The sequence below is a fragment of the Cibotium barometz genome, chromosome 23, assembly GCF_041138505.1.
Source record: "Cibotium barometz isolate CiBa-2024 chromosome 23, ASM4113850v1, whole genome shotgun sequence".
Lineage (NCBI taxonomy): Eukaryota > Viridiplantae > Streptophyta > Polypodiopsida > Cyatheales > Cibotiaceae > Cibotium > Cibotium barometz.
In genome coordinates, this window is record NC_141068.1 from 29,144,707 (window position 1) to 29,216,795 (window position 72,089).

The 72,089-nt window shown below is 40.1% G+C and overlaps 1 long non-coding RNA gene across 1 annotated transcript; it reads right to left on the reverse strand.

Moving 5' to 3' along the window:
* Window positions 1-22,515: 22,515 nt before the first annotated feature.
* LOC147625825 (uncharacterized) lies at window positions 22,516-22,872 on the reverse strand. Its single transcript, XR_015268808.1, has 2 exons — window positions 22,750-22,872; window positions 22,516-22,658 (listed from the first exon to the last, which is right to left on the reverse strand). It is a non-coding gene; the product is annotated as an uncharacterized LOC147625825 (long non-coding RNA).
* Window positions 22,873-72,089: the final 49,217 nt, after the last annotated feature.

Consider the following 72,089-nt stretch of genomic DNA (forward strand, 5'->3'; position numbering starts at 1 on the left):
ACTATTGTACCAATCATGCACATTCTGAAGACATCAAGGACTCTTTGACAGCTTTGTGATAATCATCTATAATGTTTTTAAACCAAATTATATCAAGACTATTGTACCAATCATGTAGTACAAGATTTAAACTATATGTATTAGCCAATGATAATTGTGCCTTTTCAAGTGCAGTTGCTCGAAAGCTTTCTTGTAGAGATGCCACTTGCACTTACATGCATCGATAAGTGTCGTATTGATGCTGCACTTTCCATAACTCTTTCTATTCTTCTTAGCTCCTTCTCTACTATGTAATCCTCATTCATAGGTTTTGTACCAACAAGAAATGGAACTCTAGTGTCACGAGGAGGTGGTGCACACCAATCGCACTAGGGTGTTCACATTTTTCTTTGATTTGTTTTTTTTGTGCTACTAAAGAAATGATGTTGTATACGTGGAGCACCCCTTGCTTTACATGCATGACAATAATTACATTCCCACTCCATAAATTTACCACATAAACTCTTTACAAATTACCATTCATGACCAAGTAATTTTTTCTTCATTGTATTATGCACTTGGCTTGATGTTCCGTGTGTGTAGGATGAGAAGTCATTGTATTTGGACTTGCCTTACACGACGTTGGTGGATATCCTAAGGCATGTGTATTAGCAACAAATTGAGAACCAAATACATTTAAGACATTAGAATTTGTACATGTTGCAATCCTACTTATGACGAGATGGAATGGGCTATGATCTTGTTTGATTCTTCATTCTTGAAATTCTACATCCCATAAATAATATAGATATACTCAACACACTTTTTATTTTTAAGAAACCTTCAGTACATTGATATTTATCAATTACTTAAAAAATCACAAATATCTAGACTCTAAGTAGCTTATAGACTCTAAGTAGCTTATACCAAAGGAACACAATACAATCCACTAAAGGATCAATATTTGTGCAGCTCGACCATCTATCTTCTGAGATTTAATGACACCTATAGTTAGGTTACCTGATGAGGTGAAACAAGGATAACACACAATCAATAGAAAGAGGAGTGCTACCCACCCCTCCCTAACAAGAAACACTTATGTTCATCCAATGATAAATCGTGGAGCCCTACAAATCCAAGGCTTGCCTCCCCAAACATCCTTCCATACATAGTCCTACACCTCTCCAACCATAATGGAACCAGCCTTCCTCAAACCAACAATAGCAAAGTCAAGCGTCTTAACAAAGTCAGGCACCAAGGAACTTCACCACATCAAGAGGCTAGTGTATGCAGTCACAACAAAGGCCCCCCATGCTCTTGCCAAAGTGCACTTAAGAAGAATATTAAAGGTTTATCTCACCACCTCAAGAGGCTAGTGTATGCAGTCACAACAAAGGCCCCCCATGCTCTTGCCAAAGTGCACTTAAGAAGAATATTAAAGGTTTATCTCACCACCTCAAGAGGCTAGTGTATGCAGTCACAACAAAGGCCCCCCATGCTCTTGCCAAAGTGCACTTAAGAAGAATATTAAAGGTTTATCTCACCACCTCTCTAGCCAACATCAAGAGAGAATTAATGGATGCCATGTTGGAACAAATGAAGTCAATAAAAGTGCCAATATAGTCAATTCTTTGAACCCATCAAGAGACAACTTGAGAGCCGACACATGTTGTGGGAAGTGACATTAGACCAGACATTTAGCCATAGAGTGTACCAACAATCCCAAGAAGCTGACCATGTGAATGATCTGATTTTATTGATTAAGAAAGAATCACAACGTGAAGAATTTTTCTCCTTGAAGAGAATGCGTAAGAGAAAAAAGAAGGAAGAAGATTAGAGCTTGAACCTCATAGAAGCTAAGATGTCAGCTCATAACATAGGTCATAATCCCCAAGTATTTTAATTATATATGTTGGGTTTCGTTGTGCTTGTCTAGTTTTTTTCCTAAGTTTTAGTTCTCTTCATTTAATTCAAAATTATTTGTAAGTTCAAATTATTTTGGCCTTATACACACATGCCTACTTTACGTTGACCATCATGAATATATATATATATATATATACATACCTACTTTGCATTGGCCATCATGAATTGTCATGCTTACTGGAATCAAGGTTAGTAGTCAGATTGCCATCATGTGGGGAGGCTCGATATAATACAAAAAACACTCATGTCATTTGCAGTAGGGTTTATCCTTTCGCTTAGTATAGGAGGACCTACTCATATAGTTTTGGCTAATTCCGCACTATCTCTTTATTGTTTCACTCCTTAACCAACACCAGATTTATACAAATCTTTGGAAAACAAAACAATACAAGCTCTCAGTCACCAACGAGAGCAAGGCAAACCAACTCCTCGGTCACCAACCAAGGCCAAAGCAGTCACCAACTGCTGTCCAAATAAAGCCAAACCCTCGGTCACCAACAATTGCTGTGTCCAATCACCAAGAGGAAGGCAATCACCAACTGCTATCCAAATAAAACCAACCCTCGATCACCAACCAGGGTCAAAGAAGTCACCAACTGTTGTCCAACGAAACCAAGCCCTTGGTCACCACCAATTTGGGCTTAACAGTTACCAACTATTCCTTAGTTTCATGGTTGTCCACACGATTGTGCAATTCAGCAGCTCTAATTTCACATGATCTCTTTATTGAACCAACTACAAATGCAAGATTAGAAGTTTTGATGGACTAATAAGCTGCGATTTCAAAGAAATTCTACAAGTTACAAACTTGTTACTATTTTAACTACAATAATTTACAAAACAGGCAAGGCAACATTACAAGACATGCGAGCTTTGTAAGATTTTCCAATCATGAAGTAAAAGATCATCAACTCCATCATGCATAACGTGGACTAGGGGCTATGACGTCCCTACTCATGTCATCAATGCCCAAGAGTAGATGCAAGTTCTAATATAAATAATTTTTTCAAAAACATGGGGACACAATTTTTATATAGAGTTCAGCTTCCAAGGAGATGTGTCACAAGCGGGCACGTGTAATACATAAAACTAGTGGCCCAAATCACAACATACAAGGAGATGTATCACAAGAGGGCACATGTAATACAAAAAACTAGTGGCCCAAATCACAACATACATTCAACATCCATCACAACATGAGCACGAATCAACACATCTGTCACATATATCGTGTACATATACATCCTGAAACGAGATAAGATAATCTTACACATGACACAACACTAGGGGCTCAAGTTGGGGCTGAGGTATCTTTATTTACCAACAGCGTGTTCTCTTGTATAAGATGCCAGTGCCTAGGAGTTCCACTCCTCAGACAGCATCGAATTTATCCAAATCTTTGGAAAACAATACAATACAAGCTCTCGTTCACTAACCAGAGCAAGGCAATCACCAACAGTCCAATAGAGAAAACAAATCCTCGGTCACCAACCAAGGCCAAAGTAGTCAACAACTGCTATCCAAATAAAGCCAACCCTCGATCATTAACCAGGGTCAAAGTAGTCACCAACTAATGTCCCACAATTGTGCAATTCATCAGCAGCTCTAATTCCGCACGATCTCTTTATTGAACCAACTACAAATGCAAGATCAAAAGTTTTGAAAGACTAATAAAATATGATTTCAAAGAAATTCTACAAGACAAGCTGCAAAATTGTTACTATTTTAACTACAATAATTTAAAAAACAAGTAAGACAACATTACAAGACATGACTTCAAAGATTGTCCAATCATAAATTAAAAGATCATCAACTCCATCATGCATAGTGTGGACTAGGTAATATGACATGCCTACTCACGTCATCTTACTGCCCACCAAGAGTAGGTGCAAGTTCTAATATAAACAATTTTGTCCAAAACAAGGGAACATAATTTTTATATAGAGACCAATCAGCTGAGTTTCTATCACCTCCGGAGTTCCTATCACCTCCGGAGGTGTAGGGCAAAGTCAGCCACCACGATGGTGACTAGAACTTTCAACAACTAGACTTGTAAGATTCCTCCCTCTAGCCTTTGAGGTGTACAGATGTAAGAACCTCCCCTGCTGATCTTATAATTATTCCCTCTCTGAAATAAAAGAAAGATCATGTTTTGCCCTATTTTGGCCAATGTCTAGAGGGAGGTAATCCAAAATTGAGATGTTTTTAGATATAAAAATCCTCTTAGTGTCTAAAATGGTTTCCCCTGAAACAAAAATTCAAAAAGAACTTTCCAATGTGCAATTGGAATTAATTGAAAATAGGTATAAAGGACCTTAGCTTAAGGGTCTAGATTTTCAGAAATTTTTGGATTATGGTCCAATTAAGGTTCCTATGGGCCAATAGGATCAATCCAAGTGTGGGGAGGAGATAAATCTAATTTATAAAAGAAAAATACCCAAAAATGAGTAAATGCCCACATAAGATGAAGAGTTGACTGAGTACAAGGTTTATTAGTAAAAAACTATGAATATTACTAAAAAAATGAGATATTTTGGGTATAATGATACATTTTTGACACCTTGGTAAGGAGAAGGGGGCTCTTCAAGGAGGTGCCTATTTCACATGTGTGGAGGAATTTTAAACTAAAAAATAATAAGATATTTTTATCTCTCCTCTCTCTTGGATCAAACCAAATCAAAAAGGGATCCAAATTGGTCCAAATCTTATTCAAATTCAGCCAAACTGAACCTGGAAAATTCTAGAAACTAGTTGGACATGATTAGAGATTTATTTATGCTTAAATTAAAATATTTTTTTAAAGCATATCTCAAGAATGGTCATTCCTATGACCTATTCTATATTCAATTAATGCTTCTCATGGAGAAATTCTCTATTCACAAATCAAACTCTAGGCTTGTGAAGCTAGAGGTTTAAGAAAATGGTTTTTATACTTATATGCTTGAAAAATATGGTAATATTATGGGATAAATCCATAAATTGGATTTAATGCTAAAAGATAGCTATACTATCATAATTATTTTACTATGTCTTATTCTTTTCATAAAAATTAAAAATTGCTAGTAATAGCAGCGGAGCTATGGTAAAATTTTTAAGAAATTGATGCATAATTCGTTCTTATGCATAACGTGAAAAAAGGACTTCCTATCATATTCTAGGATTGAATATCTAGGTTAAAAGAACGGTTTTTGTCACATTCAATGGAAAACTAATTTTTAAGTTTGTGTAATTAAATAATTAAGAAATGAGAAAATTATGGTAATTATATTTAATGATAAAAGAGGAATTCCTATGATATTTGGAATTCAATCATTTAGATGGAAAAAGAGAAATTCTTAGCATATTGGAATTATTGGATATTTTATTTAAATTCAAAGATGAATTTTAGATAAATTTATTTTATCTATGAGAAATATTTAAATGGTAAAAGAGGAATTCCTATGACATTTGGAATTCAATCATATAGATGGAAAAAGAGAAATTCCTAGCATATTGGAATTATTGGATATTTTATTTAAATTTAAATATAAATTTTAGATAAATTTATACTATCTATGAGAAATATTTAAATGGTAAAAGAGGAATTCCTATGACATTTGGAATTCAATCATTTAAATGGGAAAAGTGAATTTCCTAGCATATTGGAATGAAAGGATATTTTATTTAAATTCAAAGATGAATTTTAGATAAATTTATTTTATCTCTGAGAAATATTTAAATGGTAAAAGAGGAATTCTTATGACATTTAAAATTTAATCATTTAGATGAAAAAAGAGAAATTCCTAGCATATTGAATTAATAGATATTTTATTTTTGATGAATTTATTTTATGAGAAATATTTGATGATAAAAGAGGAATTCCCATGTATTGGAATGCAATTAATCAAATGCAGAAAGAGAAATTTCCATGATATTTGAGGTCCAAGAAATTAAATGAGAAAAAGAGAAAATTTTAGTATAATTCAATTTATGATTATTTATCAAAAGTGAAAATATGGGTAGAGTTGATTTCTATAAATCCCATGAATTCTTCTATTTCAAAAGAGGAATATTGAATATAATTCAATTGAGGAATTGAGAAGGAATATAGAAATAGTCGTCGAGAAAAAGAACCTTTATCTATGCCAAGCAATTGGCAGAAATTTAGAAAAAGTTCCATTATCGGTATCAAAGTAGTAAAAACTACTAAATGGGAATAGGATATGGAACGGATGTGATAAGATGTAAATGGGATGTGATAAGATGTAAATGGGATGTGATAGGATGTGATAGGATGTGAATGGATGTGAGAAGATATAAATGAGATACGATAGGATGTGAATGGATGTGATAAGATGTAAATGAGATACGATAGGATGTGAATGGATGTGATAAGATAAATGAGATGCGATAGGATGTGAATGGATGTGATAAGATGTAAATAGGATGTGATAAGATGTGATGTCATGAAAATGGATGTGGATGTGAATGATGAGATGAGAGGACACGTGAAAGGGTGAGATGGGAAGTACATGGATGTGGATGTGAAAGAATGGATGTGGATGTGTATGAAAGAATGGATGTGGATGTGTATGTGAAAGAATGGATGTGTATGTGAAAGAATGGATGTGGATGTGTATGGAAGAATGGATGTGGATGTGTATGTGAAAGAATGGATGTGGATGTGTATGAAAGAATGGATGTGGATGTGTATGTGAAAGAATGGATATGGATGTGTATGAAAGAATGGATGTGGACGTGTATGTGAAAGGATGTGATGTGATGTAAAGAGATGTGGATGTGAATGTGATGTAGATGTGGATGAGATGTGGTGTGATGAAAAGAGATGTGGATCTGAATGTGATGTGGATGTCGATGAGATGTGATGTGGATGTGGATGAGATGAGATGTGATGTGATGTGAATGTGATGTGGATGTGAAGTAATAGATGTGAATGTATGGATATATGTGAATAGTCATGCATGTGAATGATTGGATGGATATGGATGAATGAGATGGGATGTGTATGAATGAGATATGATATGGATGTGATGTAATGTGGATAGAATGTATGTGATTAGATGGGGATATAATAAATGTGATGAACCTGGTCAACTGTGAAATAAGGATCTCTGTGATGAGCTGAAGAGGTTGATGTAGAGGACGATTACCGACAATGATTCAACAAACTCCCTGTCTTGATGTCCATCTTAAATGCAATTAGTGATCCAAAATGAAGCTTAAGATGAATTTGGTTCAATGTAAAGAGGGAAACAGGCCCTGGTTGTCATTTGCAAGCTGCCATACTTTCAATGGGAATAAGTAGTGTTGAAGCACCAACTTGTAGAAGAGGGTAATTTTGATAATCAAGCCTCCTGCTAGAATAGTATCACACCATTCCCAAGTTGTGGAAAGGACTCTTCCCAAGTTGTTTTGGAATAGGTAATTGCTTGCTTTGCACCATTTCCAACTCTTGAATCCCCAAATGTACTCAATAGGCACGATACATCAAATCAAGTGAGCAATTTCTTGTTAGAATGCAAATGAAATAAATACCTCAAGGTTTGGATCTTGATGAAAACCTTGAACTCATGTATTGGTGAATATGAAGCACTTAAGTCACTGTTTGCAAGCCTCTCGCTCTCCCTCCTTGATTTTGGTATCATGGAGAGAGAGGTGAAATAGGAGATGATGGAGTTCATTGTTGGAAATGACATTAAAAATGGCTATGCCCTCCTTCAATGGAGCTCCAATCAACCCCCAAATGTGATCCATCTTGAAAACCATCCATGTAAATGAGATGAAGTAGGAAATCTTGATTTTGGAGAGGCTTGATGATGTACATGAGATGAGGGTTGAATCTCCTGAATCGAGGTACAAACCAGCACATTGTTTTCACCTAAAAACATGGGGAGAATGATGGAGGAAAACCCTTGCTACACCCCTCCAAGAGGGAATTGAAAATAGAGCTCTTGAAGCACCTAATGCAAGAATTTAGGCCATTCCTTTTGAGATGACATCCATTTAGTGAGGTGAAAGGGAGAAGAGGGAAAAAATCATCATTTATTCATGAAAAAAAGCCATGAAAAGGGAAGAAGAAGACTGGAGAGACGGAAAACTCTCTCACTTGTAGTAAGAGTAGCACGATCCACGTGTAGCTCAATCCAATGGGATTTGCATCCCTGTCGGAGCTAGGGATTCGACCCGTACCGGTGCACAAGAGCTTATCCACAAATGGAGAGAATGCTCATGGCTACCACCACTTGACACTAGACTATGCATACACACAAGCTCAACTTGTCCTCATTCCTACACACCCCTTCATTCACAAATACAAGCAAGAGGAATACAATCACTATGCACTCAAGCAAAGAGAAAGACCTCACTCCACTCCTATCTTCCTACAAGCATGCACACATTCAAGCATCAAGCTTCCATGAAAGCTTCAAATCAATCCATGTACTCAAAAATGAAATACTAAAAGCATGCATAAGAGTAAAATGATTAGAGAAGAGGATGAGAAAGACTCATGACATTGCTAATGATTCAATGAAGAGATTTACCTCATACAATAATGTAGATGGGGCGAGAGAAGAGTCTTTACCTCTATGGAGAAGAGGGAGAGTAGGTCTCTCAAAGGAGCTCTTGCATGAACTAAGCCCAAAGTGTGTCTAAGCTCTCAAATGAGCCACCTTTTATACAAAAATTCTAGGACTCCCATAAGTCCCCATGTGGGATTATTATCAAACCCTCTCCCACATTCATCTACAAAGTGGAACTCTTTTCAAGAGCCCTAAGTATCGTTTTTGTTGCATCCTGGTATTGATCTTCATTTGCAAGCAACACTCCCCCCTTCCTATTTTGCGCACGTCCTCGAGCGCGGTAGTAGCAAGAGCTGCAACAAAAAAACAATTGATACAAGTAAAGTCCTTTATTGATAAAAAGAAAAGAAAAGAAAAATCAGCAATAATAATTACACACGTGAGCATACAAGTGCAAGGCTGATTATAGTTTTAAGTAGTACTAAAATAGGTGAGTAAAGACTAGTCAAAGTGAGACTTAAGTGGTAGATAATGCTATGCAAAGGCAAGTGTCTTTGTACACCTCCGATTATGACCGCAGTCTCAATGTCCTATCAGTATGTAAGTTACTCCTAAGTGGCAACCCTACTCCTAAGTATGAGCAAAGGTGATTGGAGCTCTCTCTTGTTGTTGTTGTTTTTTTTTTTTTTTTTTGATATGTGTGTAGAAGGTGATAAAGATTAAGGTTCTATCCCCATGAGACCCGAGCAATGGCCAAGAGACCTCCGCCAAGAGAATCTAAAGACCGCTAAGTATCTCAAGGGCGACAGACCCTTTTTCTTTCTTTTATGACCTAAGGAGTACCCCTTGAAGATGAGGGCATCGGTTTCGAGGGCCCATAGTGTACCCCCGAGTCCTACCAACATCTATCAAGGCGATAGATTCCTCAAAGGTCCTCTATTGAAGCTTCTAGACATCAGTGTTCACCCCATGGAAACCAAGGCATCGGCCCCAAGGTGCTGAGACATCCCCAGGTCCTACCAAGCACTTCGCATGGCGGTAGACACTTCATGTCGCAATTCACCTTGTATATATATTTTTGTAGGTTATATTTTCATAAATTTTTATTACTCGTAGCACCTAGCTCATATCTAAGAGATAACTACCACTAGGGATAACTAATATACCTTGAAGACATAAGTACTTGGCATACTCCCTTGGTATATATCCTACACTGTCTTTGGATAGACATATCTTTTACTAAGTCTTCTAAGACTCTAGAATTCACTCACCATATTTTAACTACAAATCAAAAACTCAAACCAGCCAATATTGTGTACATGCAAACCATATATTCGAAAGATAAGAGCACTTAAAGAAATAAAGATTAAGATTTGCATACACCTGTTGTAGTGCCCTGTTGATGTTGTTCGTTTGCCTTGAATAATTGCTGATCTTGTGCAGATTGCTTCTCCTTGATCCCTGTAGGCATAGCATATCTCCCCCCTTCCTAATTTGTGTGCACGATAGGTGGACTGTAGGGGCGTATCTGATGCTCTTCTTAAGCTGGGATCTCTGCAAAAATTTTATTAACCAACAAAGAAAGAAAACAAAAGAGTAAAATTTGTTAGTGGTGCCAATCACCGAATATAGCCGAGGGGAAAAAACCCGATGGGAAAAAAGTGCCCTGGCTTGTCGATCTTATTGCGGAGTCGTTGAACTTACCCTTGCGCTGGTGGTGGAGATTATCTCAAAAAGAACATAATCCTTTAAAGGCGTAAGGCACCACACTATTCAAACATTGATCTACCAAAGAGCTTCATTTGTAGTGCCAATGCCTTATCTTTGGTGTTAGGTATGTCCTTCTTGAGTGAAAATTTTATCAATTGTCTTGGAATTTGAGCAAGATAAGAGGTTTTAGGCTTTGAAATGCTAGAATCTATGCTCAAATGAGACTCCTTTGGAGTTGGATGTGTCTTAGGTACACCAGTTGATGGTGGAATTGTGTAACAAGGAGAATTTGGGACAACTGGTGACTCATTACATGTTTTAGGAAGATCAACACAAGTAGTTTTGTAGGTGCTATCACAGCCACCTTTCCTTTCTTGAAGAGTTTGTGTTGATGTCTTTTGCACCCACTGATATGGGCAATCAGGGATGACTCTTGGAATCTTTTTGAAACACTCTTTTACCTTTAGCAATCCATGGCATTTTGGAAGCCAAATTGCTGTTGCACCCTCATAATAACCTTGTGCTTTAAGAACCCGTTTTGGGACCCATCGAGTAACAATCCGAGGTTTGGGCTTGGAAATGATGTGCTTCTTAAGAGGCTTAGCAACTGGACTAGATGGTACAAGTTTGTACGCATCTTTGGGTAGCCACATTAATAATTCCTCCTTGCCCGGCCTTCTTTGAGCAGCAACTAGAGTAGTTGGAACATACCAGCCATGGCCCTCACTTGAGTACTCATCAATTATCCACATCATTTGTTTTGGAGCTTTAAGAGCAGATTTTGATTGTGGGTTGGGTAAGGTAGAAACATTACCCTTTTGACACAATAAAGCTCGTGGAGTAGCCGAGACTTCCTTAACATGCAATGCTGTTGTGGATGCATTCCTATAGTACAAATCATCTCGAAGGTTATGTGGTTGTACCATTCGTATAGGAACAATATCATATCCATCTGAGTCACAGAATTGAATTGGCTTCGGTAAAGCACATGTCGATAATGTTGCAAGGACATGACTCCATTCTAATGGATCAATTAAATGCTCAGGAAAGGGTTGTGGAATGTATGCCTCGTCTGATACACTTCGATTACCCTTAAGTCTCTCAGTGTTGAAATCCCTACATGAGGCTCCACACATCCATAGATCTTCTCGCCCATCTGACAATGTAATTCTTGAGCCTTCAGATGAAGCAGAATCAAACTCATCTATTGGAGACCTTGTTACATCACGATATGAGTGATTCCTTAGGTTGACCCTTGTGATGACAGAATCATGTCTGAGGTACAAATAATTGTATCCCCAATCTTGAATCATTTGAAATTGTCGCATGAATGGTCTACCCAATATCACTTCATAGTTTGGATGCTTTCCAAAATCCACCACTGCAAAGGTATGCTCATATTCAATCCCACATGTGGTGACCAATACGTTCTCGAGCAGCCCAAGGGGATGTTCTAAGCTTCCATCTGCTAGCTGCAAGCGCATCCTGGTACTCCTAATAGGTGGTTTGCCCCATTTTTCCCAAATAGACCTTGTTACAATGCCTACTCCTGCACCACTATCAAGTATTGCAGTTGAAGATACTTTTCACACTTCTAATGGGAGGGTAGCATTTCCCTGATCGTCCTCACAAAATTTTCCTACTTTGTTGATAGGAACTGGCATTACATGCTTTGTTTCAGAGTGTATAGTACACTCATGGTGACCCTTTTGTAGCAATACCTGCTCTGACAAACATGTGGCAATATCATTCCACAACTCAGGTTTAAGCTTAATCAATTCAAGCAAAGGTAAGTTACAAGCCACTGGTGCAGACAAAATAGCTTGCACCATACTCATATCTTTCTCCTTAGTCAACCTTTTATGCATGGAGGGTATCCTCAAGGTTTGAGAACAGTTCTCATATTCTCCCAGATAGGACAGTAAGGTTTTCATTGTATGCTTACTTCTCGGAGAAACAATTGTCTGAACTTCCTCCTGGATGCTTGGGCGTCCAAAGTTGTTTTCCGTGTCTCTGGTAAAATCCACCTCAGAGAATGGAGGCGAACTAACAGAAGACATGTTCCCATTAATTTTCTCATTTACTGCGGCCCACATGTCATTTGCCATGTCCTCATTAGCATCAATAATTTCATCATTGCATGGGAAGACAAGGCTGGGTGATGGCAGAATTTCTTCTTTCAATGGAGTGTCAATTAGTGCCGATCTTTCGCTTTGAGCTTGTGAAATGAACTCACTTTTCATTTCCCTACTTGATGACACTTCTGGTATGGTTTCTAATGTTGGCTTAAGAGAGGCTGGGCCCCAAGGAATAGGTGGTGGTGGTCCCTCAAGTATTGACTGAGCTTCCCTAATGAGTTGCTGGTGTACAGCTAGATTGATCTTCTCCTCACGAGGATTTGGGTATTCTTGAAGCTTTTTGGGTAGCTCAGATAAAGCTGCAATGCGACTTCTATGAGCATCAATGATGGCCTCTAGAGTCTCATTTACTTTATCCACAAAAACAGAACCCCCAGAACTATCCTCAGTCGTACTAGCCTCATCTTGTTTAACACTAGGCCCAGGTTGAGGTTGATGTTCCTCATGCACTTCTTGGGAAGTAAAAGTTTTATCCCTCATGTTTTGTTTAGAGGTTTCCTGAGAACTAGTGGATGTACTTTTAGTTTGTTTGTTTCGGTTCTTCTTCCTCCTAGTGGTCTTTTTTCTATTGGACTGTAGGGTCTCGTCCACTAGATTTGTCTTTGCATCCCTAGTTCGAGGTGTCTCATCAGTCTGTATTTCGGCATTTCGTGTCTGTGATCGAGTCATGACTCTAAGTGGCACGACATCCTCATTCTCAGATGAAGGTGGTGATGGAATTGCCCCTACAAGGTTAAGTGAAACCTTTGGTTGAGAGGTGCCTTCCTCATGTGGTTTCAACAGACAATCCTTCGGGAAGTGTTCGACACAACACCCTAGACAATATCTCTCTATTGGTGGAAATTGTTGTGCTGTTGTATTGGATCTAGATGCTTGCCTTGAGCGATGTGGACAATCACGAGCCCAATGGGGTTCTCCGCACTCATAACAGGGGCCCATTGGTTTGGTCTCTACTTTCCTTGGCTGCCATTGACCTGAGGGGCCTGGAGTCCTAGGTTGGTAGCCGCCTAGCAACATTAAAGAGTTTTGTTCCCCTGGTTGAGTCTCCAGTGCTTGGCTTGGGTATGCGGGACTTTCAAAGATATTTTCTTTGGATGAATATGATACATATTCTTCCTCCACATAGCCTGGGTTTACCAATTCTCTACACATATTTGAATTGTCATAGTCCACAACCCTTACAGGAGCAGTCCCTGGAGCAGGAGGTTGAACACCAAGAACAGGTCGTGCTTACTCTTGTGTCATCAGTGGCTTACGTTCAAAACTAGTATACTGTTGATACATTTGTGGAGCCACTCCACCCCTCGGTTGCTCACGTTCCTGTCTCATTCTCGCAATGCGATTACAATCCTGGGTGGTATGAGTAAAGTTCCAAGCACAGGCTTGGCACCACTTCTTTGTGGGTTGGTTTGTGACTAGAGGAGAAAAGGTATTACAGTCCTCTGTTTTATGGTCACCGCCACATGCTCCACAAAGATGAGGACCTGTAGGAAGTATACTCCTCATTCTCTGCTGCTGTTGTTGTGGCTGCATGGGTGGATGATAGGTCTGTCCCAATCTTCTTAGTACTAGGTTAGCTATCTGGTCTGGATTTACTAGCGCGCTAGACCCTGAACTTTGGTCATCACCCCACTGATTTCTAGGTTTCACCTCTGGGCCAGAACCATCTTGGAACTTGAAGTTATCGGTGAAATCCATAGCATCATGGCAACACTCATTGAAACTTGTATGCTTCTTTGCATAGAGATGTGTATGCAGTGTTGAATTTTTGAGGCCTTTTAAGAAGAGAGAAATTAATCGACTTTGGGCGGGCTTCTCATCTTCTGGGCAACGATTAATGTACTGCTTCATTCTATTTACACAGTCTCTAACACTCTCATTCTCTCCTTGCTTGAAAGAGTAGATGTGTGCTACCGTGTCATGTTGTATTCCCATCAAGGAAAAAGCAGCAATGAATCTCTCTTCCAAAACTCGTAAAGAAGTTTTGTCTGAAGCTTCTAATGCCTGAAACCAAGCAAGGGCTTTTCCTTCAAGAGTGAGTCCAAACCCTTCTATCTGAGTATGCTTATCAGCAACTTGCTCAGCTCGAACTGCTTGCCTAAAAGCTGCTACATGATCGTATGGATCTCCCGACCCTTCATACTTCTTAACCAATTTCTGAAGAGTTGATGGCCTTACTTGTCGTGAATACTCATCATAGGGCCTACGGCCTCTCGCTCTTAGTGGGAATTGTTCCTCTCTTTGGAAAGATGGTCCACATGTTTCCAAAATTGGTGTGGGTACCCTATTACCAGCCTCACCAAACCCCTCTAAAGATCTTGGCACCCTCATTTCAGGAGGTGCACTTATAGGAGGCCGAGTTGGCTCCCCTATCCTCCGATTGTTATAATGAGAAAGATGTTGTTGTGGTGGTGTGACCTGTGGTCGCACATTTGGTGTAGGACGATATCGTGGTGCTAGAGTTGGGCTACTAGCAGAGGTCCACTTAGATGTTGAAGGTCCCTCTCTAGTGAACTCTCGTAGGGGAGGAGCAACAGTTTCTCCAAGAAAGGCTGTCTCTCCTGGTTTGGCTGTATGTGTTGAGAATACTTCCATAAATAATGGTTGTCCTTTCCACGTGAGTTCCCTAATCTCTTTCCAATCTAACGTTCGATATTCATTGGCCCATTTATCAACTATTCTGTTCATGTGTCCTGCACACTTCTCAACTACCACTACATAAGCTAGAGGAAGATCCAGCTCTGGCGATTTTGTTGTGGCATAGTATCCCTCTAACGAATCCTTATAGACCTCTTGAAGTGGGTCATCCTGTAAGACCTTTGTCACAGGAATTTGTCGTACAAACTCCCATTGGCTTTCAGCCCCCTGATCCAATTTGCTCTTGCCTTTCCTATCCCTTTCCAAATTTAGATCTACAAGAAGTAAATCATCTATGGATGGCTTTGAGGACTGGGCATTGGATGGTCCAGGCATGTCCGGCTCGATGAGCCAATCATCTCTAGACACCCTTGCTCTGGAAAGTTCTGATAAATCTAAGAACTCGGTTTTAGAGAGCTCCCCTAATTTGTCTACCTTTTCTGGATGGTAGGTGACTTCGTAGCGAACACCATCTCCACCCATATACATGTTACCCTGGTCATTGACTAGAGGTGCTCTATCAAGTTCTGAGAATATGTCGGCGATCTTAACAAGATACCGTTGTTGTGGGTCCCTAAAGATCTCAGCTCCTTGAGCATTTGTGTAGACATATTGGAGTCTCACATTGAGTGTTAACCCCATGGTGTCAGCTTCAAATGGATTAAAGGATCTTGAGGGTGTTCTATTTGGGGCTACGGGATGACTATTTGTCGGCACTAGATTATCCATGGACAATGAACTAGTTGTTCTAGAGGAAAGGGTATCGGATTGGGATTCAGAAAGGGTTTCAGCAATATCTGCCAAATTGCCTACCGATTGGGTCCCACTTTCTTGCGTAGGTACTCTAGAAGGTGCCCTAGGTCCTATGGCAGAATCTACACGACGTCCCGACCGCAAGTGCATAAGGTCAAAATTTTGTTTTGGTTTTTTTATGTGTTTTTGTTTCGTTTTGTTTTTTGGTTTTTGTGTTTTTGTTTTTTTTTTTGATAATTTTTCCCTACCTAACCACTAGAGACAATTAAAAAAGAAAATGTATGGTGTACATATCTAACCTATTTTTTTTTAATTGTTTTTATTTTTAAAATGATTTTATGATTTTTTTGATTTTTACTCTCTTTTTTTTTTAATTTACACAAAATTATGAATCACCCTAAAAAAAAAAATACTAACTATGCACAAAGTTACAAAAATGAAAAAAATGCAGTTTACACTAATGAAGAACTACAAAATATGCGAAAAATAATAGACTCCTAAAAAATCAAAAAATTTCCTTTTGTTTGTTTGTTTTTTTTTTGTTTTTTGTTTTTTTTTAATAAAATGAATAAATTTCGTGCCAGATAAAAAAAATATGACTATACTAATTATGCATCATTTACAAAAATTTTATAAAAAATAAAAAATGCAAGCTACTTAAATTATGCAAAATTTTAAATGATGAATAATGATTTCAAAATAAAAATTGTTTTTTTCTTTTTTAATCTCTTTTTTTCTTTTTTAATTCCTTTTTTTTTCTTTTTTAATCTCTTTTTTTCTTTTTTTTTAAAATAAAAAATATTATTTTTTTTGTTTATTTTTTTAAATTTAAAAATAAAAAAAACATAAAAATTAATTAAAAAAAATAAAAAAATAAAAAAAATGAAAAAATCCACTAACCTTATCGTCTGCTCGCCGCTCGTCCCGGATTTCGCGCCTGCGCGCACGTGGATCCTTCAATGCACCAGCTCACCACCGCGTCCGTCTTCTTCGCGTTCGCCTCCACGCAGCCAGACCCTCACAGCTCTGCTGCAGAGTCGCCTTTGCTGCCCGCTTAGCAGATGGCCAAAGCTCTCATCACCCGGCCTTCGTCGCCTTGATCCTCGCTGCCCGGCCTTCGCTGCTACTCGCTTCCTCCACCACAGCCAGCAGCTCTTTAGCACCGCCGGCTTCTGCAGCCTTCACTGGCCTTCACGCGTCTGCCGACTGCTGCCCGCCACCGCTTCTTGTTGCCGCCGACGACTGGATCTCCTCCAGCCTCACTCACCTTCGCCTTCTACCACCTTCTCCTTCTGCCGGCTGCTCACTCACCGTCGCCTTCTGCCGGCTGGTGTTCAGTGATGCCGACGCCGAGCTTCTACTCCGTGCTGCCGACGCCGCCCACCACTCCGTCGCCTTTTTCTCTTTAAAAAAAAAAAAAATAAAAAATATTTCACTTCCTCAGTTGCAATCCACGGTTTAGCGTTACCTTTCTTCGCTCGCCTTGATCTTCACTTAGCTGCCGACCATTGCACGTCAATATATATATATATATATATTTCTATTTGTCGGCCGCCTTTCACAACTGCAATCCACAGTTTCGCCTCAAAGCTGCCATGTCAGTATATAAAATATATATATTTATATATATATTTTGTTTTAAAAGCCACCTTCGCTGCTACTACACGCCGTCAACGTATATATATATATATATATATATATATATATATATATCTCTAGTGTTTGGCCGCCTACCCTTAGCTTTTCAACTGGCCGCCTTACAGCCACATGAAATAGATATATATATATATGTATATATATATCTATTTTTTTCTTTGATATGCTTGATGGAAACGCCTCCCCTCACCATAACAACACAACAAAACAATAAAGGAAAGAAAGCCGCTTCACTACTTCCTACCTCCCTTCTCTTCCGCTCTCCCCCTTAAGCGGGCTTCGCACTTTGGGAGCCTATGGAGCTTGCATAAGCTATGGAAAAGCTTAGCAATGCACCTCTTTTATTATTATTATTTTTTTATTTTTCACTAATTACATGTTTAGCGAAAAGCATGAAAGCATGAAATGGCAAAAGAAAACAATGAATGTAAGCATAAGGACGGTACTTAAAAAGCAATAAAACAAAAAAAAATAAAAAAAACAATGCGGGAGAAACCTCAACCGCTCAATGGTTAACCTTATCCACTCACACTGGGATCACACACCCAAACTTAACCTAATCACTCAATGGTTTTGCAACCAAAAGAGGAAATAATGGTGGTTTCCACACACTCTCAACCGGATTTGAGTCTTCTCCCCGGCAGCGGCGCCAATGGAGAGACGGAAAACTCTCTCACTTGTAGTAAGAGTAGCACGATCCACGTGTAGCTCAATCCAATGGGATTTGCATCCCTGTCGGAGCTAGGGATTCGACCCGTACCGGTGCACAAGAGCTTATCCACAAATGGAGAGAATGCTCATGGCTACCACCACTTGACACTAGACTATGCATACACACAAGCTCAACTTGTCCTCATTCCTACACACCCCTTCATTCACAAATACAAGCAAGAGGAATACAATCACTATGCACTCAAGCAAAGAGAAAGACCTCACTCCACTCCTATCTTCCTACAAGCATGCACACATTCAAGCATCAAGCTTCCATGAAAGCTTCAAATCAATCCATGTACTCAAAAATGAAATACTAAAAGCATGCATAAGAGTAAAATGATTAGAGAAGAGGATGAGAAAGACTCATGACATTGCTAATGATTCAATGAAGAGATTTACCTCATACAATAATGTAGATGGGGTGAGAGAAGAGTCTTCACCTCTATGGAGAAGAGGGAGAGTAGGTCTCTCAAAGGAGCTCTTGCATGAACTAAGCCCAAAGTGTGTCTAAGCTCTCAAATGAGCCACCTTTTATACAAAAATTCTAGGACTCCCATAAGTCCCCATGTGGGATTATTATCAAACCCTCTCCCACATTCATCTACAAAGTGGAACTCTTTTCAAGAGCCCTAAGTATCGTTTTTGTTGCATCCTGGTATTGATCTTCATTTGCAAGCAACAAAGACCATGCTTGTGTAGGGGAGCTTTACACCAACTCCTAGTTTATAAATTTTGACTAGTCCTCCATTTTTTACCAAGAGAAGCTCTTGTCCCCACCATTTTTGACACGTTTTGGGCACTCTATTGGACACAAAGCCTATAACGATGACCATATTTAACCAATTAAGCTCTTGGTTAGCTTCAAGTGTTCAAAACCAACTCCCCACCATGCCTGCTAGTTGGACTTGTACATGCATGTCAAACTATGTCACATGCATGAGCACTAATGACCACAGTCATGCTCTAATACCAAATGTAATGCATGGATGCAATGCACATGCAAGGAAGTAATGAAAATACACAAATAGACCTTAGAAAAGCATAGGCTAGCTTGCTTACTTATTGTGAAAAGATGAGAAATCACTTACATCCAAGTCTAAAAAGAGAAGAGGAGTTCAATGCGTAACACATCACTATTTATCTCCAAGACTTCTTGGCACGAAAAATAAAGAAACTTTGAAAACACAAATTTTCTATGTTCAAAGGAAAAAAGGTCTGAAAGACTATACCCCCCTAAAAACACCGAATGGTTCTCTCACTTGCTTTGACATCGACACATGTAGGCTTGTCTATGACTACAACAAAAACAGGAACAGACCACCCTACAAGCAAGAACTCTTATTAGAGAAGAAAGGCCAAAGGTGGGCCCTTGTGGTGCCTTCTTGTGTCATAAATATTTTGGAGAAGTCCTAGTCCCTTGAAGAGATGGAGTTCGTTGCCAAGGTCATGAGAACAAGAAAGAGCCCCAAACTTGATGGCCTGCCATAAGAGTTCTTTCAAGGATTTTGAGAGGTTATAAGACCAACTTCACTTTGCATCAAGCACCATAGCAAAAGAACTAGCATGCTACAACCTACCACTTACTATCAACACTCGAGCCATTAATTCGATCCACAAACATGGAGAAAAGGGCCTACCCAACAACTAGAGGCCTCTTACCATGATGAACACCATCTACAATGTCTTTGCCATATCCCTCACATTGCAGCTCAAGAACCACTAAAAGAGTCGATATACAAAAGAGAAAAAAATCTCAATCAAAGGTAGATACATTCCACGTAGCTCTTTCTTTCATTTACATTATATTATGACAAGGCTTCTAACATACTAGAATGGTCTTACAGGTTGGAGTCCCTTTAGTCCATGGGCCAGGGGCCCAATTTCACAAATGGGTTAAGATTTTATTAGCCAAAGCACATGATAAATCTTAGTCAATGGAAAATTGTCAAAATCTTTCTCCCTATCATGTTTGTCCAACAAGGCTACCCAATCACCCTTCTTCTTTCTCTCATTGCAACAAATGGGTTCAACTAGGTTATTGATTAGGCAATGATGGAAGAAAAAATAAAGGGCATCTCCCATCCCAACAACACCCAACAATTATGCCTACAACAATTTGCTAATTATACTAACTTGCTCTGGTCCATCCTGATGACTCATGCATCTATAATTTTTGGGAGTGCCTTCAACAATTTGCTAATTTTTGGGAGTGCCTTCAACAATTTGCTAATTATACTAGTGCTCTAGTCCACCTTGACGACTCATGCATCTATACTTTTTGGGAGTGCCTTCCACACTTTGGAGAACCTCAAGGTTTATCATTAACCGAGCTACTTATAATTATCTTCCCTAGTGTGGTTCACTAATTTGGGCTACACATATATCCATGATGTCAGGCCTTTTGTCTCCTCAACATTCTAATGGGATTCAATGTCACCATGTCTCAACACTACAAATGGGCCATGATTAGGTTTCAAGAGAAGCTTAATACATTGTAGGGTTTCCAAAGGTCCTTGTTAGGTAGAGCCATTGTGCTCACGCACTTCCTTGTTGTGGAAATCTTCCCTCACTCATCTTCATGAAGTTGAGTCACTATGTAGTGCTTTCTTTTCGGCCAAAGAGAATGGTAGACACAAGATTAACAAAGTGATCTATTCCCACTATAATGAGTTAGGGATCCCAAACCTTTGGGAGCTGTCCAGAGGAGAGTGGCAACCTCTAGTGTATTATCAACTAGACAAAAGAAAAGAGTGTGCTCCTTCAATGCCATAACCAAACCTTTCATGTTACATGCCTTGCTCAATGGAACAAATTGCCTAGTACACCTCTACTTTAGTCATATCTCCTCCACGAGAGAGTTCTCTAGTCAACAGAGTTGGGACCTTGAGATAGCAAGAAACTAAAACTACAATGGGTTGGGGATGACATAAGAGACATCTGAGGTACAAGTCAGGATGACATCCAGATTCTCTTATACACTACAACACTGCATAGGGGATGGTCCATCGGTCCGTGATAAAGGGTGATCGATTTCTCATGAGGAAATTCGTTCTCCATTCAACCCATCTATCAACAAATTCATGTTGATGATAAGAAGGGTGGACTTGTGGCTTGATCATAAATTGCACCTCCTCCTTTCCCAAGGCCATACTAACCTTTGAGCCCAGAATTCACTAAGTAATATGAAAGGTAGCACATGCATGTAATAGAACTTGGTTTTTAATTTTCTTGTGGAGTTACAGAACATATACATATAGAGAGGATATAGAAATATATTTTAATTGCATGCACATTCTCTATATGGTTTTTTAACATAGTGAAACCTAGCCTTTGAGCCTTCAAGTGGTACAATTATACAAGACTACTTCCAATCCCCAAATTTGTGGAGGATGCAACACCTCTGTGAGAAACATTGAGTCACACAGGTGGCTCCAATTGTGGTCTCGCAAAGAGTGGCACTACAAGGGATTGGGCTCATACCCGCGCTCTTAGCCGCTAAAAATGACTTGTGAAAAAAAGTAGCGGGCCCGTGTATCAGCGCGTGTATCATCGCGGCCAGAGACATGCGTGTAAAACCGCGTGTATAGTACCACTCAGACGCGCGTATACACGGGTGTGTAGCCGCGTTTTTTACACAGACGCGTTGATACACGCAGCTATACACGCTTTTTCTTATATTAGACGCACTTATACACAGGTGTATAGCCGCATCCTGTTCAGTTCCAATGTCCCAGACGCGTTTATACCTGCGTCTATACACGCGTTTCTTTAATTTAGATGCGCTTATACACGCGTGATTGCCAGTTTATACGCATTAATACACGCGTAATTTCCAGGGTATCCGCGCAGATACATGCATGTTTTAGCAGTTCTGACGCGTTTATACACGCGAACAGAGAGCAAAAAAAATAATCCAGAGAGTGCTATTTGATGCCTGAATACTGTTCCAGCATTCCAGCACCCAATAGCACTCTTTGGTTTAGGGTTTTTGGTGCATTAGACCATCCCATTAGACCATCCACGAAGAACATATGCACGAGGGAGATTAAGACAAGAATGACATGAATGCATACATTGTCATTACACGATTCAAGACAGACATGAATGTAATACTATCGATCAATCAATTCAATATTACTATCAAAATTTCATACATGTATACAAGGGAGTCCATATCTCGAAGTAGCCCATGGCTTGAGTTTACAAAAAAATATATACAATCACATCCTCAATATGGAATGTGATACTACAAGTCTGAGTACTACTCAGACCCAGATGATGACTCGGTGCTCCCCCCATGCTCAGATGAGCTCACATCGGTCGGAATGTCCGAGGAGTAGTGCTCACGTCCACCCTCTGCAGCGGCGGCCGGTGGATCATCAGCAGATTGTGCCTGTTCAAGTAATATATAGTATATAAGTATATATATATGCAATTCAATAAACCAAAACCATTCGTTACGAATTTTCAAGTACCTGTCGACCGTATGGTCTCATGGCCATCTCAAACTGCGCGTCCGTAATACGTCCCTCGGCTCTGAAGATGGCCCACGTGTCACGTCTGCTATGCCGGCGAGCATACGCAGTATCGTGGGTTGTGGGCTTCCTCCCCGTAACCCGTCGCGCTGTATCATAATCAACACAATTTGTAAGATTAAAACAATCATAGAATCAATGAATTAAGTAAGCAATCAAATAAAGTGGCAGGATACTTACGAACTCTGCCTCCCATGACTCGACGCCGCCAGATCCGAAATGCGAAGATCCAATGGTCTCCATCTGGATCCGTCGTGCCTCCACATGCTGCCTGCTCTTCACGCCACCCTCTGCTCGTTTCTTTGCCTCCTTCCACTCGCGTTTGTACGCAGTGGCAGGTTTCTCGGCAGGATAGCCACCCGCAGCTACATTTAGCCGGTCATCGTACGCGAGTTTTTTAAGGTGAGATCTTTTATTACTTAAGATCTTCCTTATTCGCGTCCTTCCCCATACATCCGAGAATGTAGCATGTGGGGGATTGGGGTACTGACTATGTACACTATCACCTCCCCAACTAATCGGCTATTTTGATCTTTAAATTTAATAAAACAATTTCCATATGAGTTTGATACTACCCCACGCATGTACTCCATTACCTCCCTCCCCCTCGCATCCATCACTATCCCGCCCCTATCCGTCACATCATAGCAGACTACTCTCTCTATCTCTCTCATCTCCTCCTCTTCCGAACTGTCTTCTCTAACTCTTCTCTCTCTATCTCCTCTCTCACCGCGTGCCCTACTACCTCCCCCACTTCCCCCACCTCCCCCACCAAAGCACCCGCCGCATCCTCCACTCCCACTCTTCCTACTGCTGCGGGTGGAGTCACGACTGGGGGATTGTCTACGTGACGGTGGCTGTGAGCCCTGACGTGACGGTGGCTCTGAGGGAGCACGTGATGGTGGCTGTGAGGGTGTACGTGAGTGTGTCTGGGACGAGGTATGTCTCCTCGGTGGACGTGGAAGAGGAGAAGCTGCATGCCGTCTTGTCGGACTCGGAGGAATAGACGGCACTGGAGTGCCCTGGATACTCGCGGTAGGGGTATAGACACCAGGCAGGGAAGGAGGGGGATGGGCATACATATACTCTGTAAGCTCAACCGGACCAGGTTGGCGCCCAAAGTGATTCATCATCTCCATCAACCAATTGCTGTACGCAAATGGATCGGATGAAGAACCTAGAATATCCATAAAGAACCTGCAACAAACATCTTCATGTACATCATGGGCTGTCTCTAGACTCACACAAATATCATCATTCAAGTCAGTTGCCTGCAAATCATGAAATTTGAAACGCCGCAGTTTTTTGTCTGCAGAAACGCGTGTATACACCCGTCAAAAAACGCGTGTATACACCCGTCCAGAAACGCGTGTATATGCGCGTGAACATACTCTGCAGACAGTTTACATGCGTTTCTACACGCGTTCGTACACGCGACCTGCGAAAAAATTTTCTCGAAAAGACCGACCCCCCGACAAAGATAGAATGTCCTTATAAAAGGACCAGCCATTGTCGCCCCTGTCAGGATGCAGTAACCCAATCGTGTGCAAAAAGACAAACCCAAAGAGCAAAGAGCAAAGTAAACAAATCTGACAAAAGAGACAAGGCACAGGACAAAGTGACTCACCTCTGAAAAAGTGAGTCTTCTCTGCTCCTTCTCTGCTCCCTCCTTCTCCCGTGTGTGTGCTCCTTTCTCTGCTCCCTCCTTCCTGTTGGAAGAGGCGAAAACAGGCGAAAACGCATGCACTGTTGATTTCTTAGTTCAAAATCTATATTTGGGGAAGGCGGGCTATTTTTAGTTTAAACATACCGCCGCGTTTATATTCGCGTTTATAAACGCGGGTATATTCGCGTGTATGTGATTTTAGCTGCGTTTATACACGCGTTTTGCAGAAAGTAGCCGCGTGAATACACGCGCTTTTTAGGAAGTAGCCGCGTGAATACACGCAATTTTTAGGAGATAGCCGCGTCAATACACGCGATTTTGTGCTTTCATTAAGAACATATAATGATTTTGTGTTTTCTGATTTGTACACAGGATGTCATCAACCTCTTCAAGCAGTTCTGGGGAAGATGAGACAATGCGTCATCGTAATCGCGATGTGTGGTTGGGACAACGGATCAAATGTATGTGTAATCGATGTCAAGGATGCATTGTACGAGCACGTCGAATTACCTTGAATCACATCTCCATGTATGGAGAATGGAATCAAACAGGTTTAGAGGTGAGTAGATGTAAATTGATGGTATTCAAATGACTCATGGTATCCAAATTAAATTAATAGAGTTGTAACATAAAATTTGATAAATTGAAGCAGGATGCAGTACCACACCCTAACATGGTACCCTACGCGCAACGAGAGCACGTAAAGCGTCGACGAGATGATGCTGGAGCTTCGGGATCTATTGTCAGAGATGAGTGGGAAAGGGACGACAATAGCCCTGCACCCCACGAAGTTGTGGAAGAGGAGGTGCTTGATGATATGGTGCGGAATCTTTTTAAGGATGATCCCAAAGGTATGGACGACGATGATATGGAACAAGAGCATCTTTATAAGGCTTCATCGACACCGGTGTTTGAAGGGTGCACATTCTCAGTTTTACGTGCTTCACTTGAACTACTTAATATACAAACAGTTTATGGATGGAGCAATGCAAGTCTTGACGCATTGTTGAAGTAAGCATTCTAACTTACAAATTTGAATTAGTGGTTTAAGGTTTAGGATTTAAGACTAATTATAATTGATGATATTGGATGCAGGCTATTATCAAACATGCTTCTAAAGGAAAATAGACTACCCACCTCAAGAGACATAGCGAGGCGCTATGTGACATCTCTTGGAGGACTGGATTATGATAAAATACATGCATGCGTCAATGATTGCATTCTCTTTCGTGGGACGCATAAGGAGGCTCTACATTGTCCCACTTGTGGTGAAGCAAGGTACAGAACAGATATGAAGAGTTTTGATGTACCTCGTAAAGTCTTGCGACACTTTCCTATAATTCCTCGCATCAAACACATGTTCAAGTGCAAATCCATAGCAGAGCTCATGTCATGGCATTCCTCACATCGATCGGATGATGGCATGTGGAGAATTCCCGCAGACACTCCTGCTTGGAAGCATATTGAAGATGAGTGGCCCAGCTTTAAAACAGAGCCCAGAAACTTGAGACTTGGCCTGGGTATGGATGGAGTGAATCCATTTGGTTTCAAAAGCACCGCATACAGCGTGTGGCCAGTTGTGTTGGTGAATTACAACCTTCCACCATCAATGGCGATCAAGAAGGGACATCTTATGTTATCCCTTCTAATTCCAGGGAAACATAAGGTCAAGCATATGGATGTTTATCTTGAACCACTGATTGATGAGTTGGAGGAACTATGGAGAGGTGTTGCGGTGGTGGACATTAGTAGGCCTCCCTCCTCTCGACACTTCGACTTAAAAGCAGTGTTGATGTGGACAATGCATGACTTTCCAGGATACAGCGATTGTTCTGGTAAGAATTCTAATTACCTCCCTACTCTATTACTATTGGCTATATATATTAATTAGACGGTTTGACTTTATTATTCTAACTTTTATTTATATTTTAACAGGTTTGAAAACATCGGGTAAACATGCATGTCCTGTTTGTGGCCCTTCGTTAGTACATGAGTATGCTGATGGTTTGTGTAAGACTATATTCGATAATCATCATCGATTTCTCCCCTCAGATCATCCTAAATATGTTGCTAGTAAGAGTAACATTCCTCCACAAACACTTCGTGCAAAAGATTGGAAGCGTATTTGGGAGTCTACAACTATTCTTCCTCCAGATGGCATGAATAGGTATAGTGATGTTTTTTCAATCTTGTTTTGTGTAGTCTCTAATTGGATTAAAAGGTCACATAGAGCAATCCCTTGTGCAGGTACTCCATTTTTTTTCGGCTGCCATATTGGACCCATCTTAAGATCAACCATCTTCTTGATCCCATGCACATCTTCAAGAATGTGGGATCTGGTATTTGGGAACATATTACTGGTAAACGAGACAATGTTAGCGTACGTGAGGACTTGCGGGTCGCAGGACGTATGCGTCAAGCTTGGCCACGAGAGGTGGGTGGGCACGTTCGTCTTCCGCCTGCACCATGGATTATATCAAAGAAAGAGGAGAAGCAGGTAAAGCAGGCCATCACCACTTTGCGTACTCCCACTGGATGCATGAGATCATTGAAGGGAGCCTTTACAACCACTAAGAAAAGAGGCGTTGAGCAACTATATGGGTTGAAGTCCCACGATTGGCACAAGATGCTTCAAGTAAGTGTTTTCCAAGTCTTGTACGTACGTTGAAATTAAATTTTGTAATGCCATAAACCATAAATGTGCTCTTATGTGCGTAGTTCATACTACCTACTAGCATCGACCATTGTGCGAATAAGAGTTTGAAAAAATGTATTTATAAGATGGGCGAGCTTGTGAGGTATGTAAAACCCATGCTTAGATCACCCTTCATTATACCTTGCAAAATGAACGTGCATGAGGTATAACGTACTATTTATTTATTTTTCAGATATGTTAGTTCCAAAGCAATTGATCCAGCCATGTTGGATGATGCGCGTGTTATGGCAGTGGAGGTGGTTTGTTTGGTAGAGGAGACTTTTCCGCGAACCATTCTCATAAGTCAACTACATCTCATTGTGCATTTAGTGGACGAAATTGCTTTATGTGGTACTGTGCATGCACGTTGGATGTTCTTCCTAGAGCGCTTCATGAAGACCTTAAAAGACTTTGTGAGGCAAAGTGCAAGGCCTGAAGGAAGCATGGCCGAGGGTTGGTTGATACAAGAGTCTCTTGTATATATTTCAGAATTTCTTGGTCAGGTGGACAGCTCTTTGCCACGACTATGGAGCAATGAAGAGGACTTGAGGATGACCTCTATTGTGCCTCAAGGAAAAGGACAGAGTAAAGTAATTGACAGAACATTGATTGATGATCTCAATTTCACTTGTATCCTTAATAGTGATGTGATGAGCAGATGGGTTACAAGATATGAGGATGCAAAGACAAAAAGGCAAGCAGAAAGAGCTCTCTTTCGGAGGCAACATGGCTCTCGGAAGGCGTACCCTAAGCATCTAGCAACACTTCCGAATGATATCCATGTTGATTGGTTGCATGAGGAAATGGAGAGAGCAGAGAGCGACGAGGGGCTGCATATCACGGCGGAAGAATGGGAGTATGCACGAGGATGCATGTCAAAGGTACATAGAACTAATGTTTTGCATTAGTTGTAAGTGATTTGCTTTTAATATTTATTCACATTGCTTACACAAATATTGCTTCTATTTTGGTCCAGTGCACTATGTTCAATGCTATATGGTGTGAAGGCAAGCATTTTCGAACACAAAGAATTGATGAAAAGAGAAATACACAAGATTGCGGTGTCATTAGTAGCTTTGAGGGAGCTAATGGAAAAATGGATGATTATTGTGGCATAATCCAAGACATATTTAGGCTTGACTTTCGTCGCTTCTTTGTGTATGTTTTGGATGTCAAATGGCAAATGAACGTGGTGGAAAAAGGGCCTGATGCAACGATAAAACGCCATGCAAGTGGATATGTAACTATTGACTCTACAAAGTTCTGGCAAACAAAGAAAGATAGGCTCGTATTGCCACAACAATGTGACACTACAAGGGATCGGGCTCATACCCACGCTCTTAGCCGCTAAAAATGACTTGTGAAAAAAAGTAGCGGGCCCGTGTATCAGCGCGTGTATAATCGCGGCCAGAGACATGCGTGTAAAACCGCGTGTACAGTACCTCTCAGACGCGCGTATACACGGGTGTGTAGCCGCGTTTTTTTATACAGACGCGTTAATACACGCCCCTATACACGCTTCTTATTATATTAGACGCGCTTATACACGGGTGTATAGCCGCATCTTGCTCAGTTCCCATGTCCCAGACGCGTTTTTACTTGCGTGTATACACGCGTTTCTTTAATTTAGATGCGCTTATACACGCGTTATTGCCAGTTTATACGCGTTAATACACGCGTAATTTCCAGGGTATCCGCGTAGATACACGCGAGTTTTAGCAGTTTTGATGCGTTTATACACGCGAACAGAGAGCAAAAAAAAAATCCAGAGAGTGCTATTTGGTGCCTGAATACTGTTCCAGCATTCCAGCATCCAATAGCACTCTCTGGTTTAGGATTTTTGGTGCATTAGACCATCCCATTAGACCATCCACGAAGAACATATGCACGAGGGAGATTAAGACAAGAACGACATGAATGCGTACATTGTCATTACACGATTCAAGACAGACATGAATGTAATACTATCGATCAATCAATTCAATATTACTATCAAAATTTCATACATGTATACAAGGGAGTCCATATCTCGAAGTAGCCCATGGCTTGAGTTTACAAAAAAATATATACAATCACATCCTAAATATGGAATGTGATACTACAAGTCTGAGTACTACTCAGACCCAGATGATGACTCGGTGCTCCCCCCATGCTCAGATGAGCTCGCATCGGTCGGAATGTCCGAGGAGTAGTGCTCACGTCCACCCTCTGCAGCGGCGGCCGGTGGATCATCAGCAGCTTGTGCCTGTTCAAGTAATATATAGTATATAAGTATATATATATGCAATTCAATAAACCAAAACCATTCGTTACGAATTTTCAAGTACCTGTCGACCGTATGGTCTCATGGCCAACTCAAACTGCGCGTCCGTAATACGTCCCTCGGCTCTGAAGATGGCCCACGTGTCACGTCTGCTATGCCGGCGAGCATACGCAGTATCGTGGGTTGTGGGCTTCCTCCCCGTAACCCGTCGCTGTATCATAATCAACACAATTTGTAAGATTAAAACAATTCATAGAATCAATGAATTAAGTAAACAATCAAATAAAGTGGCAGGATACTTACGAACTCTGCCTCCCATGACTCGACGCCGCCAGATCCGAAATGCGAAGATCCAACGGTCTCCATCTGGATCCGTCGTGCCTCCACATGCTGCCTGCTCTTCACGCCACCCTCTGCTCGTTTCTTTGCCTCCTTCCACTCGCGTTTATGCGCAGTGGCAGGTTTCTCAGCAGGATAGCCACCCGCAGCTACATTTAGCCGGTCAAATCGTACGCGAGTTTTTTAAGGTGAGATCTTTTATTACTTAAGATCTCCCTTATTCGCGTCCTTCCCCATACATCCGAGAATGTAGCATGTGGGGGTTTGGGGTATCGACTATGTACAGCCTCTATCACCTCCCCAACTAATCGGCTATTTTGATCTTTAAATTTAATAAAATAATTTCTATATGAGTTTGATACTACCCCACGCATGTACTCCATTACCTCCCTCCCCCTCGCATCCATCACTATCCCGCCCCTATCCGTCACATCATAGCAAACCACTCTCTCCATCTCTCTCATCTCCTCCTCTTCCGAACTGTCTCCTCTAACTCTTCTCCCTCTATCTCCTCTCTCACCGCGTGCCCTACTACCTCCCCCACCTCCCCCACCTCCTCCACCAAAGCACCCGCCGCATCCTCCACTCCCACTCTTCCTACTGCTGCGGGTGGAATCACGACTGGGGGATTGTCTACGTGACGGTGGCTGTGAGCCCTGACGTGACGGTGGCTCTGAGGGAGCACGTGATGGTGGCTGTGAGGGTGTACGTGAGTGTGTCTGGGACGAGGTATGTCTCCTCGGTGGACGTGGAAGAGGAGAAGCTGCATGCCGTCTCGTCGGACTCGGAGGAATAGACGGCACTGGAGTGCCCTGGATACTCGCGGTAGGGGTATAGACACCAGGCAGGGAAGGAGGGGGATGGGCATACATATACTCTGTAAGCTCAACCGGACCAGGTTGGCGCCCAAAGTGATTCATCATCTCCATCAACCAATTGCTGTACGCAAATGGATCGGATGAAGAACCTGGAATATCCATAAAGAACCTGCAACAAACATCTTCATGTACATCATGGGCTGTCTCTAGACTCACACAAATATCATCATTCAAGTCAGTTGCCTGCAAATCATGAAATCTGAAACGCCGCAGTTTTTGTCTGCAGAAACGCGTGTATACACCCGTCAAAAAACGCGTGTATACACCCGTCCAGAAACGCGTCTATACTCGCGTGAAAAAACTCTGCAGACAGGTTACACGCGCTGCTACACGCGTTCGTACACGCGACCTGCGAAAAAAATTTCTCGAAAAGACCGACCCCCCGACAAAGACAGAATGTCCTTATAAAAGGACCAGCCATTGTCGCCCCTGTCAGGATGCAGTAACCCAATCGTGTGCAAAAAGACAAACCCAAAGAGCAAAGAGCAAAGTAAACAAATCTGACAAAAGAGACAAGGCACAGGACAAAGTGACTCACCTCTGAAAAAGTGAGTCCTCTCTGCTCCTTCTCTGCTCCCTCCTCCCGTGTGTGTGCTCCTTTCTCTGCTCCCTCCTTGCTGTTGGAAGAGGCGAAAACAGGCGAAAACGCATGCACTGTTGATTTCTTAGTTCAAAATCTATATTTGGGGAAGGCGGGCTGTTTTTAGTTTAAACATACCGCCGCGTTTATATTCGCGTTTATGAACGCGGGTATATTCGCGTGTATGTGATTTTAGCTGCGTTAATACACGCGTTTTGCAGAAATTAGCCGCGTGAATACACGCGATTTTTAGGAAGTAGCCGCGTTAATACACGCAATTTTTAGGAGATAGCCGCGTCAATACACGCGATTTTGTGCTTTCATTAAGAACATATAATGATTTTGTGTTTTCTGATTTGTACACAGGATGTCATCAACCTCTTCAAGCAGTTCTGGGGAAGATGAGACAATGCGTCATCGTAATCGCGATGTGTGGTTGGGACAACGGATCAAATGTATGTGTAATCGATGTCAAGGATGCATTGTACGAGCACGTCGAATTACCTTGAATCACATCTCCATGTATGGAGAATGGAATCAAACAGGTTTAGAGGTGAGTAGATGTAAATTGATGGTATTCAAATGACTCATGGTATCCAAATTAAATTAATAGAGTTGTAACATATAATTTGATAAATTGAAGCAGGATGCAGTACCACACCCTAACATGGTACCCTACGCGCGACGAGAGCACGTAAAGCGTCGACGAGATGATGCTGGAGCTTCGGGATCTGTTATCAGAGATGAGTGGGAAAGGGACGACAATAGCCCTGCACCCCACGAAGTTGTGGAAGAGGAGGTGCTTGATGATATGGTGCGGAATCTTTTTAAGGATGATCCCAAAGGTATGGACGACGATGATATGGAACAAGAGCATCTTTATAAGGCTTCATCGACACCGGTGTTTGAAGGGTGCACATTCTCAGTTTTACGTGCTTCACTTGAACTACTTAATATACAAACAGTTTATGGATGGAGCAATGCAAGTCTTGACGCTTTGTTGAAGTAAGCATTCTAACTTACAAATTTAAATTAGTGGTTTAAGGTTTAGGATTTAAGACTAATTATAATTGATAATATTGGATGCAGGCTATTATCAAACATGCTTCCAAAGGAAAATAGACTACCCACCTCAAGAGACATAGCGAGGCGCTATGTGACATCTCTTGGAGGACTGGATTATGATAAAATACATGCATGCGTCAATGATTGCATTCTCTTTCGTGGGACGCATAAGGAGGCTCTACATTGTCCCACTTGTGGTGAAGCAAGGTACAGAACAGATATGAAGAGTTTTGATGTACCTCGTAAAGTCTTGCGACACTTTCCTATAATTCCTCGCATCAAACACATGTTCAAGTGCAAATCCATAGCAGAGCTCATGTCATGGCATTCCTCACATCGATCGGATGATGGCATGTGGAGAATTCCCGCAGACACTCCTGCTTGGAAGCATATTGAAGATGAGTGGCCCAGCTTTAAAACAGAGCCCAGAAACTTGAGACTTGGCCTGGGTATGGATGGAGTGAATCCATTTGGTTTCAAAAGCACCGCATACAGCGTGTGGCCAGTTGTGTTGGTGAATTACAACCTTCCACCATCAATGGCGATCAAGAAGGGACATCTTATGTTATCCCTTCTAATTCCAGGGAAACATAAAGTCAAGCATATGGATGTTTATCTTGAACCACTGATTGATGAGTTGGAGGAACTATGGAGAGGTGTTGCGGTGGTGGACATTAGTAGGCCTCCCTCCTCTCGACACTTCGACTTAAAAGCAGTGTTGATGTGGACAATGCATGACTTTCCAGGATACAGCGATTGTTCTGGTAAGAATTCTAATTACCTCCCTACTCTATTACTATTGGCTATATATATTAATTAGACGGTTTGACTTTATTATTCTAACTTTTATTTATATTTTAACAGGTTTGAAAACATCGGGTAAACATGCATGTCCTGTTTGTGGCCCTTCGTTAGTACATGAGTATGCTGATGGTTTGTGTAAGACTATATTCGATAATCATCATCGATTTCTCCCCTCAGATCATCCTAAATATGTTGCTAGTAAGAGTAACATTCCTCCACAAACACTTCGTGCAAAAGATTGGAAGCGTATTTGGGAGTCTACAACTATTCTTCCTCCAGATGGCATGAACAGGTATAGTGATGTTTTTTCAATCTTGTTTTGTGTAGTCTCTAATTGGATTAAAGGTCACATAGAGCAATCCCTTGTGCAGGTACTCCATTTTTTTCCGGCTGCCATATTGGACCCATCTTAAGATCAACCATCTTCTTGATCCCATGCACATCTTCAAGAATGTGGGATCTGGTATTTGGGAACATATTACTGGTAAACGAGACAATGTTAGCGTACGTGAGGACTTGCGGGTCGCAGGACGTATGCGTCAAGCTTGGCCACGAGAGGTGGGTGGGCACGTTCGTCTTCCGCCTGCACCATGGATTATATCAAAGAAAGAGGAGAAGCAGGTAAAGCAGGCCATCACCACTTTGCGTACTCCCACTGGATGCATGAGATCATTGAAGGGAGCCTTTACAACCACCAAGAAAAGAGGCGTTGAGCAACTATATGGGTTGAAGTCCCACGATTGGCACAAGATGCTTCAAGTAAGTGTTTTCCAAGTCTTGTACGTACGTTGAAATTAAATTTTGTAATGCCATAAACCATAAATGTGCTCTTATGTGCGCAATTCATACTACCTACTAGCATCGACCATTGTGCGAATAAGAGTTTGAAAAAATGTATTTATAAGATGGGCGAGCTTGTGAGGTATGTAAAACCCATGCTCAGATCACCCTTCCTTATACCTTGCAAAATGAACGTGCATGAGGTATAACGTACTATTTATTTATTTTTCAGATATGTTAGTTCCAAAGCAATTGATCCAGCCACGTTGGATGATGCGCGTGTTATGGCAGTGGAGGTGGTTTGTTTGGTAGAGGAAACTTTTCCGCGAACCATTCTCACAAGTCAACTGCATCTCATTGTGCATTTAGTGGACGAAATTGCTTTATGTGGTACTGTGCATGCACGTTGGATGTTCTTCCTAGAGCGCTTCATGAAGACCTTAAAAGACTTTGTGAGGCAAAGTGCAAGGCCTGAAGGAAGCATGGCCGAGGGTTGGTTGATACAAGAGTCTCTTGTATATATTTCAGAATTTCTTGGTCAGGTGGACAGCTCTTTGCCACGACTATGGAGCAATGAAGAGGACTTGAGGATGACCTCTATTGTGCCTCAAGGAAAAGGACAGAGTAAAGTAATTGACAGAACATTGATTGATGATCTCAATTTCACTTGTATCCTTAATAGTGATGTGATGAGCAGATGGGTTACAAGATATGAGGATGCAAAGACAAAAAGGCAAGCAGAAAGAGCTCTCTTTCGGAGGCAACATGGCTCTCGGAAGGCGTACCCTAAGCATCTAGCAACACTTCCGAATGATATCCATGTTGATTGGTTGCATGAGGAAATGGAGAGAGCAGAGAGCGACGAGGGGCTGCATATCACGGCGGAAGAATGGGAGTATGCACGAGGATGCATGTCAAAGGTACATAGAACTAATGTTTTGCATTAGTTGTAAGTGATTTGCTTTTAATATTTATTCACATTGCTTACACAAATATTGCTTCTATTTTGGCCCAGTGCACTATGTTCAATGCTATATGGTGTGAAGGCAAGCATTTTCGAACACAAAGAATTGATGAAAAGAGAAATACACAAGATTGCGGTGTCATTAGTAGCTTTGAGGGAGCTAATGGAAAAATGGATGATTATTGTGGCATAATCCAAGACATATTTAGGCTTGACTTTCGTCGCTTCTTTGTGTATGTTTTGGATGTCAAATGGCAAATGAACGTGGTAGAAAAAGGGCCTGATGCAACGATAAAACGCCATGCACGTAGATATGTAACTATTGACTCTACAAAGTTCTGGCAAACAAAGAAAGATAGGCTCGTATTGCCACAACAATGTGAGCAGGTATGCATTTTTTTACTAATGTGTTTCATGTACATATATATCTAAGCTCGCGTACCCCTTGACTTTTGATATGCTAATTAATTACTGTACTGTGTGTATTTGAGTAGGTTATCTATCTACCAATGGTGCATGACATCAAATGGTGGTACGTCATCCCTATTGCACCACGTTCCAAAGTGATGTATAATACATTCACTGATATGGAGCATATGGAGGATGTAACAAGCCGCAATGAAGATGACGTCGAACATGCCATTGAAGATGTTGTGATCGATGATCAAGAAATAAGAGATGATCGTGATAATGAGGATGAGCATGCCATTTCTCATGATCATGAGAATGACCCTACCATTGAGGATGATGGTGATGTTGATGAGGATGATCAGGACATCGATACCATTATCAATGGAGTACAGAATATGGATAGTGGAATAAATTTAATCGTAGCCTTACCAATTGATCAAATGGATATTGATGTTGATCGTTTGGCAAGGATGGATCTTATTGAAGATGAGATCGAACCCTAACCAATCCGTCACTGTATGTTCTAAATTGATGACATTTCTATCATCTCATATGCATGATTTATTTTTGAATATATTTCATTGTTGTAAATGCATGTAGTGGGATTGTGTAATGATGTATACTGTAATGTACTATGAGATGGTTTAAGGAAAATAGTTTTTAATTTTGTAAAGGAATTCAGTTTTTCTTCAGTTTTTCTCTGCCATGCGTGTATTAATCCGTGTATAGTAGCGTGTATTTATCCGTGTATAATAGCGAGTATTAATCCGTGAATAGTAGCGTGTATTTATCCGTGTATAATAGCGAGTATTATCCCGTGAATATTATCGTGTATTTATGCGTGTATTACTGCGTGTATATAAACGCGTTTATACACGCGTTGATAAATGCAAATATACACGCGAACTTAAATGCTAAAATACACGCGCCCGATTCTATTCAAATACAAGCGCGACAATACACGCGTTCATAATTTATCGCGTGTATGAAACGCGTGTAGGGCAGCATTGTCTTGTAGTGTGAGCAGGTATGCATTTTTTTACTAATGTGTTTCATATACATATATATCTAAGCTCGCGTACCCCTTGACTTTTGATATGCTAATTAATTACTGTACTGTGTGTATTTGAGTAGGTTATCTATCTACCAATGATGCATGACATCAAATGGTGGTACGTCATCCCTATTGCACCACGTTCCAAAGTGATGTATAATACATTCACTGATATGGAGCATATGGAGGATGTAACAAGCCGCAATGAAGATGACGTCGAACATGCCATTGAAGATGTTGTGATCGATGATCAAGAAATAAGAGATGATCATGATAATGAGGATGAGCATGCCATTTCTCATGATCATGAGAATGACCCTACCATTGAGGATGATGGTGATGTTGATGAGGATGATCAAGACATCGATACCATTATCAATGGAGTACAGAATATCGATAGTGGAATAAATTTAATCGTAGCCTTACCAATTGATCAAATGGATATTGATGTTGATCGTTTGGCAAGGATGGATCTTATTGAAGATGAGATCAAACCCTAACCAATCCGTCACTGTATGTTCTAAATTGATGACATTTCTATCATCTCATATGCATGATTTATTTTTGAATATATTTCATTGTTGTAAATGCATGTAGTGGGATTGTGTAATGATGTATACTGTAATGTACTATGAGATGGTTTAAGGAAAATAGTTTTTAATTTTGTAAAGGAATTCAATTTTTTTTCAATTTTTCTCTGCCATGCGTGTATTAATCCGTGTATAGTAGCGTGTATTTATCCGTGTATAATAGCGAGTATTACCCCGTGAATATTATCGTGTATTTATGCGTGTATTACTGCGTGTATATAAACGCGTTTATACACGCGTTGATAAATGCAAATATACACGCGAGCTTAAATGCTAAAATACACGCGCCCGATTCTATTCAAATACAAGCGCGACCATACACGCGTTCGTAATTTATCGCGTGTATGAAACGCGTGTATGGCAGCATTGTCTTGTAGTGTGGGATTGTATTTTCAAGAGGATTTAGAACCCTTCTACCTCCTCTAAGCTTATTTTTGATGTGGCTTATGGCCCACAAAAGTAGCATGAACCAATGAATGTGCTCACAAGTTAAAAATAGTCCTAAATAGGCATTTACAAAAGATGTGGACTCTAGAAGGGACATTGAGACAACTACGCACATGTTTATTAATTATTGTGGTACTCAATCTTAGATTTCACCTAACATGCATGCTGCTTAGAAACTTAGAAATGTGTGAAAAGGATTAGACTTGGAAAATGATTTTGCTTGGTGTTTCTCCTAACACTACAACACATCGAGAGCACAGCAGTGTTTCTGTAGCAATTTCAAAAGTAGTGTTTTCGCTGCTGAGTAGTGTTTTCACTTCTCAATAGCATTTTTTGTAGCGAAATACTACTGCTCCCTCACCTATAAATAGACCCTCATTCTTTTGTATTCTCATCTGTGAACTATACCATGCTAGTATTACATTAAAATAATGATATTTTCTATTATCCTTTAAAAATCCTCTACATTTTGGAGAGATTGGAGCTTCTCTCTCTCTTCAACCTTCCTTGGAGCTTTCCTCTAAACACACTAACCAATTGATTGGTTGGGGGCTTCTTCTAAGATAGAGAAGCAAGCAAAAACAAGAGATGTAATTTTATGGTTTTTCTCTATTATTCTCAATGTTTTCACTTCTCAAACCCTCTCAAGCTTGAGAAGTTTCTAAATTAAGTGTTTATAATGCAAATCAAGATTTTCTTAAGAGTTGTGATGAATAATTAAGAAAAGTTTACATTTATGCTTAATTAGGATGCTTTCTATGTTTATCTCTCTCTCCCCAAAAGAATGGTCATTCCTATGACCAATTCTTTTTTTTTTGGGGGGGGGTGGGTTTGCAGCAAAGAAATGCTGCTATACTATAAAAATATCTTGCTTTTTTGGTTGCTTCTTTTGCCATTGCATAGTTTTTATCTTTTCAATATAATAAACTTGGTATAGGAGCAAAGAAATGCTGCTATACTATAAAAATATCTTGCTTTTTTGGTTGCTTCTTTTGCCATCACATAGTTTTTATCTTTTCAATATAATAAACTTAGTATCTATCACTTCTACCTCTCCTACCCTATCCTCCTCAAGCTCAAGCAAGGTATGTCTACTCTTTTTCTTTATCACCTAACAAGCTTTCCATGAAAGCGTTTTTATGAGTATTTCCTTTCTCTTTTCTCTCTTTTAAGCTTTTCTTTTCTTCTTTTTTCCTTCTTATTGAAGCTTAACCATTATGAGGATTTTTCCTTCTTCTTTTTCTCTCCCATTAAAGCTTCATATGGTAAGAGATATTGATTTTTAATACTTTTTTTTCTTAACTTGGTTTGATTTTGTAGGTTTTCAACAGATACAACCCTCAGAAGAGATATCTTTCTTGTATGTTTCTTCTTTCATGCTTTTACATGTTTATAGGGTTTTTAAGTTTTAGGGCTTTTAAGATTAGGATTTTTTATTAATACTTTTTTTCCTTAATTTAGTTTGATTTTGTAGCTTTTTAACACACTTCTCATAAGGTAAGAGATCTTTTTCTTGTATGTTTCTTCTCTTATGTTTTTACATGTTATAGGGTTTGTAAGTTTTAGGCTTTTAAGATTAGGGTTGGTTATTTTTCTCATGCTCCATGGATAGCCTTTAGAGAGCTATGCTTCTCTCAAGAGATAGCCATATGCCTTAGCCTCATGCATGAGACTTATGCATAAGCCATATGCATAAGCTTTATATATGAGGCTTATGAATAAGCCACATGCATGAGACTTGTGAATAAGCATGCCGGTAGCTACCAATGCATGCTAGTAGTTACCCAAGCATGTGGATAACTACCAGTACATGCTGGTAGCTTCCTAGGCATGCCTATATCTTCCTAGGCATGTTGGTAGCTACCTAGGCATGCCGGTAGCTATAGCCATATGCATGCCGATAGCTATAGCCATATGCATGCATTAGCCATATGCATGTTGGTAGCTACCTAGACATGCCGGTAGCTATAGTCATATGCATGCATTAGCCTAATGCATGCCTATAGCCATATGCATGTTGGTAGCTAGAGTCATATGCATGCATTAGCCTAATGCATGCCTATAGCCATATGCATGTTGGTAGCTACCTAGACATGCCGATAGCTTCCAATGCATGCCGGTAGCTATAGTCATATGCATGCGTTAGCCTTATGCATGCTGATAGCTATAGCCATATGCATGCATCAGCCTTATGCATTAGCCATATGCATAAGCCTCATGCATTGGAGTATGCATAAGAGTTTTAAGTATTTATGTTTCTTCTTGGACATATGGCAAATAACTTGCGACGTAATGTTACACGTGAAGGAGGAGTAGGTATCCCAACAATATTTGTAAATATATATTAGCCTCAAACTGTATCTTATCTTTTAATTAAAGAAGGTTATCTTAAATAACAACATAATTGTAATGTTCATTTGTTTGTATGTCTATACCTTGAAGGTGCAGTGGAGTGCCCCCTTATACAAGATGAATATGATTTTGCATTACAACAACGGAGCTTGGAAACTCTATTTGAAAGGGTGCAAGACGAAAGATATATTGTTATTACTAGAGGACATGCTTGGCAAGCATGGCAAGTAAGTACATTCTAAAACCATAACCTCTCTGTTTTATTGTGTTTTAGGAATGTGTTACTAGAAAACGGTGGTGCAAATGTCTAAGCAAGAAGCAATAGAAATGTGAGAAGAGAAGGGGATGGAGCTACAAGGAACAATAATAATCAAACTAAATGAGATATAGACACTCTCAATGTAGCCCCCCAGCTCCATAGATTTTCATTATGCTTTATTTTGTATTTGAGCTTTTTGGAATCATATAGTTATGTAATTTTGTCACAAGCATTGTAATTAAATTTTGGCATTCCTAAAACCATCGATTACAATTGTCATTTTTTTAAATATTCGTCACGTTTTACATTACACGTGTCCATGACGATGAGTAGGACATGAAGTTGTGTTAGTTTTACTGTGTCTACATTAGAAAAAAAAGAGTTGGGAAAAACTGGGAAGTCTTGTGCAGACTCCCTACAAGACTCCCCAGTCTGCCCCAACTTTCACTACTTAGCAGAGAGGACCTATTGTTGCAACAAAAATATAGCTTTTTTAGCAGCGAAATGGGCCCGACATCTCCCTACCCTTCTAGGTTATAAAAGCGTTGCTATTTTCGCTGCTACACCCTCATTCTATTGTAGTGTAATAAGTATATATCCTTTAGTCACTTTGCATTCCTCATTCACTACTACAACAGAATTAGGGTTTAGCAGCAAAAATAACAGCGTTTTTATAACTAGATGAGTACAGAGATGTCAGGTCCATTTCATTGCTAAACACGCTGCTATTTTCGCTGCAACGGGTTCGCTGCTCTTCATCAGCGAAAGTAACTACGCTTTTTCGTTGCTCAACAACAAAATATCAATGCTATTTTCGTTTACTACACTGCGGAAGATTTACATAGGTAAAAAAAAAATCTAAGGAAAACTCGAGAGTTTGCACAAGACTCCCCAATCTTCCTCAGCTCTTTTTTTCTAATGTAGACACAATAAACTAACACAAGTTCATGTCCTACTCATCATCATGGACAAGTGTAATGTAAGTAAAACTTGACAAATATTTTTTAAAAAAAATACAATTACAATTCATGGTTTTAGGATTGTTAAAATTCAATTACAATGCTTGGCAGAATTACATAAGTGTATGATTCCAAAAAGCTCATATACAAAATAAAGCGTACTGAAAAACTATGGAACTAACGGCTACATTGAGGGAATCTACATCTCATGCATTTGCAACTATTATTGTTCCTTGCAGCTCCACCCCCTTCACTTCTCACATTTCCATTACTTCTTGCTTGGACATTTGCACCATCGTTTCTAGTTACATAATCCTAAAACACAATAAAACTATCATAAGTGGAAATCAGTTTTGTAAAAATAAAGAGGTTTAGGATTTAGTACACTGCTTCAAGCTACAAACATACAAACAAATGAACATTTTAGAAAATTATTATTTAAGATAGCCTTCTTTAATTAATAGATAAAATATAATTTGAGACTACTATATACTTACAAATATTGTTGGGATATTGGCTCCTCCTTCACGTGTAACATTGCACTACAAATTATTTGCCATTTATAAAAAAAAAACATAAATACTTAAATCTCTTATGCATATGGCCTTATGCATATAGCCTTATGCATAAGGCTACCGGCATGCCTATGGTGATACCAGCATGCATTGGAAGCTACCGACATGCATAAGAAGCTACCGGCACAGGCCTAGGTTGCTACTGACATGCATTGGAAGCTACCGGTTGTTGTTGAAGCGAGTGTTGCACAACAGAAGGCAAATGTATGCGTTTAAGATTGAGGTTGATACTCGAGGAGAGTGCAGATGAGACAAGGGAGTTTGAGAAGCTAAACTTTGTGGAGATGGAGAGAAGGAGATGAGACCAAGGAAGGCGCTCAACAGGGCAGCCCCAAAGCTTGGTGGACAAGAGCTAGTGGTCATGGCTATGGCCACACACACACACACACACACACACACACACACACACACACACACACACACATGAACACTCACAAACACGTAGGAGGATATGGGACAACTAGATGTGTGGAGGTGGTGAAACTTGACGTGTGTAAAGACATTCTCTCTCTCTCTCTCTCTCTCTTTCTCTCTCTTTTACTTATCCACAAGGACTAAGATTACACCACACAAAGCAAAATGCCCAAAACAAGTTGATATTCCTTGATTGGTTCTAGGCTCTTATTCACATAAATGCTCATGAGCCTCATGCCTGCATTTAATGATACAAGCATGTTCAACCCACATGGCAAGAGCAGTGGGAAAAACCTTTACAAGCCCACAGGATTCATGCCTATAGTGCACATGCCTCAAGAGTGCATTCCTACAAGGAGATTATTCTAACACGCCCCCTCAATGCGACATCCGCATTGGAAATTACACTTTAACCTTTTTAGCTATGACTACATAGGTAGAGGCTACTACAACACTTAGTATTTCATCATAGGGAAAACAAATACAAGACTCAAAGGAGTAGTCCATCAGGGAGTTGAGAAGTAGATGAAGAAGTGAAAGCTTTAGCATAGTTGCCCACTTCATTTGGTGTTGCTCCCTTTAGTGCATTGTCATGAGAGATGTCCTTGCTCTTCACACTTCCCGCACTTGATAAGAGACCGATTCTTCTTGAAGCAATGGTGGGTCGTATGTCTCTTCTTCTTGCAAAAGGTACACTTCATGTTGCTCTTGCTTTGCATGCTAAAAACTTGTGTAGTAGGTGCCACCGATGTTGATGAAGAATCACCACCTCGCTTCTTAATACGCTTCTCCTCCTCTATGAGAGAAACAGTGCAACCCTCAAGTGTAACTTCTAGCAAGTTCATGAGGATAGTGACTAGAGTGTCATAGTCAGAAGTGACACTCTTTGGATTGCCACTGCATCCTCCTCATCCACTTTAGCATTGATAGATGCTAGTTGAGACATTATGGACTTTAGGTTGGAGATGTGTTGGCCGAGGTTGTCACTAGGCATCATTTTCAAATCATAAAACTTGATCTTCAGGGCAAGTTTGGAATGTTTACCTCGAGCACCATAACATCGGTCCATCTCTAGCCACATGGCTCTAGCTGACTTGAAGCTAGACACATGATGAATTAGGCCCTCCTCCAAATGTAATGTGATGATAGCTCGGGTCTTCTCGTTGTCCTCCTTGTCTCGAGCATTGCTAGCTTCAATCTCACACTCTCCATTTGCAATGGACCACAAAATTTTGAGCTGCAATAAGAACTACACCGAGACTTGCCAGTTATGAAATCCTGTACCATCAAACTTATCAATGACAACACTATCATTCCCCATGTCGGAGGGTCTTACGGGTTTATAAACACAAGTCCCGCAGTGTCTAGCTTCGTTACAAGATAGGCACTGATGTGCACAAGTGGTACTCAAGTGATTCAAGGTGTTACAAGATTGCTTTAGCGTGAACAAGGGCTTACTGAGGATTTATCCCCCAAAAAAAAAAGATAATAACTAAACAATTTTACTGGTAAAGAAGGCATTGCTCTGCTGGCTAGGAAAAACGTTGCCCACCACAGATGAGCGATGAGAGGCGCTACAGCAGAGCAGGGTGATGGTGGCATATAGCAGAGGAGCACGCAGCCAGGAAGAGGAGGGGACGCGCGATGAGGAGCTGAAGATGGGGGACTGGCCAACCATGATGAGGGGGGGAAGCAAGCCCCCTTTGCTTCAAGCTTGAAACCTCTTCTCCTTCTGCTTCTCCTTCTTTACCTTCAACCAGCTTCCTCTTTTTTGCTTATACAAAGGCTTGCACACTTCAATGTATAATGACACAGTAAAGTCAAGAGAGCCAAGTTTTTTGGCAGGAAGGAGATGATAAGTGGGTTATTGACAAGCCTGGGGTGTGCTATTGTGCAAGCACACACCTCCATAGCTCCACCTTATGCGTTCCCAGCATAAAATTGAACGAGAAAAAAAACAGGGACTCTCACACCGTACCTTGCTTGAGTCTGGTTGAACTTCGCTCAGCTTGAGACAGCAGCTACCTCCTCCTTCTACCTCTCGAGCTCATACACACCGTCAGGTCTACCTTGGTTTGGCTCTGATACCATGTTGTTGAAGCGAGTGTTGCACGGCAGAAGGAAAATGGATGCGTTTAAGCTTGAGGTTGATACTCGAGGAGAGTGCAGATGAGACGAGGGAGTTTCATAAGTTAACCTTCGTGGAGATGGAGAGAAGGAGATGAGACCAAGGAAGACACTCAACAGGGCAGCCCCAGAGCTTGGTGGAGAAGAGCTAGTCGTATGGCTATGGCCACACACACACGTAGGAGGATATGGGACAACTAGATGTGTGGAGGTGGTGAAACTTGACGTGTGTAAGACATGCTCTCCCTCTCTCTCTCTCTCTTTTATTTATCCACAAGGACTAAGAGTAGACCACAGAAAGAAAAAAACCCAACACAAGTTGATATTCCTTGATTGTTTCCTGGCTCTTATACACATACATTCTCATGAGCCTCATGCCTACATTTAATGATACAAGCATGTTCAACCCACATGGCAAAAGGAGTAGAAAAAACCTTAGAAGAAGACTGCACGTGCGTGTTGGAGGAGGATGGCAATCTGGTGATCTACGACAACAGCAGGGGCGGGAGGCCGAAACAGAATCAATATGGAGCTGTGGTGTGGTCGAGCAACAGCAGCAGAACAACTAAAGGTGTGTACATGATGGAGCTGCTGCCTGCAGCTGCAAGCGCGTGCAGTGATCCGAGGTCCTGAGGTCACGGCCATCTGGGCAACGGACGAGTCCGTGGAAAGGAGAAGCATGCGGAGCGGCCAGTTTCTAGCTGTTCACCAGTGGATGCTATGGAAGGGCTACAGGCTCATCATGCAAGGAGATGGCAACCTGGTGCTCGACGAGTGCGCTTCCAACAGGGCCTTGTGGGCGTCCCGCACTATTCACCACGACGCGGTGTGCATCTGCAAGCTGGAGGGGGATGGCGATCTGGTTATCTACAACAACAGAAAGATTATACGGGACAGGGACCATGAGATCAATATGGGGGTGGTGGTGTGGTATAGCAACTGCAGAGGCACACCAGCGATCTACGAGCTGGAGCTCGTAGATCGACGGTGGTCCGCGTGCAGTCATTCGAGGTCCACAAGGGGTGATATGGGAAACGCCTGTTGTGATGTAATGCTGCAGGGGCGGATTTGCTGAGCACGCAGATGTTCATGTGCATCTTTCCACCTCGCTTGAGTGGGAGTAAAAGTGTACAAGCTCGTGAAAAGCATATTATGAAGTCTTATGCAGCAAGATCGAAGATGAAGAACAAACCTTTTATGTCGTTGATCATACATGCTGTTTTGGATCCGGCTTGACTACATTGTGATTTGATCATACAAGCATAGCATAATGTAAATATGACATAGGGTTGACCACATTGTGATTTGATCATACATGCATAGCATAATGTAAATATGACATAGCATCTAGATTAGCTGCAACTAGGGTGTTGCCATCACCTGACAAAATCGGCACTAGCTTAGGATGCGAAGCACTGCAAACTGGGATGCATCTCTTTCCTTGCTTCGCTTCCTTCTATGTGTGGACATTCGCATTAAAGGGGAGTGTTGTGATGTAATGCTGCATGTCCGCCCATGTGTGTGGATGCCCAGCACATGCACTAACCGTCACATCTAACCGATGGTGTATATAATCGTGTTCTATCTCTAATATAATCATTATTCATGTGCACGTCTCTATGCGCTCTCTGGCTAAGGCGTAACTGCCTGCATAACAGAGTTAGGGGGACTCTACAAACTGCCACAATGGCGGACACATGAGGAGAAGCCAGTGGATGCTTATCAATCTATATATAGAATAAACCAAAAGGTGAGCTTTTGGCACACTTCTATATAGAACGTTCATCTTATGTGATGCCTAGAGCTTGGTTACACGTGGAATGGGCAGCTATCCTACTGAAATTTGATGAAAATACACACAACTACTGCACCTCTATTATGACTTATTTGAGAGGGGATCCAAATTGGTAAGCGTCGTGGTGCTTCCACAATGTCCACAACATATCGCGGGCACAACGTTTTTTAGCACTGTTTTCAGAAGGAAAACATTGCAGGTTTTCACGATGCCGAGCAGCGATGTATCGTTGCTTTGCAATGATTTTTCGTTGTTGAGCAGCACTTCCAGCAGAGAAATTTCACTGCCTAGCAGCGTGTATAGCACTGAACAAATGCTGCTATACTATAAAACTATCCCGCTTTTTATGCCGCTTCTATTTTTGTTGCGTAGTTTTATCTTTTGAATACAATAAACTTGTACTCTGAGTTTTTTTGCAGGTTTATACCTCTACATCTCCTACCCTATCCTCGTCAAACTCAAGGAAGGTATGTCTACTCTTTTCATTTATCTCCTATGCAAACAAGCTTTCCATGAAAGCTTTCTTATGAGTATTTCCTTTCTCTTTCCTCTCTTTTAAGTTTTTCTTTTTTTCTTTTGCCCTTCTAATTGAAGCTTAACCATTACGAGTATTTTTCCTTCTTCTTTTTTCCTAATTAAGAGCTCTCCATTAAAGGTTCATATGGTAAGAGATCTTAATTTTTCTTAATACTTTTTTTTTCTTAACTTGGTTTAATTTTGTAGGTTTTCAACACATACAAGCCTCACAAGAGATCTCTTTCTTGTATGTTTCTTCTTTCATGCTTTTACATATTTTTAGGGTTTGTAACTTTTAGGACTTTTAAGATTAGGGTTTGTTATTAATATTTTTAGGGTTTGTAACTTTTAGGACTTTTAAGATTAGGGTTTGTTATTAATATTTTTTTTCTTATTTTGGTTTGATTTTATAGACTTAACACATATAAGTCTCACAAGGTAAGAGATCTCTTTCTTGTATGTTTCTTCTCTTATGCTTTTACATGTTATAGGATTTGTAAGTTTAGGGTTTATGATTTTTTCCATGGTCTATGCTCCATGTGCCAGTAGCTTCCAATGCATGCTGGTAGCTTCCTATGCATGCTGGTAGCAACCTAAGCATGCCGGTAGCTACCTAGGCATGCTGGTAGCTTCTTATGCATGCCGGTAGGAACCTAGGCATGTCGGTAGCTTTCATGCATGCCGGTAGCAACGTAGGCATGCTGGTAGCTTCCAAGGCATACCGATAGCTTCCAAGGCATGGGAGTAGCGTCCAATGCATGCCGGTAGTTTTCTAGGTATGCCGGTAGCCACCTGTGCATGCTTATAGTTTCCAATGCATGTCAGTAGTAACGTAGACATGTCGACAGTAACGTAAGTATGTTGGCAGCAACCTAGGCATGGCGGTGTTAGAATAGTCTCTTTGTAGGAATGTACTCTTGAGGCATGTGCACTGTAGGCATGAATCATGTGGGCTTCGTGTATGTTGCCCAGAAGGCATCCGCATGACCAGCTGCATCTGGAGGCGGGTACAGCACTAGGATGCCCGTTCTTTTGCATCAAGTATTATCGATTCTAAGTTGTCACCTTAAATCATTTGATTAAAGGAGAAAACTTAAAATTATATATTCTAAAGTTCATTACTAAATATATATTCACATTCCATTTATTGAGAAAATGATGTGTGTATATAAAGTTTTTCCCTGTTTATTCCAAATTTGAAATTTTCACCTTGTTTGACTAAAGGTGCAAGTTAAAATTAAATTTACACAATATAATTTTTTAAGTTTTTACTACAATTAAAAATAAATTTAAGTACTAACTTAAGTTTAAATTGATTAAATTACTTTAATTTAAAATTTGAAGTAATTATTTAATCAAATGTGCACACATTTGTGTCACACTATTTTGATTTTAGCGAGTCTCAATTTCAAAATAGAGAAAAAAAATTTCAAATACCTTGAGAGTATTTGGCTTTAGACTTGTCCACGTGTAGTACACTTAAACAAGATTTGCATATTGCTGTCAGCAGGTAAATGAGTTCTGATCATATAGCAAAATCTTTCGACCGAAAAACTTTTGGTCAAAAGTGTATTGCCATTTGGCATAGCCCCCAAATTAGTGACATGAATTAGGACCCCCTATTGTATTATTCATAAATAATTAAGAATAATCAAATAATGGATAATGCAACTTAGATATGTGGTCCCCAATTCTCATGGAAGCAATGTGAGGTGTCAACCCACAAGTTTTTGAGCAAATGAGACAAAGTCTCAACCTTGCATATAAACTTGTTTCTGTTGTATCTTGATCTCTTTTCATTAGGAACTCAATGGAGTCTTCTTGGGCCCTTTTATTTGGCAGTTTAAGGGAGTCAAACCTTTTCTCTTAAGAAGAAACGTTTTCTAATTAGAAGCTTCAAAACGGCTACTTTATTCGAATTTGAATTTTGGGGGAAAAATGGAATTTAAAATCTAGCGGATAAAACCATATCATGTAACATATCTATGGAAAGCTCTTGATGCGTAGATCACGGATCTGTAATCTCCGCTCAAATCGGAGCTTGTATGTAGAAGTTAGGGAGGTCCGAAAATTGTAAAATTGCCCCCTCCCCTTTTTGGGGGAAAAGTGCACCCTTTGACCACTCTTACACCTCTCTTACAAACCATTGGTTTTTGCTTACATGACGGGCTCCTATTTGTCAAAAAGTTAAACGTTTCCATAACCTCATGGCAAATTAAAGGACCCAAAAAGACTCCATTGAGTTCCTAATGCTCATCTTCTTTTTTTAATTACTGTCTTGGTTGGTGGTAACTCTTCCCACTCCTTTTTGCTCATTTTCATGACACTAACCAATGACTCAACATTGCTCTCTACCTCTAACAACCATTCTAGGGTAGATTGGTAACCTAGCCCCTCTTCATAGCTGTCCCAAGGAGAAGAGGTGTCTCTAACCAAATGCATTATCATTGCGCTCAAGTAAGTTGGTGGATGGGTGAATTGAATTCCACCATTATGTAATTTTCTACAAAATACTTGGCTCCAAGCAAGTGCATTGGCAATCTTCCAAGCATTGCACAAGAGGTAGATCATCCTCCATGTTGCAAGTGTCTGACTCTGTAATCCTATGAGTCTCTCCTTGTTGCAATTTTTTCAGACTCTGTAATCCTATGAGTCTCTCCTTGTTGCAATTTTTTGAGTCTATGATCCTATGACTCTCCGCTTGTTTTAAAGTCACAACACAATGAGAATATGTGCTCATCATGTACAATCCTATGACTCTCCGCTTGATTTTTTGACTCTGTAATCCTATGAGTATCTCCTTGTTGCAATTTTTTGAGTCTATGATCCTATGACTCTCCGCTTGTTTTAAAGTCACAACACAATGAGAATATGTGCTCATCATGTACAACCCTCCTCAATGAGGTTCATCAAGCACATCCACCTCTACAATGAGAATATGTGCTCATCATGTACAACCCTCCTCAATGAGGTTCATCAAGCACATCCACCTCTACAATGAATCATGCACAATGTTGGAACAAGATCTCCTCATGCGGGGGTCGTTTGTGCTCATCCTCTTCAATGATTTCTCTCTCAAGCTTCTAAAAATCATCATACAACTGGATGGAGGATCTAAAATTGGTAGGCCACAATGATTTGAGTAACAAAGTGAAAAATCAAAAGACATCACATAGGTCCATTACCAAAACTATGGCCAAATAGGTCTTCTCATCTCATGGCACTTCTAACTTTGTAGGTCGACCTTCTAGAATTGACTAGCCTTTCACAAGTATATCATGTCAGTATGCAATCATAAATCATTTTGATCCTATTCATGAAGGTTTTTCCCAGGATGACATCAAATGAATTGGCTTGCTTCTTGAAATTCATGAGTAAGAAAGTCACCTTGAAAGTGAGCCCAAACATAGTGATCTTGAAGCCATCTGATAAGCCTAATGGTCATTGATTATAACCATCAACAAGTGTAACTTCTAGGTTTGTCTTATCTATCTTGAGACTAGCACAATGCTCTTAGAAATGTCTATTCACAACACAAACCCTAGCTCCTCCATAAAGGATGCCATTGCTTGCTGACCCTTCCACTCAATGGGCATATTTGCGTTGGTGTCATTACTTTCATAGTACTTTCCTAGTCAATTCACTAGCACATAAGGCTCTTGTAATGTCCTATCTCTCTTCAACGATTTGGATCAAGTGGTCAAATCAGTCAATTTTACTCTTAGTGAGTGTATGAATAGACCATCCTAGCTAGTGCTTGGGTTGGTTCTCGTGTGAGAACCTCTATGGGTTGGGCATCCTCATGTATGTTGATGAATGGGATTGGCAGGCATGTTCCTCTTCAAACATGGTAGTGGAAATCATCCTGTGGTCATGGAATTCTTACTTTCACTTTTTCCAAATGACATAAGATCACTAGGTCTCTAGAATTTTGCCTATGATATATTCATGGCTTCGAGAGCCTATCTTTTTCTTTCCAAGATGGTGGGCTATCTTAAAATCACTTGTAGTGATTGGGTTCAAAGCCTTCAACTAGCTCATTATCATGTTTGGCGTGTTTTCTCAAAGTGCACAAGATGATTCTTTGAGACGGACATCTCATGTTCTTCCTCGTTGCTAGTGTAGGATACTTCCTCTACAAGTTCATGTACAAAAGTGTTGAGGATTTCGAAGAGTTTAGCTAGAATGGTCAATCCTCCTTTTGGGTATATGGTGTTAGGGCCCTATTTATGTTTAAGGTGCTCCTCAAAGTTAGCATGACAACTCATCAACAATATGCTTAGCCTCTGCAGTTTTTGTGTTTTTCTTTTGCCCCATTGGGGTATGGAAAAATGACATTATCATTCACTTTGGCCAATGACTCCATGCAACCTTCATTAATGATGTGTTGAATGTTAATCTTGATGTAAGGTTCCTCCCTTTAAAAATGGGAGAAACACTTAAGATAGTCCGCTAAGTCTTATCTTGGGAAAAATTTCCTATTCATCGACACCTTGACCCTGTAAAGATTCAAGGATACGATTCATAGGTATGACCTAGCTCTATCCCGCAGGGGGAGCGTGATTTTCTAAACATAAAATTACCCATAGGACAATTGATCAAAAATTGGGCAACTACTAGACTGATTTCTAGAGACAACGCTTTTTTCCTCATCTTCTGCAAGGCACAGCCCCGCTGGCCTAGTCTTCTAGAATAGAGTTGCCCAAGAACCTAACTATCTAACGTAGGGCTTTCACTTAATCTGTTGGAAAGCTACGCGACTAATCGGGTCCACCCGTCCATAGGATGGTGCCGTCAGGGCATTCCATCCTCCCACTTTCCACCCTACTCATGCATCAATTTGTTTTCTAATTAATACTACCACACTGTTTGACATAAATAAACATATTCCTTAATTAGGGCCCTTCTTCACATGGTTCGTTAAAACAGCCTTCTTACACAATACAATCATACCAAAGACAATATGTAATTATATAAAAAGTTTATACATGATTCCATTTCCATACAAGCCAAATCGACTCTCTTATTCTTATTCTGCCAATGATCTAGAATTCGGCCTTCCAGCCTCTACATGCTGGGCAAAACCCTACGGGACCATACACCTCATCGTCGGCCGCTGGTGAGGACTCAAGCCGGCCTGTCGCCCTCTCAGGCTCCATCGCTCGATCCTCCCGCCCCTCAGAGGGATGTCTGCACACTAGGGTGGGCTTATTTACCGCACTAGCCTGGGCCCTCAGAACTGTTGCCATATATATAGGTAGTGATGTGTGTGAGCACACTTAGGACCGCCGGGGCACTTTTTCCCTCTTTAGGAGATTTTTTCCCCCGGCTTGTATATACGCCCATCCTTCTAGGGCTAACTTATCTTTTGTACATTGACACAATCTACCATTTTGTGTTGTGTGCATTCTTGCTTCTTCTTCTCCAAGCTTTGTGTGCTTTCCTGCAACCCTAATTCCAACAATTGGTATCAGAGCAGGCATCGGCTCCCAGGGCTACGCCGCCAGCACCCTCCGACTCACGTTCTCCGATTGAGGTGAGTTTTCACGACAGCTTCCAGGTCCCTATACTCACGTTCTCAGAATTCGCATCTGAGGTCGTTTCGGGCTCCGTTTTTGCATTTCAAGTTCTGCACAGGTGTTTTCGTCATTTTCTACAGAAATTTCGACAGTGCAGTTTTCTGCAAAACAGGCATACGTATTCTATTGTGGACCGTGCTACATAGCACGAGTTGTTTTTTGTTCAGTCTTTGCTTTATTACAGGCAGCTTTTGCATCAGTTTCAGTCAGTGGCCATGGCTGATAACAGCAATGATGTATTTCGCATGTTGTCTGCTGATGACAAACTGGATGGAGACAGCAACTACCCACTTTGGGCATACATGATGCAGTATGTTTTGGTTGCAAAAGGAGTGTGGAACATTGTGCAGGGTACGGATGTACGTCCAGGTTCTGTGGATGTAGGATCTGTTGAGGATGTTGCAGGTTCTAGGAGCTCTACTGTTGCTGCTGTTTTACCCACTGCTGAACAAGCTCGTTGGGATGGTAAAGATGCGCAGGCTCATGCCTTGATTGCACTTTCTGTCAAACGTAACATCACCCCACATATTCGTTCAGCTAAAACAGCAAAACAGGCTTGGGATATTCTAGCTGGTTTGTATGCAGGTCGTAACGAGGCAAAAATCGCTTACCTGCGTAAAGAGCTAGAATTGAAGATTATGCAAGAAGATGATGACATGAATGTTTTTCTTGCTGAGATTAAAGATCTCAAAGAACAGTTGATTTCTGCAGGTGAGATTATTCCTGATCATTCTCTTGTGCAGACTGTTCTTGATGCTTTACCTGAGACATATCAGACTTTTGCTTCCACGTGGAGACTTCTTAATGAGGACAGACCTGATGCTGTCAAGTATGATACTTTAGTCAACAAGCTCTTGCAAGAAGCGCAGTCCAGGCAAAACAGGGCCAGGCAGCGTGCAGTTGATCAAGCATTTATTGCTGCCCAGCAACAGAGAAGAAGTGGTAAGGCAGCCCCTTCCACTGTTTCTTCTCCTATTAGTAGGTCTGCAACTTCTTCTCCTTCCACAGGTAGCAACAATAAGTCTGAGAAGGCTCTTGATAAAGGCAAGAAAAAGACCAGGTGCAACTATTGTAAGGCAAATGATCATGTCATTAAGAATTGCCCTAAGCTAAAGGCCAAAGAGGCAAAGAAGAAAGAGTCAAATGCAGCCACAATAGCGAATGCTTCTACAAATGCAGATTCTGCAAATGTTGTGCAGGATACAGAATGGGCGTTTAGCGTGTATTGCCAGTATGACCCATCTGTACATGATGCATGTTTGGCAGTTTCTGTTGACTCTCATGTATGGTATTTTGATAGTGGTGCTACAAAGCACATTACCTCGCATCGTGATATGTTCACTTCTCTTGAGGCTGTCCCTAATGGGAATACTGTCACATGTGCCAATAATGCTTCTTACCCAGTGAAGGGCATTGGTAAAATTATGCTTACTGCTGCAAATGGCAGCGCTTTCACACTTTCAGATGCTTTGTATGTGCCAGGGATAAAGAAGAATCTATTGTCTGTCTCTGCGCTTGCTAGACTTGGACTTGTAGTCAAATTTGTGGATGACAGATGTACTGTTCATGATTTGACTTCTGGTGATACGATTATTGTATCTGGCACCTTGTTTCGTGGGCTGTATAGGCTCAATTCTTATGACAAGTGTGTGGAAGATTCAGCAAATGCAGTTTCTGATGAAAAGGCAGTTTCAGATGCAAAACTATGGCATGCTCGTTTTGGTCATCTGAACTTTGCTAGTTTGCTGCGTTTGCAGAAATTTGATATGGTTGCTTCATTGCCCCCTCTTGAGGCACCATTGAAACATGTTTGTGAAGGCTGTATTTTGGGCAAAATGCAGCGTTCTGCGTTTCCAAAGGATGGTTCTGTGCGGGCCACTCGCAAATTGCAGCTTGTACATAGTGATGTATGTGGGCCTATGCAAACTCCATCATTTGGTAAACACTTGTACTTCGTGACTTTCATTGATGATTACTCAAGGCATGCATGGGTATATCCACTGAAGGCAAAGTCCGAAGTGTTTTTGTGCTTCAAACAGTTTTTTCTTATGGTTGAAAATGTATCCAATTGTACTGTGGGCACCCTCCGTACTGATCGAGGGGGGGAGTACATGTCTAAAGAGTTTGATGCATTTCTGGCTAATCGTGGGATAAAACACCAATGTACAGTGCCGTATACCCCTCAGCAAAATGGTGTTGCTGAGAGGAAGAACAGGTCACTTATGGAGATGGCACGATGTATGGTCAAGAGCCAAGCTTTGCCACATGCGTTTTGGCTTGAGGCTGTCATGTGTGCTGCATATGTACTCAACAGGTGTCCCACTAAGGCCTTGCAGTCTATTAATCCATACGAATCTTGGCATGGTAGGAAGCCTTCTATTGGTCACTTGCATGTCTTTGGTTGCTTGGCCTATGCTTTAGTGCCTGTGCAACAACGCAGAAAATTGGATGATAAGGCTGTCAAATGCATTTTTGTTGGTTACAGTGCTGAGAGCAAGGGTTACAGATTGTATCATCCGCAGTCAAAGCGTATCTTGATTAGTCGAGATGTTGTTTTTGTGGAAGATGCTGTGCAGCCCTTGTTATCATGTACCAAAGAGACAGGTGTAAGCTCACTTGCCTCATTAGGACTTACATTTGAATTCCGACCTGTAAAGAGAGGCAACAACGTATCAAATACATCTGGCAAATATACATTCGGTCCAGACGAGCTTTTATACCCATGTACTGTTGAGAGACATATGTAAATCCCTTGTCATGCAGGTGTAGCCATGACCACATATCTTGTTTCAAAACTTGATTAGCAAACACATTCCAACTGCCTCTCTGGCCCATCCATAATAGAGTGAGGTGTAGAAGCATGTAGCACAACTGGAGATCTTGGATGAGAGGCGACTTCAGGCACTTCAAAATTTGGAGGCTGCACAACAACGGCGCAAGGCAAGGCATGACACTCTCACGAAGAAGAAGAAGAAGCCGGAACTCAAGCAAGGAAGCTTAGTCATGAGGTATGATGGCCGTGTGGAGAAACGGCTAGATAAGAAGCTTCTTCGACGGTGGGAAGGCCCCTTCAGGATAAAGCAAAAGTTCAAAAATAACACCTATCTTCTAGAGGAAGCAAGTGGCCAGGAGGTTCCCGGACGTGCCAATGAGTACCGGCTAAAGATATTCTACCCTCGAGCACCATGGCCAGCAGACCCCCCAGACAAGCATGGAGGATCTGCTGGGGGGGAAAGATGTGACGTGAAAAATTTATATCTTTCATTGTCAATTTTGTGCATATTTTGATGGTTTCGCAATGGTAATAAGGTGGAAGCTTGTCCAAGAAGATTGCGGCACCCACAATAGAATAACGGCGTGGTGATGCGGCGGCTTGGCGGCTACCCCGATAACAGCATTCTATCTTCAAATATAATGGTTTTACTTGATTTAGGGTGCACACATTGTAAATGCCACAAGTATGCTTGATAAATACTTTGGTATGGTAGATGGGCTAGTGATGTGGAAAATAAAAGTGGGCCTTCATGCTCACATGGATTTTAATTGTATTATTAATATGGTATTCACCATAAGGCTACAAGTTGGGGAGTGTGGAAGGCATGTGGAGGAGTGTGTGTAGGTGCATAATTGGGAAAGATTCTTCTAGAATGCCTACATGGAAGAGGAGAATTCCGCCATGTGTAAGTGGGATCTCCACCTACACGCCACTTAGGCTTGGCTATTATCTCATCACACTCTCAAAGTCAAAAAGTCTTCAATTTAATAATCAATAGAAGACTTAGCCTAAGAGGACAATTGATGGTGACATCTACCCTTATGTCACTGAAGGGTTGAAGTTTTTTATGTTGTAATTTGTAACAATGGAAGAGAGGGTGATTCTCCACCTGTAAAAGGAGCCCTCCTCTCCCTTTCAAATCAAGGAATGAGCCTCCTCAATTGAGCATTTTGTGTCATTGCCATTCTCTTATCTTTCAAACCCTTATTCAAACACTCTCTTTACATGTGAATGTCTCATTTAGCATTAGCTCCTCATGCTTAACCCAATTTTGGACCTCTTTGATGATTCATGATAAGGGGGATAAGGAGTTATTATCTTGGCGGGCCTGTGACTTCTCAAGGTAGCCCTTGCCTTATTGCCGCCCTCCTTTGGAGGTACCAATGGTTTTAGCGGTAATGAGCATGTGGAAAGACTTTGGGGACCATAGGTAAATCTTCACGATTGTCCGCTGAGCAATGTTAACCCTTACCCTCTAGCTTGAATCATGAAGGAGATGAGAGGCAAGAGGCTATGTGAAAATTGAGGTTTCATGCAAAGAGAGAGAAGTGTATCTCTGTTTTTATAGAATTTTGACAATTTTATAGTCTTGCAGTAAAATGCTCATAACTTTTTGCTCGGTTGCCTATTTTTGAAAGTTTTTATATAGGCGCAAAGCTCTCTTCAAGATCTACGCATCTATATAATCCTCTATTGCACAGCCTTTATGGATTTAAAATTGTAATTCTCTGTGTATCTCTATTTTTATAGCTTTTTGGCCATTCTTTCTTCTTAATCATGATTAATTCCTCCTAATCCCTTATCAAAAGGCAAACCCCATGTGTCTTATCCTCTTGTAAGTGATTGCCATATTCATTTTCTTTAATATGTTCCGTCGAAATCGCCCAATTCGAACGGATGAACCTTACCAATATTCCCCGTATGTTTCCGTTCACATAATCCTGAGTCGGAAGATTTTCTTCCAACAAAGAATCGCCCTTTTGTTTGGAGCTGCAAGACTAGCAGAAATTCTTGCTTCTCCGAAGCCTTTCATCTTTCCTTCCATGAATTATGATCTCACCTTTGATGTGTATATCTTTATCCTAATCTAGGGAGAGAAAGGGAGGTGAGGAGGCTGTGAGGTTTCATTCAAATGTGTTTTTGATTCTGAGAAGTGACCGAAGTCCAAACCCCAACTTCGTGTCACACTACCTTCAGTGCAATCAGGTTACAACTCTATCTTTGTGGTAGTTGATAGACTAACCAAAGTTGCCCATCTGATTCTAGTAAACGAAATCTACACTGCAGTGGATGTGGCCAATGTGTTCCTCAAGGAAATCTTCAGTTTGCATGGCCTACCCAGGAGAATAGTCGAGATCCCAAATTCACGTCAAGATTCTGGACTTCGAAGCAGTAGGAACTTTCTTGGATCTCAGCACAGCTTACCACCCCGAGACCGATGGTCAAACAGAGAGGGTGAACTAAGTAATCGAAGATATACTTCGGTCATGCTATGGCAGGAGCCCAAGAAGTGGCTAAGCTATCTGCACCTAGTCGAATTCGCTTATAATGCTTCTTATCACTGAAGTATCGGGATAGCTCTATATAGACAAGACTGCCTAACACCATTAGCTTGGTTCGCCGACCCATTGATTAGGGTCGAGATGTCCAGACAGATGCTTGACGACATGGAGCAGCAGATGCAGTCAAGCCGCAAGGATATAAAAGTTGCCCAGGATAGACAGAAGCAATATGCAGATAAGAAGAGGTCAGACAGAAAATTCAAAGAAGCAGATATGGTCTTCATTCGAGTACGCGCCAAAAGAAGTTCTCTATCTCTTGGGAAGTACAAGAAGTTATCCCCCAGATTCTGTGAGAATATCTGATTACAAAGAAAGTAGGTGACTTAGCCTATGAACTTCATCTACCTCCTCATCTCAAAGTACATAATGTAATTCATGTCAGCCTACTTAAGAAGTATGTACCGAGCCCGAATCATGTGCTTAATGATGAACTCTTAACTTCTTTAACCCAAGGACAGATGGAACTCCAACTTGAAGAAATCCTTGATGTTCGAGAGAAGGTTCTCAGAAACAGAATTCTTAGAGAATTATTAGTCAAATGGAAGTTCTATCCTTTTGAAGACGCCACCTGGGAGAGAAAGAAGTCAAATTGATGCGAGATTACCCCCAGTTTGCGAGATGAGGACATCTTGCATTTTTCAAGTGGGAGAGGATGTAAGATTCCTCCCCAGTCGTCAAGATGTCTAGTTTCTTCCCCTGTAATCAATCCCCTTTTCAGAATAATAAAAGATCTTGTTTCTACCTGTTTTGGCCTAAAGAGAGAAAATGTTCTAGAGAGAGATAATTTAGTTTTTAGATATCTTTGGATGGAAAAATATCTTATTAAAATAAATTTTCCCAAAATAGAAGTTTAAAAATAAATTCGTAAGGTGCATTAGAAATAAATTATAATGTGCACAAAAGACCTTAGCCTAAGGGTCCAGATTTTTTAAAAATTTTGGATTAAGGTTCTTATGGACCAATAAGATTAATCCAAATGTAGGGATGAGATAAATTTAAGAATAAAAGAAAAACCCCCCCAAAAATGAGTAAATGCTCACATAAGATAAAGAGTGGACTAAGGACCAAAGAAAACAATTAAAAAACTGAATTTCGACACCTCACAGTGGAGATCTCCCCTCATGAAGTAGGTGACTTTTTTCTCAGAATTACTCCCAATTTTAAATCAATAAAATGATATATTTCATCTCTCCTCTCTCCTATTTCAAAACTAGATCCAAAAAATAAGCTGAACTAACCCAAAAATGGTCAAAAATTGACCAAACTGATCTAGAAAATTCTAAAATCAATTTGCTTGGTTAAAGGCTCACTTTTTCGTATAAATAGAAGCCTCCCCCTTTGTAAAAGCTTAATGGTGTTTATGCATTAGTTTACTCTTGTCGTCCTGAGCCATCTACATTGAATTTCTTAATAATTCAATTGTTTTTGGCCTAATCCTCTCCAAAGTGATTTGGTGGCCACTCTTGCTTCAAACAAGAGTAAAACCCTCAATCCCTCAAGCCAAAGGAGAGCTTACAAGCTCCATGTAAGCTAATTTTCTTACTTATTTTATTATTAATTTTAAATCTATGATTTTCTTGATTTTTAATCAAGGTTACAGAATTCAAGGAATTCTGGTATGAAATTCAGAATTCCATTTAGAAAGTTTTGGGGATACTGATTCAAGAAATACTCATTGTATTCAAAAGAAAATCAAACTAAAACTTGAATAGAAACCCTCTTTTCTTAAAGGACTGTCTTACGCTAGAATGTTGGAGGGAGCATTTGGTATATGTTTTTCTAAGGGAAGTTTGGTTGCAACAGCTGGCACCGTGGAGTGTTCAAAGGACGGCTCACGCGGCAAAGCCTGCCCAGGCCTTGACACCAGCCTTGGTATGGTTGAAAAATGGTGTGCTTCCAGTACGATGAAGGAGGACTGACAAAGCGGTCCTTGAGTGAAGTGCAAGGACAACTAAGGAGGATCCTGGAGGGTTCTGACCAGGCGATGCACGGGCTCACAGTGCCTAGGACACCCATGCGTATGTCATGGAAGATATGTATGATGGACAAAATGATTATTGTAATTTGTTTACTGGATCTCATTGTTGCTGACCAGTGGGTCTTAACGGAGAGTCCAGAGTGATACTATTTTTTTGAGAAACAAGAGACTAGATGAAAATTTTGAGTTATGATATCTGTAACTAATAACTGTTTGTCAATGGATTATTTTATATGTTAAAGTTTTAAAGAGGAGTGTGTGCATATCTACATTCGAAAGCAAAAGTTAAAAAAGGCATTCAATTATGGGTGGATGAGTAATTGTCTGGTTCTATCGATTCCAGTGGTTGGGTGGTGGCTAACCCATGGGCTGGATGGGGTTAGGCTAGAATCATTGGAGTTTTAATACGCTTGGAATTCGAGTAGTTAAATAAAACCCTGAAGAATTTCTCAAATGAGTAGATCAACGGCTGTGCCTGATTTTGGTCAGAAAAAAAGCATTGATTTCCTGAGATGATTAGATCAATGGCTGTGCCTGATTTTGGTTAAGAAAAAGCGTTGATTTCTTCAAATTAAGTCAGTGATAGTTTTCCTTCTATCTGGTTTAATCAAGTGAAAGATAGTTTAATCTCTTGAGACCGTTAGAAAATTCGTTAAGAAAATCAAAAAGGTGGAATCGTCCCCATTTTCTCGGAAAGGGAAATTTTCCCAGTTTTGGTTTCAGAATGACCACTAGATTAGTCTCATTTCCGGACATTCGAGGGCGAGGGCGCGAGTGGGAAACCCTGCCCTATGCAAGAGGAAGCTACTTCCACTGCTAGCAACCAGGAATCCGGTGCGCAGAGGGGGTAAAGGGGTCCCACAAATTCAAATCTGGACCAACTTTCTTTTCGCATGGTGAACGAAACAAGAACTTATAAATAAAATTTTCAGACCCATCCACCACGGAGCGATATTCCAATTCAAAAATATGGAGAATAGATATATCACACGGTGAACGAAAAAAGAACTTATAAATAAAATTTTCAGACCCGTCCAACCACGGAGCGATATTCCAATTCGAAAATATGGAGAATAGATATATCACACGGTGAACGAAACAAGAACTTATCAATAAAATTTTCAGACCTGTCCCACGGAGCGATGTTTCAATTTGAAAACATGGAAAATAGATATATCACACCATGAACGAAATCTCTTATCAATAAAATTCACCCAATCGTCCATGGAGCGATATGTCGATTCGATTTCACATGGAGAATAGCCATATCGCACGGTGAACGAAATCAGTGAAAGAAAAGGGGAAGAGAGAGAAAAACTTACCAGCACTTGAAACAAGGGTTGGGATGGATCGATTGAGCGAGCTACACGAGCAAAGTGTGGAGAAAAAAAATTGGAAAAAATGGTGAAAAAAAAACCGTGGAAAAGAAAATATTCCTCCTTTTTATAGAGCAAAACGCAATCATGCATTGACTGCGTCAACCCTACATGTGGAAATCTATGAATCGACGATGACGTAAGCCCTTCGACATGTGTCATTCGATCCTCAATCATGTGACGGTAGCCCTATTATTTGACCTATATAAAGATGGTGCGAGTTTTTTTTTTCTGCACTCGAAATTTTCTCGCTTTCCATACCGTCCACGGTGCGTCCACGGTGTGAGTCATTCAAGGCCATACCATCCACGGTGTGATAGGTGCATTCTGGCATCGTTGCTTTCCCCTTATCACACGGTGAACGGATTCCACTCGGACATTTCATTCAACGTTGGTCACTAAATCGAGGTTACATTGATTATTACTACAATGTCTTTCTGAGTAAGCTAGTCCTATTTTTTGATCAATGGGTAATCAATGGAATTATCAATGGAACTAGTGTTTTGAGCCTTTTTGGCGGGGAGGGTGCAATACTAGAATCATCCCACTAATATTACTAACAGTTGTCGTTTCTCCAGTTAGTTAAGAAAGACTCCAATTCGTGTTCATTTCTTCCGACTACTCCTATCTTCCCTGGATATCAGAGAAGCGATGGAGGTTAAGGGTTCTCACTTGTACAATGCTACAAATGATGTGGATGATTTATTGTGCTGGAGGATATTAAGGATGAGCCTAGCACCACAGAGCATATCTTTATCTGCTGAGGAGGGCTGGGCAGGAGAAATCCCTTTGCCATGTAGAGCCTATGTTTAACATTCCTTTCAGTCTGGAGGAGATTATCAAGGACATGGCAAGGACATCCCTGGAGGGAGAGTGGACAGACTATTGTAGGTTGGTCCAGCGGAGGGACCATCTCTTATGGGCCCATTACATATGTCCACATGTCAAGCCTCACAGTCACCTTGTCTCAGAATTCAAGCATGTCAAAGAGGTGGGACACTTACTCAGATGATCAACGTATCAAGATTTGTGTTGACATGTGCCCAGTGCATGGCAAGAAATGCAGGTTGCTAGAATATCATTTTGGGTTTGTTGCCTATCTCTTTCTTCATGTTGATAAGGAGGATTACACAAAAGAGGAGCTCAAAGGAAGGACTGACAAATCAGAACATTCCTTTATTTCAAGTGCTCACTCTGCAGAAGAAGAGGTCCTAGACCTTGTGTCCGAGAAGGAGGAGGAACCTCTCAGCACAAATTTTGATGTGGCAGAGTTTAAGGCCTCCACAATCATTGATGAAGGAACGTCATCCATCCATGGGAAGCGATTGATATCCAATTTTGTCATGCCTAGGCTATCGTCCTTCCTAATTAATGGGAAGTATTACCTCCTCCTCTCCCACATTCAAAAACTCTACAATTTTAGGGAGGATTACTGTCTTGCTACTATAATAGCAGATGGTTGTGAAGCTGCGTTCGATGTTCTCGATGTAGAGAATGAGCATAAGGATGAATTTCTCGCATTGGACACAGAAGTGATAGAAAACTTCTTTGAGGCCCCAGAAGCAATGTTCTTGTGCTTTAAAAAAGCCAAGGAGAATGAAGCTTCTCTGCCTTCAGAGGAAGAATTTCAGACTTTGATGATCTGTCATCATCAAGGTGAACCTCTGTCCCAAAAGATAATGTCTCCACAACTTCAGAGCATAAACTACTGAGAGTAACTCCAAGTCATGGTGGACAGCATAATTTCTCTCATGTGTTCTGAGTTTTCTAGATTCATAGGCCACTGCATGACCTTCCTGCATAAGAGCACCGCCTAAGGAAAACCCACTGGCATCATTAACTACCTCAAAAGGTTTGGTAAAATCTGGCAGTTTTAGGACATAGTTGGTTACTCTGATTTCTTTGCTTTTTTAGTTGATTAAAGTTAATCTTGATGTTATGCCTTGACAAAAAGGCCACCCCCTTCTCTTCCTTAAGAATTCAGCCTTTCTTTATCCTAAAATGAGTAACAAATAAATTGATTTAAACTTTTCTTATTGTTTACTCTTTAGAAAGTGAAAATTGAGTAGATTAGAGTACTTTACTTCAAATTGGGATTAATTTTAAATTGTTATTAGAATGTAAAATTTGAGAAATGGTCAGCCATACCAAGGAGGTTATGGGAAAATTTTCTTGAATTTTGTGGAAAATAAAGTTTATTTTTATGTTATTCTAAAAGAGTAATCCCCACCATTTGTGCATTCTAAAAGAAATATTTTTATTTATTCCATGTACATATTCACCTACGAATATGTATGGATATCATTGATATTAATTATTGAAATTAATTTCTATGCATAAAAAGATGCATATTGGAAATCTTTTTATTATAAAAGTGTTGTTTTCATTGAATTTAAATTCTATACATAGAAAGATGCATATTGAAAATTTTTTATTATAAAAGTGTTATTTTCATTAAATTTAATTTATATGCATAGAAAGATGCATAATGAAAATTTTTATTATAAAAGTATTATTTTCATTAAAATTGATTTTATGCATAGAAAGATGCATAAAAGATTTATTTTTATTTCAAAAATGTTATTTTCATTAATATTGATTTTATGCCTAGAAAGATGCATAAAAGATTTATTTTTATTTCAAAAGTGTTATTCTCATTAAAATTGATTTATGCATAGGAATATGCATAAAGGATTTATTTTTATTTCAAAAGTGTTATTTTCATTAAAATTGATTTTATGCATAGAAAGATGCATAAAAGACTTGTTTAGTGGATGAGGGACCAAGGAAGCATCCTATGAGTGAAGCGCTAGGTTATCTGCGAAGGATCCTAGAGGGTGTTGACCATACGGTGCTCGGGCTCTGGGTCGCCGCCGACGATACCCATGCGTGCGTCGAGGAAGATATTGGAACAAGGAGTAAGAGTTGTTTTCTGAATTCGCGCATGGATCTAGTTGATTGACCTTGCTGGTCCTCAATGGATGAGTCCATGGCTCTTTTATATGGATCCGTTGGTTGATCTTGCTGATCTTCAACAATGGAGATTCCATTTTGATTGTGAATATATTGTCGATTACTATGAGCTAGGAACCATCAAAAAGGCCCCTGAGTGGACAAGTGCTGAGCGTTCTGGTTGAATGATACCATAGGTACATCGGTTAAGGAATGATTGGAAATTAGGATTCAACCGGAGATTTTGAGGATTATGATCAGTGACACAATGGTTTCATTAAATGATTGTTTTTAAAGATAGTTGATTCTGTGAAAAAGGCAATTTCATATTGGTGTGTAAGTGGTGTGACTAGTTTTAAGTTTGCATGAATATCCGGCTAGGGGGCCTGGGAACTCTTTTCCTTGGTACCCGGGACAAAACCTAATAAAATTCCTAATTGCATCCCATCACTACAGTGGTTGGGCGGTTGGCTAACCCACGGGATTGGATGGGGTTTTGGCTGAGGGATCCCTAAAATGAGACTCATTTCTGTTGGTACGATAGATGAAGTAAATCCCGGACAAAAATTGTTCTATGGAAAAGAATCAACGGCTCTCCCTCTCAATGAGGAAAAAAGCGCTGGTCTCTATGATCCAAGTGCAATCTTTTCCTTGATCTGACGTTGATACTTACGAGTTCGGTCAGATCAGTTCAGTTAGTTAAGGCTTTTGACTACGTTAGAGTAAAAATTATCCTGGAGGAATCGCCTGTGCTTTCTGGGCGAGGGAAGTTTTTCCGGGTTCGGTTTTGGAAGAACCGAGGGATTATTCTCTTGTATGGATATCCATGGGCGAGGCCCGGAGTGAGGGACCTTGCCCCGCGCGAGAAGTGCTACTTCCGCTGCTAGCAACCCTGAATTCGTTATACGCGGTGGAGACAGGGATCTCACATTAAGCATAAAGACTCTATGCATATGGCTTCATTATATAAATATTTCCATAAAGCCTCTATGCATAAGCCTCTAGGCTTCATGATTAAGCATAGAGACTTCATTACATTAATGTTTACTAACATATGCTTTGTTTATTTTTATGCTTCTACTTGTAGATTAGAACTTGTCTTTCAACAAAAACTCTACTTCTCAACAAAAACTCAACTCCTCTAAATTAAATTAGGGGAACTTGTCTTTCACAAATCCTTTCTTTACTTCTTTATGGTGTACCCCGGGTACTTGGGAGTATTCTTTATGGTGTACCCTAGAAACTTGGGAGTATTCTTTATGGTGTACCCCTGGTACTTGGGAGTAGTTTTTTTTATCATGCATGTTCATTTTTAAAAGCTTATTCATAAGACTTATACATAAAGCCTCTGTGTATTAATCTCATGAAGCCTTCATGCACAAAGGCTTTATGCATGAAGCCTTTATGCATTATGGCTCTATGTATGAAACCTTTTTCATACACCTTATGCATAGAGGCTTAAGCACAAGGATTTATGCAATATAAAGCCCTTTTGCCACCGCTAAGCCTCTATGCATAAAGATTTGAGGCTTAAGCATAAAGCCTATATGCATAAGGCAGCTTAAGAATAATGTTTAAGCCTTATGCATAGAGTCTTAAGCAGCATAAGGGCTTTATGCATAAGGCTTAAGACTTATGCATAAGGGCTTAATGCATGAAGACTTATGCAACATGTCTTATGGATTCATGCATGAAGCCTCTATGCATAAGGCTTCATGTATAGAGGTGGCACATGAAGCTCATGAAGACTCTTTGCATGAGGCTTTGTATGAAGATTTTGATGTTCATGCATGAGGCTTTTCATGAAGCTCATGAGGCTTTACAATCATGTTTCATATAAATAATTGTATGTATTTTGTAGGCAACCATGTCTTCTCCTCCTCGACATTCAATTCGAATTGACCCGTCTCAAGACCCAGATATTGTGACCCTACTCTCCATCATGAATCAACATTATGGGCGTCAGGGATGGACTGGCACATACACGTGTATATTTATATGGCTTTATATATTCACCTCCTCTTTATGTGTTCATGTATTGAGTATCTATCTTTATGCATCCTTATATGCATTGAGTATCTATCTTTATGCATCCTTATATGCAAGCTAGTTCGGCACCTTTTCTACCATAAATCCAATCTACTCCATTGTATGGTGTAGGCCTAAGTGATGTAGGAGACCCATCTCACAAGTCGGGTATGATAACCCTACACCTTAATTTATTAGACCCACACCCACTCCCTCATGTCCATCTTCACCACTATGACGTAGGGAGTCTAGTGGGAGGTCTGCTAGATGTAGTAGCGGGTGATGACGGAGGAGCAAGGTGCTTTTGATTTGGGAGAAGCTCTACTAAGTCCCCCCCACATCATCTTTTTATATAAAGGAGAGGGGAAGTTCATCATCCCACACTTATGAGCAATCCCTAAGGAGAGCAATCCCACCACATGATCCATGCGAGTTACCATATAGCATAGATGTGGATGGGTCGCTTATCATGGATAGTAAAAAGAAACAAGTAATTAACAAAGTGCATGTGCTTGTGAACTTAGAGTTCTAAAATTATTTTAAAAAGTGGAAATCATAAGATGAACTTTCAAAACAATATGTTATTGTTAATGTTCTTAGAAGAGAGTTTCCAGTTCCACATCTAGCCCTTGGCTCTTGGATGAGTTTATGAAAAAAGAATGAAGCTTTTGCTCTCTAATAAAAGAGTAAACATTAAGAGAGATACTAAGTCAAACTCCGAGAAGCCTAGTGTCTTCACACAAGAGGAGTGGAGGCATGCACAGAGCTTTGTGAAGAAGAGTCTAGATGCATACAAACAACAAGCAATGGCAAGTGCTTCAAGATTATGGAAGCGAGGAGCTTCTCACTTTGGGTCAGGAGATGCGCGCTTTCTAATTAAGTGTATATTTACTGTTTGCATTAATCTAATTTGGTCTTCTATTTTACTCTCCTGTTAAATATAATTTGATCTTATATTTTATTTTTTCTTTAGATAGAGGTTGTTGGTTACCCCCAAAAAAGGAAGAATATGATTTTAGGTACGCAGCCCTCCCCAAAAACAATTGTGCGCATGGATGTGCGTGCGAGGTGTTCCCTTAAATGCATTCATTTTGGAAACTATAGCTGATGAGGTAAGTAATATATAAGTCTTTTTCTTTTGTATATGTTCTCTTTTACTATTTAATAGTTATCTTATTCATCTGTGCATGTATGTAGGAGAGTGAAGATGATCCAGACTATGCACATGAAGAAGACCATGAAGATAAAGAAAGTGATTTTGAAGATGAGGATAACGACGAAGATGAGGATAATGATTAGCCGTCTCTTATTTTGTATATGGCTAAAGACCTTATCAATATTTTGTAATGGTTTTAACTCTAAGAATATATGTTTTTGTTAATGTTTTTGTCCACTTCTTTCTACTATCTCTTTATTGAAAAAATGCAGAGACAACTTTTTTTAAAGCTGGGGTAGGCTGAGGAGTTCTATGAAAACTTCCTAGTCTATCCCAACTTTTTTCACAGGTTTATTTTTGCTGATGAGCAGCATTTATAATAGCAAAATATTATATTCAGAAGCATTATTTCATTGCTGAGTAGAAAACTTTTGCTACTAATAACGTTGCTGAGCAGCGCTTTCACTTTTGTAGCAAATATAGCAGCGTCTGTTGCAACAAAATGACCCTAACATTTTCCAAGGCTTGTAGTTATAATAATGCTGCTAAAATTGTTGGTATACTATCATTTGATTGTAGTGCCATTTAGGTTAGCAACATATGCTTCAACAACAAAATAATTACTGGTCTCATCATTGGAGTCATGTGTTAAGTAACTTGGCAGGTTTTGCTACTACTGTTTTTACCAGGGGCAATATATCTATGGTTACAAGTAGCTTTTTGACTAGGACATGGAGGTCATGGATTCAAAATCTCACATGGTGCTTCCTTAGCGACATCGCCTAAGGGCAGATTAAAAAAAACCTACGACAAGTGGCCCCCACTACGAGTGATGAAAAATGGTAACTACAAGAGGATCTTAGACCTAAGACCAATTGAAAAAAGAAGAAGATATCAACATAGAATTCTCTAATGCAAACAAACTTCAAAATAAAATATAAAACAATAAAACATATCTAAGGCTCCAAAACCATATGTTTTTTAGAGTATGACCTCCTAATCAACATGATGGGTAATATTGGGTGATCCCAATAGCTTGGAGTAAATATATGAACAGTCCAATTAAAGGTGATGTTCAAGTCAAGAGCTTAGCTTAGCCTTTCTGAATCATGTGTTGTTAGGCCTTGTTATCGTAGATCCTCAATGGAAACTTCTTGATGTGGGTGTGGTGGCTTGCTCATTGTGTCCTCACTCTATGGGGTAAAGGAAAATCTCTTTATGCCTAGATGGAGGTAAAAAGAGATAGCCTTCTCTCTCACAAAAAGGTGGGGGAAGAAGAAGAAGCTAATGTAGAGAGAAACCTACAAATAAACCTAATATCTAATGCAAGAAGAAGCTAATGCAAGAGGGAAACCTACAAACAAACTATCTAGCATACATCCATCAAGCAAGAAAGATTCTTAACATCATACATACAAGCAAGAGTAGAGAAGAAGGGAATCTCATAGGTACTCTATTGCAAGGAATTGATTTTATATTTCTTAGTGTCAAAAATGACTTATATACAAGGGACCACTTTTTACATTAGGTTGGTAAACTAAAAAATGGTCTAGCCTCTCTTAATAGTCTTAAGCAAGTGTACCCAAGAAGTTAGACTTTTCATATTTGACATTAAGCTCAACGTAAGACCACTTTAAATATATAGAAGTGTCTTCCTACAAAAGATAAGTTCTCATTTAAGCATGTAAGATGATAAAGAGCCTCATGGGTAGGTCAAGCAAGTGAAACCATGTTGACCTGTAGAGTGGTTAACATAGTTCTAAGTAAATTACATTACAAACATTAAGATTTTTACTTTAAACAAATGTACATGACTACTTTAGTTAACATTACAAAACAAATAAGAATGTTGGAGAAGACTCACTACAAGAGAATGGGGGTCTACCTGCAAAACTTAACCACATAATTTATAGAGAAGGGAGTGACACAAGTGGTTGTCATCTCGTGGTATGAACATGATTTTATTTCAAATATGCGACCTAGTAGCTGTATAACTGTAATTTAGCCATGTGTATAACTCCAAAACTAGAATTGGGTATCACAATTAAAACCACTCTCTTAACTCTAGGTACATCCACTCCCAACAGCTAGTCATTTCAAACTACAACAAAATCACCAAAACTACACCTCACCTCAATTTTTATCTATAAGTTATAAGAAACACACATTTTTCGAGAAAACAATGGCTAAAATCCACAAAAAATGCATCAATAAATAGCTAGGTTCGTAATTTCTTTCAAGAATTGACATCACCAAATGAATAACCAGATATAAAATAGCATGTTTTCAAAACAAAAAACCTTGCATTTTACTTCAAAAAATTGTTAAATGCCAAAAAGGGAACATGTTGAGACCTCATGTCCCATAAGATAAATCTTTCACTTTTTCCATCAAGATCTTTACCTTTTTCTGGCATAGACAACCACATTTTTGTAAAGTGAACCTGTAAACAAGGATTTCTACATCTTCCAAATTGAGCTTATCTATTTGACGGTGACTACCACACGCGTTTCTCCCCTTCTTGCTCCCTTTAATCATCTGCAAATCATATCTCCCTATCAATGCATCATTCCTTGTTATTCTGTACCAATGAAATTCTATTACATATACATTATTGTTCTCCGCTCTCCTGAAATTTAGTGCCAAAATGGATAGCCATTCTTGTCCTCTGTGGCAAAGCACAAAAACCATGTTCTCCATAGTGAGCTCATTTACGTTTTCTTCCTACATTTCCTTTTCTTCTTGCTGACATTGAGTTGACTTTCTTGCACCAACATAGGCCTTTATTTTTTCTCCACCATGAACTAATGATAATAATTCTTCTGACATGGGTATAGAACCACTTGGCACATCATTCGCAAGATTCTCTTTGCTATCAAAAACGTGATGTTCACACCAAATAAATGAGCTGACATCATCTAAAATGAATCATTTTTAAGATCTTAAATGAGTGTTTCTTGTTCTGCAAAAAAAAAAGCCCTCCACCATTGTAAAGAGCTTGTTGGAAAATACACATGTGCAGCATCTACTATCTCTTTGATCTCTACCAAAGCATTGAAGATGATCAATTGTGCATGATTCTCCTTTTGAGCTTTAAGTTCCTCAATTGTTGAATTCACAAGCATGTACCTTTCCCTTAGACCTCGATGCTCAGGGACAAAGAGAAAAAACTTCAAACTTTCTTTTGGAAGCCAAAACTTTGAATTAGATACTCCTTGCCCCATAATCTAGTTTCATTATCTTTCTTTTGAATCTTGAATTGATGTTGAAAGCTATGATCATTAAGTTTCACAAATGAAGAGAATCTTGAGTCTCTCTGAGTTGAAAAATATCTAAAATCATGTCTCTTTGATAATTTCTAGAGCTCTCTAATTGAGGAACATATGCTTCCTTGAGAATAGAGAAAATTTGTGGAAGATTAAATGTACTTTTCTTTGCCAATTTCAACGAAAAACTGCTAAACATAAGATCATTTTAATCACGTGTGTGACCCACCAACAAAAAACCAAATTTTATCTTCTTGAAGAATTTCTTTTGTAGGAACCAACATATTCAAGTAAGCTAGTAACACTTGATTTTTGTTCTCCCTTGCAATTTTATCTAATTGCACATACAGAACACTTGGTAGAGATCCTTGTAACTCAAAGATAATCTTCCGAATGACAATGGACTGTTATATTTGGATCATTGTGAATGTTAGGAAAATTTATGAACACTCTAGATGAAATTATGCCATTGAAAATCAATGCACCAACAACATGCAGCTACAGAAAATTCTCTTCCTTCATGTTCTTCTGAGAATGCATGAAGTGAGGGAACATGGTTTTCTTCTGATCCATTCCATCGATGACCACCCCCAAGTACCCTTTTTTTAAAAGCATTTCTTCCTATGCTTTGCTAGTTTTTGGCACTGTGTGCTTTGTTGTTCTCTATGAATTTTTGAAGCCTATTGAATGGGGCTGTGAAAGAAATAATGACCATTAGATCCAAGATGTTAAAGGTGAAAAAAATTGATAGTTTGTGGAGAAAAGACACAGTTCATGTACCTTTGTCCTCTTTGGTCTTTGCATTATCTCGATTTTCTTTAAACTCAACACAAATTTGACAAACATCCATTCTAGTCTTCTTTGGAATTTTAATGTGAGAAAAGTGTTGTCTCCAAATCCAAAAAAATGAACAGAGAGAAAGTGGGGACATATGCTGTCTTTTATTGTGTTTGCATGCATGTCAAATCATGAGATAGAGAAAGCTATTGCTTTACCCAATAGCAATACAAAGTAGAAAGGAAATACCTCCCTTTTTGTGAAATTATTTGGCAAGTGGGTGAATTTTGAGTTTCGAATAACCTCACCATTAGAAGAAAAAAAATATATCAAGCCATTATCATACAAAGGAGAGTTGGGTGGTTTCACACGTGCTAAAAAGATAGTGTGCATCCTTTTCCTCAAGACTTTTTTGTGAGAGTATTTTCTTCATCTGGTTGCTCAATTTGAAGACTTTCAAAAAACATGTAGGGCAAACTGAACCTTCACAAATTGTGTATTTAGTTTTCAAATTACGACTTCTGATATATGGTTATAAAAACAAATTTTAATGCACTCCTTTTATCCCAAAGAAGCTTTCTCATTCCTGCATGATTTTGAGAAATCCCAACTTTCTCAAATAAGTTTTAGCATAACAGTAACCTCGGCATGTTTGCTTAACTACTCTTCTTGACATGAACCTTTCCTTTCATGAACTCTGTGAAGTTTCTTCCTTTTGAACTACAAAAATGTGTTCCTGTGAACACTCTGAACGAACTTCTTAAAAAATAGAACTTGCACTTTAAGAGAAACTACTTGTAGGAGAAATTAAAAAATAAAGAAGGAAAAATGAGTGAGATGGGTGTTAACCCTCATTGGACAGCATCATTGTATATTTGATGTGTACAATAGCCGCTTATCTCTGAAAGGCACACCACGGGATTAATTACATTATATTCTAAGATTAAGTGTTTTCACAAGATTAGGTAGCTTTGAATAGCCATGGACCTATGTTTTAAGTATGGTCGCCCAAGGTGTGAAAGCTGGGGACCAAGATAAGGGCTATTTTGTAGTCTCACCACTCATTCTCTTATGTTAATTCAATAGAGTACTCTTCTTCTCTACTCTCATATGCTATTGCTTTCTTGATTGCCTCTTGCTTGCTTGAGATCTTGTGTGCTTGCTTGCATGTATGTGAGCGAATGAGTCTACGTGATTGAGTGAGAGGAGGATCGAGCTTCCATTGGAGTGCAGCGACGGCGTTGGAGTGGAGCTTCGAGTGTGGTTGCGTGGCAACATTGTCTCCTATGAGAATTTGAGCACAAACATTCACGAGGTGAATGACATCTTTTTAATGCAAGTGTAGGCTAGGTTATGGTACATTAACTTCTTGATTTGAGCTATTTTATGCTCCCGAGTGCGGTGAGGCAAAGCCCCACAACATTGGCTAGATCCTACACTCTTTCTATGGTTCAAGGGCCTCCCATAAATGGTGTCACTGTCGGGGAATAGCCCTACCGCATAGCCACAATGCATTTTGAATGCGTGTGTGAGTATGA